General features: G+C 39.9%; 1 protein-coding gene and 1 long non-coding RNA gene across 2 annotated transcripts; one reads left to right on the forward strand and one right to left on the reverse strand.

The window, feature by feature from the left end:
* Nucleotides 1–7737: 7737 nt before the first annotated feature.
* Nucleotides 7738–15814, forward strand: LOC120438939 (programmed cell death 1 ligand 1-like). The gene is made up of 5 exons (XM_039609541.1): nt 7738–7774; nt 10370–10492; nt 13751–14041; nt 14327–14692; nt 14927–15814. Exons 3-5 carry the CDS (start codon nt 13975–13977, stop codon nt 15061–15063), a joined length of 570 nt encoding a protein of 189 aa, XP_039465475.1. The 5' UTR covers nt 7738–7774; nt 10370–10492; nt 13751–13974; the 3' UTR covers nt 15064–15814.
* Nucleotides 15815–28031: 12217 nt separating this feature from the next.
* On the reverse strand, nt 28032–30855 carry LOC120438998. Its single transcript, XR_005612313.1, has 3 exons — nt 29253–30855; nt 29100–29172; nt 28032–28992 (listed from the first exon to the last, which is right to left on the reverse strand). It is a non-coding gene; the product is annotated as an uncharacterized LOC120438998 (long non-coding RNA).
* Between the last annotated feature and the right edge of the window lie 41234 nt (nt 30856–72089).

Below are 72089 nucleotides of genomic sequence, written 5' to 3' on the forward strand. Positions count from 1 at the left end.
TGGACAATTCAAGTGAAGCGGGCTCTGATTATAATGATGTGTAAACCTCTAAACTGAATAAATTGTTTTCATGGTTATTTATCCCGAATATTGTCTCAGTATGTGTGATACAAAAGAGAAAGTGGAAACTATCAGGACAAAGTTTTGGTATGATTGTGTAACTGTTAGCCTCAGACAGTCAGTCAATAGTATAATTCAGATAATAGATCAGTAGGTACATTTGCATATTTTTATAACTATAAAAAGAAAGCTGCCACTTTCGAGACTTTATCTAATGTGTAAGCATCACAGCAGATGCCTTTGTGTCAACGTAGCTGAGGCTAAAACAGAAAAACGATTTTATAAAAATATTCAGCAGCAGATCAAAAACGAAAGAAAACCATTAATCAACATATGAACATTACCTGATGCTGCTGAATTGAAGCAGAGCAAATTACAGAGGTTTTATTAGAGACACACCTTAACGTTTTGCAATTTTGCATAATGTTAAAAAGTTTAAATTTGTTTAGTTGAACGGCAGAAATTAGGCTTTCTTTTCGGAAGTATTTAAAAGGGAAAAAACAGCGACTGACAGCGCTGTAAACAACGGTAGTCGTATGCTTAACAAACAAGCGAATAATGCAGAAAACAGATTTTTAGACGGGAAACTGTTCTTGAAGTATACTGTGTGTGAGAGAGAGAGAGAGAGAGAGAGAGCATGAATGTGCATGAAGTGTGATTTTTATCCTGGTGAAAGCAAAACAGCAAAAGTAAGAAGAAATTCATGACGATGTTTATGTGAAGCGTAGTTTGGATCTCCTTTTGCTGCTGGTTCGGTCAATATTGTTTGAAGAGAAATAAAACCTGCAGCTTCAGAATCAGCGCAAAAAAAAAGGCGTAAACACGAAGCACGGACCCGCCGATGGATCAGAATCAGCGAGCTGTCGGCTTTCAGCCCCGACCGTGTCCGTGCCGTCTGGTGAGAAAGGCGACATCTCACTGATTCTGATCCGTCGGCGGGTCCGCGCTTTACGTCTTTGTGCAGAATCGGTGTACCTGCTCTCATTTACTGTTTTAGCTGTTTGGTGGTTGTTGAAATGTAGTAATATTTATATTAAAAATCGATTCAGGATTTGAATGAATCGATATCACGTTATGCAAGCTAGAATCGATTTTAATTGATAATCAAAACCTGCTCCTAGTAACTGTGTAATCATGCTTATGTACATCTGGATAATGACACAAACTAGTGTTTGGTGCTTCACTTTTTAATAAACTAAAAGACAGAAATCAGATTATAGGATCTGTAGTGTTTTTTTATATTATGGTACTTATCTTTGTGGTATTTATTACTGTGTGCATACTTTATTAGGAGAGATGAAATAAAAAAAAATCTCTTCCTTGCTGGTTCCATCGAAGAAGAAATGCTCAAGTAACTATGTAGCACGTACATAATCCAATTCCACAACACAGTGTGATGGGGGAATCCGCTGTGTTTTGCTGCCCATTTTATTTCGAATCTGGCGCGAACCGGTGAACCAGTCCCTGAATCAGTCACGTGGTACGGACTGCCCGCGAGGCCTCGAACGTCACTGCATACATAATCAAAGCAAGCCTCGATACGCGCTTCACAAAAACGCCCCCGAGATTACCTGACACACGATTCGACGCTTCGACACACAGGACACATCACTAGTTGTAACCGCTGCTTATTTTCTAATTTGTCTTTCCTCAGTGCTTCTACAGCAGCAGAGATGTGAGCAGAGGAGGGGAGGAAAATGAGACGTCTTTCAAATCTTCCTTTAAAAGTGATGTCAGTGAAATGATGTTTGACTCAACTGCATCATGAACAGTTTTGTTAAAGACCGACTGCAGCTGGGTTTTATCATCTCAGGTGTTCATGACGTGTTTTATTTAGAGACACTTTTGGTCAAATTCATGATTTAGATCATGTGACAGATATCACATCTTTTTAAAAATAACACAGTGAAGGGTAGAAGGTTTTATCATCTTAAAGAACTGAAATAATCTGAATGAAGAGGATGAGCTGTTGAAGGAATCCTCGCTCCATGGTTTCTATATTCCAGCTGTGGCCACAGCTGTTTAACCTGTGCATCCTCCATCAGCTGTCCTCCAAATGCCTTTTAGGACCTGGGACATACTTCCAGCTTCCAGATGTGTAAAAATGCATCCTAAACAAAAGCTCAGGTCTCAGGAGGAAACGTAGTTTGTTTGTTCTCCTGTAACATTCAAGGTCAAAGGTCACATAAAACTGTCAGGTATTGGGAAAACTAATGATCGTCCACTGCTGCCACCTGCTGGCTGTTATCATGCAGTGACTGATGCCTCTATCTATTTACACACAGTGCATACATTCGGCGGCCACTTTATTAGGTATACCTTGCTAGTCCCATGTTGGGATTCCTTTTGGCTTCTGAGCTGTTTTCATTCTTCATGGCACTGATTCAACAAGCTACTGGAAACATTCCTCACAGATTCTGGTCCATATTAAAATGACTACATCCCACAGCTGCTGCAGATTTGTCCATGATGTGGATCTCCTGTTAAAACCACCTCCTAAGATGTTCTGTTGGACTGAGATCTGGTGACTGTGGAGGCCATTGGAGTATTTCAGTGAACTCATTGTTATGTTCAAGAAATTAGTTTGAGATGATTTTGATGCATTCTCAATCATCCAGGAAAGTAAATCTCCAAAAGTTGAATCTGTTCATCTGGACGTAGCGTTTTGTGGGAGAAACGTTTCGTCACTCATCCAAGTGACTTCTTCAGTCTCAGCTGACTGTAGGTTTCCCCAAACCTTATAAACAGTACATTTGCATAATGACTGAAACCAGCCCACTGAAGGAACAATGGGCTGTGAGGTCAGTTCCTTCATCATAATTATCCAAATTCCCATGACCATTGATCAACAATCACTGACCAAAACCCACTGATCAAAGAACACTGATCAATGGCCATGAGTACCATTCACAGAGAGTTGGGGAATGGCTGCAATCACAGCATTGTAAGATGGTGAAAGATGTACCCTTAGGCCCCCTCCCTGATTCAGAGATGGTCTTTCCCTTTTCACGTAAATGGCCTCCTTGACTCTGCGCTCAAACCAGCGTTCCTCCCTGTCCAGGATGTGTACATCCTCATCGTTGAAAGAGTGTCCACTGGCCTGTAGGTGTAAATAGACTGCAGAGTCCTGGCCTGATGAGGTTGCTCTTCTGTGTTGTGCCATCCGCTTCGCTATAGGTTGTTTGGTTTCCCCGATGTATAAATCCTGGCAATCCTCCTGGCACTTAACAGCGTACACTATGTTACTCTGTTTGTGTCGGGGGACCCGATCCTTGGGGTGGACCAGTTTTTGGCGCAGCGTGTTTTGGGGTTTAAAAGCCACAGAAACCCGGTGTTTAGAAAAAATGCGTCTCAACTGTTCCGATACTCCTGACACATATGGGATCACTACAGGTTTTCGCCTGGGCAGCGGTTGTCCTTCTCTCCTGGATCGGCTGGAGCTTTCTTTAGGTGTCTTTCCAGCTTTGACAAAAGTCCAGCTGGGATAACCACATTTACTCAGGGCCTTCTTGATGTGATGTTCTTCTGCCTCCCTGGCCGCTGTGTCAGTGGGGATGGTGTTCGCTCTGTGTTGTAGCATCCTGATGACACCCAGTTTGTGCTCCAGTGGATGATGAGAGTCAAACCTTAGATACTGATCCGTATGTGTAGGTTTACGGTACACGTCTGCTTTTAGATGTCCTCCATTACTGATGGAAATCTCACAGTCTAAGAAGGCTAACCTGCCACTTTTCATATCCTCCCTGGTGAATTTGATGTGCCGGTCCACCCAGTTAATGTGATCCGTGAAATGTAGTACGTCCTGAGATTTGATTTTCACCCAGGTGTCATCCACATATCTGAATGCTGTGATTGCAGCCATTCCCCAACTCTCTGTGAATGGTACTCATGGTCATTGATCAGTGGTCTTTGATCAGTGGGTTTTGGTCAGTGATTGTTGATCAATGGTCATGGGAATTTGCATAATTATGATTAAGGAACTGACCTCACAGCCCATTGTTCCTTCAGTGGGCTGGTTTCAGTCATTATGCAAATGTACTGTTTATAAGGTTTGGGGAAACCTGCAGTCAGCTGAGACTGAAGAAGTCACTTGGATGAGTGACGAAACGTTTCTCCCACAAAACGCTACGTCCAGATGAACAGATTCAACTTTTGGAGATTTGAGATGATTTGATTTTTTGACATGGCGCTTTATCCTGCTGGAAGCAGCCACCAGACGACAGACACACTGTGGGTATAATGTGCTGCACACATTCAGTTAGAATGCTTAGTTAGGCTGTGAGTTTTAAACAGTCCTCAGTGTGGGGTCCAAAATGGGCCATTAAAATATCCCCTGACCAATACACCACCACTAACTGTTACTTCTCCCTTCTGCAGAAGCAACAGGATCATGCTTCTGCAAAACTCATCAGACCTGTGTTGTAACTCCGCAGTTACCCACATGAATCTCCTCAGTTTCTGATTTAAATCTCTAAAAAGTTCATTTTTCAGCAGATTCTGGTTTATTTGAGTCATCTTTTTCCTTTTCAGAGCAGAATGGCAGGAATATAAAAAGGTTCTCAATATGAACTTCACTGGATCCACTTCATCATGTCTATATGCCAAAGGGTTGAGTTCTGCTGTGTGATTGGCGGTTTAGATAGCTCTGCACCTATTCAGTGGTTTAACCAGCAGTTAAATAGGTGTGCCGAATGAAGTGGCACACCTATTTAGGAGGACTCACAGAGGATGGATTTGTCGTGTCAGTTTGTGTCAGTTTATGCTGTGCTTATTGTTGTTGCTCTTGGTTTTTTGATCTATATAAAACAGCAACAGAATAAGGATTCCTACCAGCTTCCAGCTGAACAGCAGCTGGAGGCAGCATTGAACAGATGAACCTGCTCACTGACTTTCTCTTGCTTTGACTTTGAAACTGTAACAAGAGGCACGATTTACAGATTAATTTTCATTACTGTGAAGATCATTACTGATCTTTACTGTTTACACATAAACAAATAATTTATCTGGTCAGAATAGTTGGAGGATCCTCTGTACAGAGATCTATAAGTCTGAGCTGAAGGAGTCAGTCTTCCAGTTTGGGTATTTTGGCTCCACTTTGGACTTTATCCTCCCATCACAACTGTTCATTCAGCCCCTGGTTTGTCTCTGTCTTTGTCCTCCTTGGTAAACTTCACTTTCTCTGGTTGGTTAACCAGCAGCTGCTTATCACAGGATTGGCTCAGCTGCAGGACGGGACTGTTTTAGAGAGCTGAGCACTTCTGATCCTGAGTGATGTCAGAAACTGAGCAAGTTGGACCTGGATGTGAGAATGTGAACACCAGGTGTGAAGAAACCTGATTAAAAAAAAAAAAAAAAAGAATTTACAGAAGACATTTTATGAAATGTATTCAGTTTATGACCGTTTCTGAAGTTCGTGTGAAGTTTCATCAGATATATAACTCAGTCATAAAGTGGAGACATTAAACTTTCAGTGGTGCACTCAGTTTGAGAGCCTGCTGTTGCACTTTAGACTCAGTTTTTTTTCTGTTAAATCAGCTTCTCATTAAAAACCAGACTTCATTCAAATGACCACAACCTTCCACCAGGGGGCGCTTTACCATAAACACACATGTCTGTGATGCACTTACTGTTAGTTTTTCTTAAAGACAATATCACCAACATGCTCAGAAGATCTCAAATACATTTTACATAAAGACAGTTGTGAAAGTTGGGAAAGTGAAAATGTTCCTCCTGCTTTTGTTTTGTGGCTGAAGTAAACCTGTGTGTTGTCTTTGTTATCTGCTCTGAAGAGGACTGAAGTGTGTTTGGGTTCAACACAACAACTCAGGTTTTCCATCTTTGTGAAACCCACCGAAGCACACGAGAAGATCAAGTGAGACCAAAGTTTATTGAACCTGCAGAGAAACCAGATCACTGCTGTGGAGACGACAGCACACTTAGAAATAACATAAATAACAGCAAAGTTACCGAAGACATGAAAACATGGATTACATCTACATTGTAGTTACATAACATTTATTATTGTTTATGTATAAATGATGTCCTGGTCATGCTTTTATTCTGAAAGGCCTGGTGAATACTTCTTCTCTCAAGTATGAAAAATAAATAAAATCTTTATGGTACCATTCTGCTTCTGCTTCATTATAAAAGAAAAAATGCCTCTCCATTTGAACTTTCTGCCCTCAGTGGTTGTGTGAGGTTTCCTTCATGAGGAGAACAAACAGAATATAAACCAGTGTGTTTACAGTGAATGTGTCAGGTCTGAGCTGCTGTGTGGACCAGTTAGAGAGCAGCAGCTGGATTCCAGTGGTTGGACTGGTGGACGACTTCAGTGAGGAGTAGATGACATTTGGCTCTGGTAGAAACTCTGCACACACAAACACACAGGAGGAGAATATAAGCACAAAGCAGAGCCTCTCTGTTCTCTTTAGATACAGCAAAGCATGAGGACATGTCAGTGAACGCATCACAGTTACAATAATGTAACTTGGATCACATAACATATTGAACTTTGGACACATTTTCTGCTGATGTATGAAGAGTACATGAACAGTATCAGATCACACAGCATCTGCAGAGACATGCAGTGGTGTTTCTGATACATTTTAACTACAAAATAAAAATGATTCATTTAAATATCATTGAAATAAACTGAAATCAAAACATCATAAAACAGTTTATGATGAAATAACCTCAGTAGTATCTATAACACAAAAAGGTTTGTTAAACATTTTTTCTCTACAGTGCAAAAGCTGTGAGGTGACTCGTGACTCGTGGCAGGTCTGACTCATAGAAACATGATTACAGATCAGGAACGTGTTTCTCATCAAAGCCGTCAATCATCAAAAACATGTAAAACCATCTGATCGATCCTGTCAGGAGGCTACATCTGCAAAACTACAAAATGATCCACATAAAGAAAGTCAAATCCAAAAGACCAACACAGCTGAATAGATCAGGTTGATATTTATTGTTTGTATAGAAATTATAAACCACTCAGAGTGTTTTTATTGTCTCTTTATCTCTGCAGTAGAACCTGTGCAGTCGGCCTGAGTTAATCAGAAACCAGAAGCTGGATGATCACAGAGTCATTTCTGATAAGTGCAGGTGGACAAACACTAAACACAGCACCCAACAAAACACAATAACAGCAAAGCGACTTGTGATCATTTGTCAAAGTTTGTCAGAGTTTAAAGGAATGTCTGGATTCTGCAAACCTCCTTAGAGTTAGAAAAATAAACACACACCAGGACAGCTGACAGGAAGGAAGACTTTCTATGAAAACTACATGTACATATTTTAATATGATAAAAAGCTGCTGAACTGGAAACTCAGCTTCCTGTTCATGAACTTTAAGGCTTCAGGCATGTTGTCTCGTTGCATTTTTGGATGCTGCCCGATGTCCTGCTGGCACAAAATAAACACACTCTGAGAGTTTCTAGCTTGACCAAACAGATGTTTCCATATAATGATTATTATGGATATATTATTTCTGACTTTCACTGTCTGCTGTGTTTCCTGGATTTCTGAGCAAAGACAAGAAAAAAGTGCAGTCTGTCCTTGTGGAGTTTCTTAGTTTGATTCAGTGAGAAGAGTCTGGAAGAGCAGCTGAGGAGGAGCAGGAAGGAGGAGGGAGGAGCAGGAACTAGCAGTAGTTTCACTTTGTCAAAAGGAGGACTGCAGCTCACCTGTGGACTCCACCATGATTGTTTGAGTGAGTGAAAATTAATTTACTTCTTTCTTTAACCAGGTTTGTTGCACAGTTCTCTTATTCAGCCTTTAAACAGACAGATCTGAGTCTGCAGTTTAAAACACAGTGAATACAATGTGATGATGGGAAATGTGGAGCACTGCTTTCATGATTTAAATCCGGGGTCAGTAGGAAACAGAAACTGGTGCTTTATACTAAATATGATGATAATAAGAACTGAACATTCAAGGTCAGAGCTCCTGCTGTAACCTTCACTCTCTAGGTTTTTCCTTTTCTTCACTCATCTCAGTTTTCAGGTACAAACACGTCGTAAACAACATCAGTGATACTGGTGTTGGTATCTGATTGGTATCAGCTTGATGGGATTGATGCTTTAGTTTGTTTCTAAAGGAGACGTGTCTGCACATGTTCCCTGGTCTGATGTTTACCTGTCCTGTGATCATGTGACAAAAGGCCTGAGCAAATACATTTAAGCTGCAGCGAGTGAGAAAGAGGAACACAAGGAGGTGCATGGAGGTACCTCCACACCATGGAGCTGAGTGGAAAGCAGAGCAAACAGCGATGTGTTTGCTTCAAATTCTCTGCTGTGGCAAAACCACCGACCTCAGACGTGAAGTCTGAAAGCAAAGCTCCACTTTAAATTGAAAAGCACGTTTAAAAACAAGCTAACCCTCTTTAGCACGGTGCTGCCCTCAAGCAATAAAGGTTTGGTGATTATGCTGTGCCTTAAACTTTTTTTTCTTTATGTTGTGACACCAACACCTCAGTGTTGAGTAAAATGATGCGTAGCAGAGAGTTTGACCTTTGACCCGAGGGTGGAGCACTCCTTCCAGGTGCCAGATCTGCACGTGGCCCAGTGCTAGCTACAGCTAAGCTAAGACTGAGATCATTTTTATAAATGTTTACATTAAAATAAGCAGTTTTTTTAATATGTGCATCCACATGTTGTTTACAGACAGATTCTGGTTTATTTGTTTAGACAGCAGGTTTTGGTTTGTTGGCTCAGAGCAACATTGTGCAGTTACGCCACTTTTCTTACAATAATGGTAAAGCAGTGGTTCCAAATTCTGGTCCTTTGTTCAAATATAAACCAGGAGCCCCAAACTCTCAGAACGTAGGCTAATATAACACTAACATTAATGCCACGGAGGGCTAGATTCACCCAAAGTGCTTTAGAGACGGGCACATTTACACTCCAGGTATCTAAAAACAAACAGTTTCAAAATCCATGAAAAGCTCAAAGGTGTGATTTTTTTTCCATTATTTCTAATAAAAAACAAATCTCACAGTGATTTAATGATCATTCAAATGTGTTCACCAACTGATGTTTGATCTCATGAATCCTGGCACACTGCTCTCCACCTTTAAAACTTGATATCTTGGTGCCTATATTTACTCAGTACTGGAAGATAATCCAGTTCTGCATTATCACACACTGCTAGAAGGAAAGGAGGGAGCTTTGATAACTAATCTCACCACAGGCAGGTGTAGCTCATGAAATAAAGCACAGCAGAGAAACCAGAACAGACACAAGCAGACAGACAAGCTTGTGTCAGTTTTGTTAAGGTGGACTTGGACACAATACAAACAGGCTGTGTGGGCGTTCTCTGTCTTGTCTGGAGGGGTGAGAGGAGGAAGCCTCGGCTGAATGTAAAGATTCATGTTTGCAAATGTGTTTCTGTGCAGTTTCCATGGTGACGGTATTGACATTTATATCCCTGAGTACTGTCTGTCAGCAAGCTGTCAGTTTGTTTCTGACATGAAGGTGTGGAGTAAGGCCGGGCCGGTTCCTCTCATGCAGCAGTTTCTCTGCAAATGTCTCCAGTTTAACAGAAGACATCACGATCACTCTTTACATTAAAAGTTCTTGAACTCATAGTTTCATAAGTACTGATCACATGTTAGCAGTTAATCTTCTCTCTACTGCTGTGAAACACAAAGAGAGAATCTAACTTTTTATCACCCAAGATTCAAACAGGCCCTCTGAACTTATTTCATTAAGTTTGGGAATTAAATTACAAAGTTCTCAGCTTTCAGGAAGCATTTGAATTTTCTCACTGGTCTAAAATGTCTGATGAGTTACAGTAATGTGAAGCACACATGCTAAAATCTTGGCGGAGCTGATTTATCTGCCTTGTTAAACTGTCTGAGCACAGAAAAGCAAAGGACAGATGCACCAACAGGTCAGAACGTCACTTTATTTCCAACAAACAGCCTCCTGGTCAGAGAGCGTGTCCTATTCTCAGTCTCCTCATGACGACTGGAGCCCCACTCTCACCTCTCCTACTTTCCTTTGTTTAGTCGTCTTCCTCCTGGATTTCCTTCCACCTCATCAGCAGTAATGACTGATGCTAACCTCATCAGTCTCATCACCACCCTCTTCCCCAACTCTAGTCTCAGAAAAAGTTCACTAGTTTTCACAAACCTGAGAAGTTACTTTCCTGCCAAGTCAACACATGAATTCAGAATTTAAAAAAACAGAGTTTTCAAAATCTCCTTAAAGTCATTTAAAGGAGAAATAAGTAAACGACTTAATGTTTATGCTTCCTTGTTTACTTTCCTGCTGAGTCATTTAACAGGGAGTGTCCTTTTTTCCAGCTATAAAAAGAGAAACTGTGTCTCTGCTGCTCCGAACTATTCACACTTGAATGAGAACATGAAGTGACGCTGCAGTGGATCTTCCCTCATCCTTAAAGTGCAGCTGTGGATAATCTGTTGAAGGTAACCACTAACACTACTAATGCTATCATCACTGCACTTTAGAGCTAATGTGAAAGAAGCAGCTCAGGCTGTTAGCAGCAGCACGGAGCCCTGATCTGTTTATGCAGCGTTAGAACAACGACTGCAGGCTGATGTGTGCAATCAAAGTGTCATCAGTCACTTCAATCCAGACTGGAGAGCATGAATGATTGTAATTCTTCTGCTTTCATTACATGAGTGCACACACTCATTCTGAATGTAAAGTACATGTGTACTTTTACTTTTTACACACCTGTGTAATTTTATGTAATTAATATAAGAAGTAAAGCTGACAGGGCGCACACGTCAGCCACAAGCTCAGGTGAGCAAATTCAGTATGAATCCATTAAAAGTATGTCAGGCTCTTAATACACAGCAGTGAGGATATGGCCTGTTGGTGCACAGTTAACCGGAACAGATCCAAACATGGATAACATTTTAAAAGCCAACAGTAAACAGCATAAACAGCAACGTAGTTAAAGAGGTTTGTGCAACAAAGGCAGGGCTGTGAAATTACTGCTTAATGTGTAGCTGATAATAAGCCAAAGTGTCTCCATCAGCTGGATGCAGGTTATGATACTGCAGATGTGACTTCACTGACCTGATTCACACATTTTTGGTAAAAATAAATAAAATAAAATAAAAAAAATTCTTCAGGGATCGTGTTAAAGTGTTCAGACACTTTTATCTGTTTATCTATTTTTGCATTTGGTAGCGATGCTGTGATGGCTGCTTTCATGCTGCAGCTGCTCTTTACTTCCCACAGCCGTGAACTCAAGCTAAATAGAATAAACAGGAATAAGAATACAAGGGAAGTGCACATTTCAAGTATTGTGAGTCTAAGTGAGTCTAATTGTAGGTAGCAAATAACTAAGCTGAAAGGGGCGTTTCACGGATCAAATGACTCTTCAACAAACATCCTTTGCCATTAGTAACAGCCACTCCAGAGATGTTTGCTGCAGGAAACTGCTGATCTGCTGATTTAGCAAACAAAAGAAAAGAATCCTTTGAATTCCAGTAATGATTTTATCACTGAGTGCACTCTGAGTGCTGCTGGTTTGTTTGTGCAGAAACAAGAAATATATATGAAATACATATAAAGGAAGAAAAAAGTTACAGAAAATCATAAGAGATTATACAAACTATCAGTGGAAAAACCAAATGAATGCACTAATATTCTCGTCACAGCACAGTCAGAGGTTTCAGTAACGACGGCTTAATAAGATCCACATATAAAATGTTTAAGTCGCCTGTGAGGAAAACAAACATAATCTGAGCAAATAATTTCATTTCACACGTGCAGGTATTCATCACCACTCGTCCAGTTAAACTCTTTGTGCGTAAATTCCACTAAGAAGCCATCGTCCACGCCGCCTTCATAGTAGAGAAAACCCGGGTTAACCGTGACATCACTACTGTGGAGAAGATGAACTTTATCACTGCTAAGATACTTTAGGAACTTCTCCTTGAGTTAAACACCTGGTAAGATTATAATCTTTAAAACACAGGATCATCCTTCCTGCTATTGCCAATGACACTTTATTTTTATAGCTCCAAATCACAATAACAGTCGCCTCAAGGCACTTATGAGGATCATTGTTGGTGTTTCTCATAGTGATTAACATTTTGACTTGGCAAGCAGGTTGCTGGTTTGATTCCAACTGGAAACATAAATGCTTTTGTGGCAGTAAGGCTTTTAAACTGTGCCAAATGAAACACGGCGGTGTGTGAATGATGTGGTGAACCTTTGTGACAAAGGTCTTTTTTGTGTATCTGTGGGGATGTTCCTGCTGATTACATTCTTAGTAAACTTGTCATGGTCCAGCATTTGTGTTTCCTTTTGGTATCACCTTGTGTTTTGTGTTAATTCTGATTTTGGTATTAGTTCTTAGGGTTTGGTTCTTGTGTTTAGTGCTTGAGTGTTTCTATCAGCCCTACCTGCGTCTGTCCTCTGTGCTCTGTTCGTATCCCCGAGTTTGTGTTGTAAGATAGGATAAGATGACCTTTATTAGTCCCACACGTGGGAAATTTGTTTTGTCACAGCAGGAAGTGGACAGTGCAAAAGTTCTGAAGCAAAAATTAGAATACAATAAGAATAAATACAGGACACAACTGTACAGAAAACAGTCTGTGAGTTTCCTGTTTTACTTTGTAGGTTTGTGTCTCGTTATGCCCATTAGTTCCAGCTGTGTCCCCTCCTGTGTGCCATTTCCTAATTACATGGTGTGTGTATTCATACTGTGTGTCTGCCTGTGCTCCTCGTCACGTTGTCTGTGTTCATTCACTATGTTCCTCTGTGTCTCTCTGTCCAGCCGTCCTCATCTGCCATCTCTGAGTTTCTCCCGCTGACCTTATGTTCCAGGTTTGTTTGTTAGTTTCACCCAGTTTAGGGTTATGTTCAGTTCTGCCCTCACCTCTGTTATTTTCACTGTAAATAAACCTCCACTCACATCTCCATCACCGTCTGCATCTTGGGTCCTCATTTATTCTACCACACGACTGCTGCCCCAGCCGTGACAAAACTAAATCACTGAGAATACACCACGACTCAACGAGTCTAAATTATGGAGTAGTCATTCAGATATCACGTTAAATTTAATGTTCAATGTCAGACTGTGTGAAGTGAAATCCCAGATTACATTTTTCTACCTCAAAAGTCACTTCACTGTGCAGACATGTACATTATGAACACATTAGGTTATAATTTGAAGTGAATCGAAAAAAGCCTTTTTAAATAACTAATCTTCTTACAAAAGATGTTCATCTAATGTTAAAATATCTCATTTGATCTAATGTTACATTAGCCATTTTAACATCTAAAAAAGAAACATGAGACTGCAGAGTGTGGCAGATTGTTCCCTGCATTATGAATGTTGCACATGGTTCTACAGTTCATGACAAACATCTCTATAAGTGACCACAGCTAAATGTATTCACAGGCAAATTTAACAGGGCTAACAATGTCGGGCTACAGCGTCATCTAGTGGCAGATGGCTGAAGACACAGTGGGAACAATAATGAAAATGTCACAAGTTCACTTTTAAAAAAGCAAATTTATTTACTTTACACGTAACTCATCCATAAATCCTGTTGACTACAAAATATTTAAATACATTTACTATTATAAGCAAATATATTAGACAATAAATTCAATGATGCTTTAAAAGAGAAAAATAAAATGAGGAGAGATTCTCAGCTCTAACTGAAAATCGAACTCCTGTATTTTCTATTGTTTTGCAGAACCCACATATTTCATGTCATCTGGTGGAGCTTTATCAAAGATGTGTCAGCTTCAGTGTGAAATATGATGCTGTTGACTAAATCACAAGAAACCCAAGACCCAGCCTGTTTGTTTGAGGGATAATTAGATGCCAACTGAATCAGAGTAAACTCAGCTTCTCTGGGATCTTTACAAAATAAGCTCATTATGAGACTCTGATGTTGAAACCCACAGAAAAGAGAAGATGGATGCTGTGAAAATATCCTGCTGGACTCTGGAGTGTGTCTGCCTCCTGCTGTCTGTAACTGCAGGTGAGATTTAAGTGTCTTTGTAAAGTAAGCAGCACCTGCATCACCTGTGTGATAGAAGGAATGTTGGCCAATCACAAGCCAGATATAGTCTGATGTCAGAAAAGGAGTTTAAGGGGAAAAAGTGAAAATTTGATTTAATGTGTGACATTTATTTATTAATCTGGTTTGAGGTTAGCCAATCAGAGGACAGTGACCTCTTATCCTCTCTCTGGTTGGCTGCTGTAGAGGTGAACAGTTCAAAGTTTGACCTTTAACCTCTCTGTTTTGTGTTGTTTCCTCTTTCAGATCAGAAAATCATCACAGCCGAGTCTGGACAGAACATCACGCTGCCGTGTCGAGCTCCAAATGAGAACAAAACCATCACAGTAGTAGAGTGGAGCAGAACTGATCTGGAGTCAGAACATGTGCTTTTGTACCGAGATGAACAGTTTGAACCAGAAGAGCAGCATCCATCTTTTAAGAACCGGGTGGATCTGCAGGACAGACAGATGAAGGATGGAGACGTGTCTCTGATTCTGAAGAATGTGACGACTGCTGATAGTGGAACATACGAGTGTCGAGTCTTCATGGGAAAAAAACGACGCAGGAAAAGAGCTAAGCTGAATACTGACCCCATCAGTGTCATCAGCCTGAGTGTTGTTGTTCCTCCAGGTGAGTAGAGTTGAGTGTGTGTGTGATCAGAGGTGAAGCTGCTTCCTGGTTGTTGATGTTTGTTTCTAAAGATGTTGTTGATGAGACTTTGTAGAAAGCAGCTGGTCTGAGTGATGTGATCAGAGTGCAGTAGATAATGTCTGACAGCAGTTTGAAGAGGAAATGGATTCTGTTCTGTTCTTCACTCATCACCTACCTGACAGCTGACACCTCACACCTGTTTCTCACCTGCAGGTCAGACAAGAAGATCTGTTGGAGTGATGCTCAGTGTGTCACTTCTTGTTGCTGCTGTCATTGGTTTTCTGATCTACAAACAAGGATCACCAACCTTGTCCTTGAACTGTCTCAGAGGTGTTCCAGCTAATTCGTGAGCCTCCTGCTGCTGTTTCAGCTTCTCAGAGGTGACACAGATCATCCAGTGGAGAGACAGACGAGGACATCCTGAATTTGTTGTTCAGCATCTTTGTGAAAGTCTTGAACATTTTCCTTTGGACATGTTGGACTTTAACTAAAGATGCTTTCAGTCCAAAAGTCTTTTTCTTCCTGTTGTTTGGTGCAAAGCGTCGACGATCGTCTAGAAAACATTTTCATCTTTAATCCTGGTTTCAGGTGAAAGTTTGTCTTTAGCTCCTCACTGTCCTGATGAGCTGCATGAACACCAGCTGGAAGTCAGTTTGTTAATGAGAAGTTTGGACTCTTTTTCTTTTATATAAACATATAAAACATGTAAATTACAGACGTGTCCTGTTTCCACTGTGAGTGTAGCTGTTAGCTCGTGACCTCCTGCTGAGCTGAAGCCTCAGACTGTTTCTGTAGTTTAAATAGACGAGACATCATTCATACATCTGTGCGTGTTCATTGTATGCAGCTTTTATTTATGTCAGTTTGAGCACTGCATGAACTGTGAAACTCTTTATTTATATTACAGATTTTATTCTTTTATGTTATTATTAATGATAAAATGAGTGAGTTTTTCTGTACAGATGAATTTTCTTTGATCAAAAACTTTGTGAGCTGAGTCTGATGTTGTTTCCTGAGCATGTCTCCTCCACTCTGCTCTTTCTACTGAGAATGTGTTTAATCAGTTTTTTGTTTCCAATGTTTTTGACTGTAAATAAAGTGTCTTCAGATGTCTGCTGTTGTGTCCTGAATAATCTGATCTGGAATCAATAAACAGTGAACAAACACACTGAGCAAACGTGTAATCTGAACTAAAGTCCAACTTTGAAACTCAACCAAGAATCTCTTTAATTGGCTGGACACAGAGGACATCAAAATACGTATCTGTGTGAGCAGATTTTCTCTCACATGAAGAGTGTCCTCAGCACCTTCTGTAGCTGTCTGACTGCTGTGTCTCTGAGTGGGAGACCAGAGATCACATTGACATGTGTATCCCTGTATTAACAAACATGTCATTCTGTAGTACAACAATGGCTTGTTGTTAGAAAACACTTGAAAGCATTGTGTGGTGGTAAAAGTAGGTTAAAGAACAAACATGAAAACCTGTCGCTGCACTTTCAAGAGCCCTGTGCTCCAGGATGGTGGCACAGTTTCTTGTCAGTAAATGTTACCATACCATACAATAGTTTATGTAAATAGCAATTTAAAAACAACACATGAATGACCAAAGTGCTTTACAGCAGAGTGATCAAAAACACAATAAATACATAATGATAAAATAACAGTCTCACATGCCCACTGAGTCAAAAGCCAGCAAATAAAAATGAATTTCTAATCTGGATTTAAAAACCACCACTGAAGTGCCTAATGTGGAGAGGAAGATCACTCCAAAGCTTCAGGCCCACAACAGAGAACGCTTGATCACCTCTGAGCTTCAGCTGTGATTTAGGGACTGAGAGCAACAGCTGCTCAGCTGACCGGAGTGAATGAGGGGGGGCATAGGGTTTCAGCAGATCAGACAGATATACAGGCGCCAGACCATTTCAGGATTTAAAAATCAGTAAAAAGGTTTTAAAATAGATTCACATTTTAATTGGAAGCTAGTGTAAGCAGGCCAAAACTGGAGTAAAATGCAAAATTTTATTTTACCAGTTTAAAACTGTGGTGCAGCATTTTGCACCCCTGTTGCAGGTGTGACAGGGTGCTTTGGCCAATCCCTATTATAAGGGAGTTGCAGTAATCCAAGCGAGAGGTTATAAAGGATAGGTTTGTAGCTTAACCCGATTCGCTGGAACGTTGAAGACAATGTAATTACACAGCAAAGCAAGACACGAGTAGGCAAAGTTCTTTATGTTTCACGTGCACGGGAGAGAACTGGACAGGCGCCGTTCCTTCGCTTGACCCCAGTTGCTCTCGTCCGCTCCCCATAACACTGCTCTTTTATTGTGGTTACATGAATATGCATAGGTTCATTAACATATAACATCTTACATAGGTATGCATGTGAACAACGAATACCCTGTGTGTGTGTGGGGGGGTGAAAGCATATGACTTCCTAAACCTGCTGGCCTGGAAGTCCAGCAGTTCATCTAAACAAAAGGCACTTAGCCTAAAACAGATATAGATACGTTTATCCTACCATAAAACAATAAAACAAGGTACGACCTCTCCCATGCTCCCAGAGTGCTCTGGAATTCACACAAAGTTTGCAGACTATTAAGGATCAAACTTCTACCAATCTACACCTAATTATAAAACTGTAAACATATATAAGTAGATATTTCTAAGCATAAATGACAATCACAATACAAATCCAACAATAAAAGCATGGATAAGAGTTTCCAAATCACACCTGGAAAGAAAAGGCTTAACCTTCGACAGACGTCTGAGGTGATAGAATTTATGTGGCCATCAAAGCTAAGTGCAGTGTCAGTTTTTACCCCAAGATTAGTAATCGAGCTCTTCAGGTAAGGCTCTGAGTCTACTTTAGTGCAATCGACACAGCTGATCAGCAGAGGGAAGTGTTTGCTCTTATAGTGCAGTGTGACTGTGAGCAGACCTACCTGCACACACTCAGTGATTATGCACTAATACACTATTATTGATGACATCTTTATCTCTGTGCAAAATGCTCCATTATGTCCCTGAAAGCATTTTTCTGAGTGCAAGTTCTCATGGGTGAGTGTTTCCACTAATCACCGAATGTGGGAAAGACACAATGTAGACATCTGTTCACAACCATATTCATTGTTATTGTTTAAAAAATAATAATAAAGGCAAATGAATGATCTGATCTTCATTTCTCACTTTGTAAGAGACGGTCAGACCTGACCTCTGTTGTGTGTGGAAGAACCGTCAACATTAATGTTAACTTACTGTTGTGCTGTGACCAGCTTCAACCATTGAGATAACGTCATCGTTTCAACCATGTTTGGTGGCTGGACGCCCTCTTAATGTCGCACTTTAATGTAAGATAAATAAGGCAAATACTTAATTTGAAGCCTTCCATAGAATGATGGCTTTTTAATTATGGTTATTAAATATAAACATTTGTGATTAATTTTTGATGCATGCAAAGCAAATATTTTGTCCCATCTGGGCCACTGTATTGTTGTTTTTCTGACTTAGTCTGACTGGACCACAGTGTATGTGGAAACACGTTGGTCTTCATGTCACATGATGGTTGTATTACTTTAGACTTTAAGTTTAGGTTATTCAATTTATAATTCTCTTGAGTTGCAGTCTATAAGCTCCACCTCCTCCTTGATGCTCCCAGTAGACACTGCTGTAAAGCGCGCCTCCAGCTTAAGAAGTGTGAGCATTTCCTCTCAGCAGTGCGCTCTCTGTGTTTTGTGGCTCGCAAGGGAAGCCAGCCAAGGTCAAGGAAAAGATCCCTTCACCTGTCCTTAGCCAACTTCGACTGATTCCTTTGCTACAGCCCTTTTTATTGTCAGCAAGCAATTATTCATGAATATACAATTACAAATACATGTGACAGTCTTAAGCAGGCATATCTGAACAACATCAGCGTCTGTATTCTGTGTGTGTTTTCAGCCATTCCATACATAGACATACGACCTTTCAATGAACTTAACGTGTGTGTATGAGGTATGCAGAAAAGCAGAAGTAAGCGTCTTGCTAAGATATAAAAACTTACTTGGAATAGGTCATATCTCAAATGAACATTTAAAGGTGTGAAGTCTTGCACTTTATAGCTTTAGTCTGGTTTCTAAAGCTATAATGGAAATTATAACATCGAGGCTGCTTTCTCTCATCTTAATTGGACATAAATGACCATCTTAAATTATTAATTCTGACAGCTCTCATGAAAAACCAACTGGAGTACAAGGTAGGCTGGGCAGCTCAGCATCACTCATGGCCTTTATCATATTTCTCGCGTTGTCCCCGAGCACTACGTGGACGGAGGTCTTCGGTATATCCCAGGTTTGAAGCATGCTATCGAAAGCAGCTGCGATGGTTCAGCTGGTGTGCGAGCCCCTGAACGAATTTGCATTTGCATGATGACGAACAAACTCCTCATCAATCCACTGCACCGTTAAACTGAGGAGTGACATCGGGGACACACTGCTTGTCCAAATGTCTGTAGCGAAACTTAAGGCTGAAATCTCCTGCATGAGGTTATACACGTGTTTTTTTACCTTTTCAAAAAGTTTTGGCACAATTACTTCCGTGATGTATGGGCGGCTGGGGATGTCATATCGCGGCTCGAGTATGCTGAGAAGATGGCGAAATCCTACGTTTTCCACGTCCAACAGTGGCTGGTCATCCAGAGCGATAAAATGAGTCAGAGCCTCTGTTATTTTAACTGCCCGTGGATTTTCACTTGATATTTTTCAGCGCTTTTCCAAAACCTGAGTTAAAGTTGGCTGTTCTGGTCTTGCCAAAATGCAGGACTCAAAACCAGCTTTATTAAAGAGATCTTACTAAATACACAACAATGCGGGTAAGGAGAAAATACAACAGCTCCTGCCATTGTGCAAGCAGAGTTAAAATCAAGCTTTAAAAATCCTCCAAAGGTCAAACCCACAGCTGGTGCTAGCAGCAGCCCTAAAGTGCGCCGGCACACTCAGAAAATGCCCGGTATGCCAGATTACCAGCCCTGGACTTCACTCATTTCATCATAAAAGCACATGCTATATACTTACATGAAGAGTGCTAGTGGTTACTTAGGTATTGCAATGCAAAAAAAAGCCCTGCATTACTGGCTGTTTACAGAACGTCAGCTGTCAGATATTACATTTTATATTATGAAGTTTAAATTCACATAAGTTTTTATATCTGTAAACTGTCCTCAAAGCCTGAAAATGTAGTTCTCTGAAGTTTACTGAAGGGAAACTAATGAGCGTCACTGTGGCCACTAGATGGCACTTTAATATAAAAACATGCTGCTCTGAGACACTGGCACCTTGCCGGTTTGCTTATGAGATCACATGATACATAAAGTCACTCTTATTGTTTATTTAACAATTTCAAACCGTTTTGTATCCATCAGTTAATAAAAAGATATCTTCTTATTGACTTATACATACCGTTACAATAAGTTAGTGACACTTCACCTGCTTCCCACAAACATTGCAGATGGTATAAATGTGTTCACAGGCAAATATCACATTCATAAACACTCATTCATTTCTGTTAAAGCTCAGCTGGACCATATGAATTGAGATTTGTCTCCTTCTCTTTTAAAACCCTTTAAGTTTTGAAAGTTTCCAGTGATGCTCATGCTGCTTTTAATCTGCGGTTATGGTTTTATTTAGATCTGCTCCAATGACAGCTGCATGTTAATCAGCCACAACGACTCACATTTTCCGTCAGTGACATTTGTGAAACCCACAGAACCGCACAAGAAGAACAAGTGAGACCAAAGTTTCCTGCAGGGATCTGCAGAGATCACTGCTGTGGGGAGGACAGCACCGTCCTGCAAGTTACTGAGTGTCCTCCATACACTGCATTACATTACACTGACATATTAGTTATAATATGCGTTATATGAGTATGTTTAATGAAAAGATCAAACATAATATATGAAAATCTGTTTTATAATGAAGGTCCACTAGTCTGAGCGCTTCTGTGGAACCAGCAGCTGGATTCCAGTGGTTGGACTGGTGGATTACTTCATTAGTAGATGCCATTTTGGTCAGATGGAAACTCTGAAAACACAAAAATACACAGTTCAAACAATAAGAGACCAGTCAGAAATCAAATAATGTGAAGGTAATTTTTGGGGCAGATCTTTAGCGAGGAAACAAAGAACTCTTATTAAAAGTTTTACAGCCAAACTGTCACAAGTAAGGTTTTAGTGTGTAAAAGATTTTGGTTTGGGTTGCAGTAGATGCTGCTGCAAACGTACAGAACAGGACACTTTACAGAGTGTTTAGTGTTTGTGTTCAGTGCAAACTCACAGAAATGAAAGCAAAAATCTGAAAATAGTTTCTTCTGAGCAGCTTGAATACAAATCTTTAAATGAAGTAGCAAAAAAGCTGCAACTGACCAAAGAGTGAAGAATGAGTAGGCAGTGAACTCTCGCCTCCTTTTTGGCAGCCTGTAGTTTTATACTTTCACCTGCCTTCCCTTCAAACTGTTTCACAAAGTTCACACCACTTCCTGTGCTCACACTGAATGCTAACATTGGTCTCACAAACCATTAAATATGAGCATAAACCCTGAGACTCAGTTTCATTTCTTATATTGTTATGTGTTGTTAATAACAATGAGACCATTGACGATATATCTTCAACTTAATCATTCAGAAAAGCAACTTACCCACAGCTCACAGCAAGAGATTTAGTCACCTTTTTGGTCATTATTAGATAATACGAGTCATATATACTAAACATTATTTATCATTTCTGCGTGACGGGACTTCAGACAACAATTTATTTTCCCGACTATGAATTATGTTTGATTTTGTTGGATTTCATTTTAAGAACTCTTGATCAAACCATAAAGTACAGATTTTCCTTCAGTGCCCAAAACAAACAAACAAAAAAACCCACTTTATAGCAGGGGTGGGGGAACTCCAGGCCTCAAGGGTGTCCTGCAGGTTTTAGATGTGTCCTTGAGCTAACACAGCTGAAGGCTACGTTTTTTTGACCATATGCGACCCATATCCGATCATGGTATGACAGTGTGAACGGCACAAATCCGATATTTTCAAATCCGATCTTCAAACTGCTGTTTGAACGGTCATGTCGCATTAAATCAGTCTTTTACGTCACTGACACAAGACAGACGCCAATTATCAGTGCCGGAGAAGCGCCCGAGAAGACATCGCGAACGCTTCCTGGCCATCCAGTGTAGATGTTAGTGAAACTTTTGGGAAGACAACGTGAACATTTTATTTATACTGTATAATCTGCAGATTCTGACAGAAATCTGCAGCTATCCTTTGAAGCACTGCTCCTCTCTAAAACAGCAAGAAGGATAATTATTAGGGCGCTTTGAGCGTTCACACTGGAGCGCGTTTGCTGTTGCATTTTATTTGTAGTGTGAACAAGCAGACAAAATAATCGAATTTGCTCAAAAAATCAGAATTGAGCACTAAAACCTGCAGTGTGAACGTAGCCAAAATGACCTCCTCAACATGTCTTGAAGTTCTCCAGAGGCCTGGTAATGAACTAATAATTTGATTCAGGTGTGGTGACCCAGGGTGAGATCTAAAACCTGCAGGACACCGGCCCTTAAGGCCTGGAGTTGCCCCACCGCTGCTTTAGTGTTTCCCATTAATCCGAATTCTTTCAGCATCAATAAAGCGATCAGCGTGGTTTTCACCCACGTGTTACGATAAAGTTTAACATCCAATGCAAGGGCGTAGATTTGGTTTTAGCATTGGTGGGGACGGATGATTCAGCCACCGAACCCCACCCTGTTTCTTTTTTTTCCCTTTTTGTCTTTGCTTCTTGATAAAAAAAGGAGAAATATACTTGCCTACATATGCTATTCTACATGTTTTTAAACCATTTAAAATTACAATTCATAGTTTTATATGTGAATTATATAATGTTAAATTACTATTAAATAAATGACTGATTTTAGACTTTAGTTTACTTCAGCCATATTCCATATAAATCAGGTATCATACAAAAATAAAAATAGCTTCAAATACAGTCATGACAACAAAAGAATATGACTTTAAGGACTTAACAACATTACATCAGTTATAGTGCACCAACATCTCTGATACATTAGCACTAAGGGAACACTGACTGACCTGGTGGGTTTTGTCCATAAAATCACTCATCTAAGATTACCACAAAGTAAAAGATCTCTCAGCAAAATTATGCAACATTTTAGGCACGATTGCCACGATCAAATCAGTGAGCTGGGATTTTTATTCTAAACATGAACTACTGTTACAGCAACAGACATGGACTACTGGTGCCCCACACAACAACTCAATGTCCACTATGTGAAGGAGTCTATACTATACTGTCTATACTATACTGTCCTGGTGGACATGGCAACACTTTTTTCACGGTTACATACCGTTTTAGACTGATGTGGGCCAAAGCCTAGCACATACCTGCCAACCTTGAGACCTCAGAATTAGGGAGACATTCAAAGGGGTTTTTACAGTGTTTACTTATCGGAAAAAAATAAGTTAAATGTCACCGGCCTGTTCGGGGTGTCCAAATTCAGAGGCTGCGTCCACCTGAGGACCCGGCCTTGGCGGTCTAAGTGGGCCGGGTCCTCAGCCGGGTAGACCGGAAATGAGCGACTGTGAAATTGGGGGTCTAGCCTTCATAATTACGTCACCTCTGCCGTCTGCTCCTTGCTGTCTAAATAAAATAAAATATAACCGGACGCTTGCGTAGATTCTCGACCATCTCACACTTCTGTTTAATCAGTTTTCTGTTCGACATTTATTCAGCTGTTTGATAACCCCGGAGGTACCCTCCCGAGGGATTAATAAAGTTTTATTTAATCTAATCTAATCTAATAACTTTAATCTCAGCCAAACCGATTTACTCACGAACAAATAAAACACTGAAAAAGGCCAAACAATAACATGTTTAAGTTATTTGAAGTTTACACAGCTACAATCTCGCCTGAAAATATGTTAAAAGTTTATTTCGCGACCCAGAAAGAGTAATAAGAGTAATATTAATACTAAGTAGCTGCAGTAGTAGCAGCTATTGTTGGAAACTGGAATTGGCTGGGCCAATCTAGGATATGGTTTTTCAATTTTGTTGTCCGGGTGGAAAATCGGGAGAAATTGGGGAGAATGGTGGCTCCGGGAGATTTTTGGGAGGGGCACAGATATTCGGGATTCTCCCGGAAAAATGGGGAGGGTTGGCATGTATGGCCTGGTATTGCCTGTAACGTGTTTATGACGGACACATTTTATGAGTGAACTTGACTTTAGGTGACTTACAGGTTTCTTTGAAAAATACTTTCTTATATCCAGGTTCTTCCTTTTTGCTGCGGTCCTCCTCTCCTCCTCGCAGCGCAGGCTTGCCGCTGCTAAAACTAAACAGAGCTCGCTGAAAGGCACAGCCAATCACATTGGCCATATTTGTCACATGAGGTAGGACTCCAGTAGAGAACGTAATTTAACTCTTTCTGCACCGCTGGGTGAATGAGACGTTGACAGATCGTTTTTTTCTTTCTATCGGGTTTGTTTTTCTTTACTCGAAGAGATCAAATTATTGGTGGGGACAATTCAATAATCGCTGGATATTGGTGGGGACATGTCCCTTCCGTCCATGCCAAATCGACGCCCTTGAGCATCACTAACTTCTGTCATGTTCTTTGTATGTGTTTTATTGTGCAGAGTGTGATCCAGCTACAATCTACACATCAGTGAGAAGAGACAGCATGAGTTATGGACAAACAGACATCAGACCAAACAGGCGCAGAGGTACAGCTGCTCTTTATTCAAAGGAAATCAAGTCTACTTCTTTGGATGTGTAGCATAGCTTACATAAGAAATGAGGCAGCTCCATGAGGAATGTTAAAAAATATATATATAAAGCAAGAAACTCATTGAATGCTCTTTATTAGTTGTGCAGATGACATTAGGCCTTTCCATTAAATCCTCTTTAAAGTAAATGGACCTTATGTGTTGTCTGTCTTTCAACAACAGAAATAGTTTTGCAGTTTAAGACCCGTGAAACCACAGCAGCTTGTTGTTTCCACTGAACTAATGTGTGATGGTGAAAAGACATGTTACACCACAGTACTGATGAGGACCAAACAGCCTACTCAAAAGTAGGACGAAACATTATTAGTTATCACCAAACAGGCAAGACAATTTTTCTAACGTATGTTCAATCAGTAATGGACTCATGGACACAGTTTTTGTATAAAACATGAGAATAGAACTTTTAAATGACTCTTTCTCCATTAAATAGACACGGTGTCAATAAAGTTCATGGAAACCTGCATGAAAATCATTCAGTAAAATCTAAATTGATAATGCATATTTTCTGTATGACAGAGTGCTGATGATAGTGTGCATATAGTGTGACAAAGTGTGGGTCTACGTAGTGCTTTGTAGTAAAACGTGTGTTTTTCTTCTGGTGTCAATGATGAATCACCAGAAACAACAGGTGGGTGTTTGTCTGAAACAGATGAAGCAACCACAGGGCTTCTGAGACCTGTTGGCAGTTTCTAAGAAATCTTTTCATGATGCTACCTAGGAAATAATAACTTTTTTTTAACACACATCCTGAATACTGACTGTTTTTTTTATAAGCTTCACTGTGCGCCGATGACCTTTGTGTGTTTTATTGTGCAGATTGTGATCCAGCTACAATCTACACATCAGTGAGAAGAGACAGCATGAGTTATGGACAAACAGACATCAGACCAAACAGGCCCAGAGGTACAGCTGCTCTTTAATCAGTGAAAAGGAATCAAGTGTACTTCCCAAAGGGTTGAACTGTTCTCCTAAAAATTAATGTGAGCTAGAAAGCATCAGTAGTCATAAAATTACTCATGTTATTTAATTATGAAGATCTTTACATACAGGACAAGTACAATTTATGCAAAGAAAATGCTAAAAGTCTTTAAGTGAGCTCCATGCTTTAATCAGTAATCACTGGATGATAAATATTTGTGTAGAACAAGAAAATAATTTAATATGACGCCCCACAAGGCACATCTGACTCAAAAAATTGAATTTTTGCATTTTTAAGATCCTGCAAAGGTTTTTAAGTCCATGAACATCCAGGTCAGTACTGAGACCTTGGAATCTCCAACCTTCCTTTCATCTAAAAAATCCTTGAAAGAGTAGTTGTCAAACAGCTAACAGATCATCTGCAGAGGAATGGCTTATTTGAAGCGTTTCAGTCAGGTTTCAGAGCTCATCACAGCACAGAAACAGCTTTAGTGAAGGTTACAAATGATCTTCTTATGGCCTCTGACAGTGGACTCATCTCTGTACTTGTCCTGCTAGACCTCAGTGCTGCGTTTGATACTGTTGATCATAATATCCTATTAGAGCGATTGGAACATGCTGTAGGTATTACAGGTACTGTGCTGCAGTGGTTTGTATCATATCTATCTAATAGACTCCAATTTGTTCAAGTAAATGGAGAGTCCTCTTCACCCACTAAGGTCAATTATGGTGTTCCACAGGGTTCAGTGCTAGGACCAATTCTATTTACATTATACATGCTTCCCTAGGCAGCATCATTAGAAGACATAGCATAAATTTTCACTGCTATGCAGATGACACGCAGCTCTATCTATCCATGAAGCCAGGTAACACACACCAATTAGTTAAACTGCAGGAATGTCTTAAAGACATAAAGACCTGGATGGCCGCTAACTTTCTGCTTCTTAATTCAGATAAAACTGAGGTTATTGTACTTGGCCCTGAAAATCTTAGAAATATGGTATCTAACCAGATTCTTACTCTGGATGGCATTACCTTGGCCTCCAGTAATGCTGTGAGGAACCTTGAGTCATTTTTGACCAGGACATGTCCTTCAACGCACATATTAAACAAATATGTAAGACTGCTTTCTTCCATTTGCGCAACATCTCTAAAATTAGAAATATCCTGTCTCAGAGTGATGCTGAAAAACTAGTTCATGGCTTCATTACTTCCAGGCTGGACTACTGTAATTCATTATTATCAGGATGTCCAAAAACTCCCTGAAAAGTCTTCAGCTAATCCAAAATACTGCAGCAAGAGTACTGACAGGGACTAGGAAGAGAGAACATATTTCTCCTGTTTTGGCTTCCCTTCATTGGCTTCCTGTTAAATCCAGAATTGAATTCAAAATCCTGCTCCTCATATACAAGGTCTTAAATAATCAGGCCCCATCTTATCTTAATGACCTTGTAGTACCATATCACCCTATTAGAGCACTTCGCTCTCGCTCTGCAGGCCTACTTGTTGTTCCTAGAGTATTTAAAAGTAGAATGGGAGGAGAGCCTTCAGTTTTCAGGCCCCTCTTCTGTGGAACCAGCTTCCAGTTTGGATTCGGAGACAGACACTATCTCTACTTTCAAGATTAGGCTTAAAACTTTCCTTTTGCTAAAGCATATAGTTAGGGCTGGACCAGGTGACCCTGAATCCTCCCTTAGTTATGCTGCAATAGACGTAGGCTGCCGGGGATTCCCATGATGCATTGAGTTTTCCTTTCCAGTCACCTTTCTCACTCACTATGTGTTAATAGACCTCTCTGCATCGACTCATGTCTGTTATTAATCTCTGCCTCTCTTCCACAGCATGTCTTATCCTGTTTTCCTTCTTTCACCCCAACCGGTCGCAGCAGATGGCCGCCCTCCCTGAGCCTGGTTCTGCCAGAGGTTTCTTCCTGTTAAAAGGGAGTTTTTCCTTCCCACTGTCGCCAAAGTGCTTGCTCATAGGGGGTCATATGATATGATTGTTGGGGTTTTCTCTGTATTTATTATTGTGCTATCTACGGTACAATATAAAGCGCCTTGAGGCGACTTTTGTTGTGATTTGGCGCTATATAAATAAAATTGAATTGAAGTTCAAAACAAATCATATCCATGTGTTAGAATGGCCTAGTCAAAGTCCAGATCTAAATCCAATCGAGAATCTGTGGCAAGTTCTGAAAACTGCTGTTCACAAATGCTGTCCATTTAATCTGACTGAGCTGGAGCTGTTTTGCAAAGAATGGGCAAGGATTTCAGTCTCTAGATGTGCAAAGCTGGTAGAGACATACAACTGCCAGTCTTTTAGGGTAATTGCAGCAAAAGGTGGTTCTACAAAGTATTGACTCAGGGGGCTGAATAATTACGCACACCCCACTTTGCAGTTATTTATTTGTAAAAAAAAATATGTTTGGAATCATGTATGATTTTGTGTGTTTGGAAGTTTGTTTCTAAATATCTCAGTAGACTTGTGACTCTGCAGCTACAGAGTCACTAGCTTTAAATAGTACCACACATCTGAATTCATCGTGAATTTGATACTGTTACACCACTCCAGGACAACTTGGTGTAAACAGCAAAACCGAGTTTATTTGGGTACTCCAGAACCGTGGCTTTCACATACAGAACCCAAGAATACTCTTCTTTTTTTTCTTCTTTTTTTTTTTTACAGAACATTGTTTTCTTTTCTTTTTGCTGTGACTGCCCTCTACTGGTGGAAAACATGTAGCAGCCAAAAATCCAAACATATAGTTGAATAACACAAATGCCAACAGATTTAGGCAATGTTCTAGACATATTTTAGCTTTACACTTTACCAAGTGCTACATTCCTCCCCTGCTAAATAAATGTTGTCCCAACATTGACAAAACATGACAATAAGAAACAAAAATAAACAAATATACTTCTTTTTACCTTGTGACAATGTGGAGATGGCGTAAGTTGGGATAGGGTTTAGCAGTGCTTTAAGATCACTTTCACCATGCACTATTGGACCTCAGGTGACAGAATCACATGTTACTCTCTTACCAGATAAGAATAGGCCTGATAACAATGCTGATGTAACCGAGGACAAGGTACGAGTAAACGGGGCAAAGAAATAAATTGATCATTTATTTATTACATTAATTAAACATACAAATTCCCCTTATTTCCAGACAGGACTTACAACACATCCTGCTGCTATCCCAGCTGCACCTGAGACTTACCACACTAACTGTGCGAATAGAACTACACTGCAACCCGTCACACCCCGCTTAACGACACTGCAACCGTGACACGCACTGCAAACAATTCAGGTCTCAGCGCAGCTGGGAATCAGCGCTATGCATGGCCTGCAATCTGGGAGACAAAGGGAAGTGGCACAAACAATTTAACAAATAAAGCAAAAAAGGGAGGTTAGTCCGCCCTTACACAACTCACTCTCAATCAATAACCGCCTTTACGGCTGGACGGACTAACCAAAAGAAAATTACAAATCAATCAAAAAAAAAAAAAACGAAAAAAGGACAGCAGAGACAGCACAGCTGAAAAACAAACAACATTATCAATTAAAATATTACCCAATAAAATACCAGTTTTATGAAACCATTTAAAATCATGAAGCTAAAAAACAAACACTCAATATACCTACAATATTGATCAGTTTCCCTGCGCGCAGTCAATCTAGGGCTTGATCAATTCTTCTATTAAAATTGGTGGTCACACTAAAAAAGTCCAACACCACATTAAAAATAGGCACATACAACCAGCAAATGATCCAAACAAAACAGCAAAAGTCTCTTACCGACAGTATACCCACTCGCACCCGAGTGAATTAATTGCCTCTGGTTTCTTCCACAGAAGAGCGCTGACTTCACCCCACACACCCACTACCTTTTCACAGCTCTTTCAGCCAATCACCTGGCAGAGAGCAACAAACTGCCAGGTGACACTTGTTACACTGAGTTGTTTCCAATAGTGCACATAGAAATATTACCCTCTAAGACATTACTATCACTTTATCACGTGCTCCGGAGCTTGTCAACTTAGATAGTAACCATTTAATCACAATTAACCTCATTAAACAACACAATCCAATGTCTTACGCTACCATCCCAAAAGCATCAAATACTTGTGTCACCATACTGGTAAGACCTTGTAAGTACTCATACATTTTTGAAAAATAACACAATTTAAATTCAGAAAAACTCTTTCACAGTTCGATAATAACTAACTGGTACATAAGCTGGATAGTAAGGCATTTATAGAGCTGCCCAAGGTACTCCAAACTGTTCATAGAATGGAGATGCTGTTTCACTGGCATACAATGGGTGAACACTGTGACCAATTACTCTTTGAACTGGTTGGCCAAATGCATCATAAGTCAATATTTTCCGGGGACATCTCTCCCTTTGAGATCTTCTCGGCTGCGGTTCCGACAGTTCTGGGTTCGTTTCACTGGGCTGATCTGGAGAAGCAACAGTGTCTGATGATGCTGAGATGTCATGTTTAGTGTTATCCTGTCCATTCACCATATCTGCTTGAAACTCTTCAGCATGTCTTTAGTTGTTGACTCACCCACATGTCCACTTATCCTGAAGTCTTTTCTGAATCCACCTGATGAAACATTGCAGCAGCTGTTGCCAATGCAGTCTCTCCCCCTGCGCTGTGTTTCGCTGTCCAGCGACGTCCTCATGGACACCTGCCGCTCCGCTGATGTCCCTTGAGCCGCCTGATGCTCCAGCGATGTCATCGGCCCTGTCCGCCGCTCCGGAGGTGCCCGCGCCACTGCCAGTTGCCCCTCGTGCACAGCCTCCGCCGTCATCCCCGCTCTGTCTGAAGATGAAGACCGGGCCGCCGCTCCCGCGCCTTCAGCCGCTGACCGCGCCTCCACCAGCAAAACCAGCACATCATTTAGCTCCAGAAGCACCGACATGCCTTCATCCTCTCGTTGCAAAAATTCTTCTCGTTCACTGAACTGGCTAATAAGCTTAACGAGAGCTCTTCGAGATTTGCTTTGTATTTCTTCGCTGTCCTTTTCTGTAATATTACATAGTTCACATACTCTGAGCAGTTCTTCCACAGAAAGTCCACATAACTTCTGCTCCAACTCCAACAAAAAATCTTCACGGTTCACAGACATGCTTAAAAGAAAACTAAGATGAGTGAAGCTCTCTCAGCGTATCGACCGGAGAAAGCACAACAGTTTGCGTCGCATTAGCTAGACTGTTGCAATCCGTTAGCATTAGCCCCTTTGCTCTGTCACGCTCCTTTACCGTGTTAGCTCCCTGCCGTGTTCCTCTGTGTGAAGTAGTCCCAAAAACGATCTCGGTCGGACCTCCAAAATGTTACACCACTCCAGGACAACTTGGTGTAAACAGCAAAGCCGAGTTTATTTGGGTACTCCAGAACCGTGACTTTCACATACAGAACCCAAGAATACTCTTCTTTTTTTTTCTTTTCTTTACAGAACATTGTTTTCTTTTCTTCTTGCCGTGACTGCACTCTACTGGTGGAAAACATGTAGCAGCCAAAAATCCAAACATATAGTTGAATAACACAAATACCAACAGATTTATGCAATGTTCTAGACATATTTTAGCTTTACACTTTACCAAGTGCTACAATACCACATCTTCATTTGAAAAGCAGCTTTTCTATCAGCTGTCTGCACACTGAAACTGAAGATATTACAACTTTTACAAATGTTAGTTCACAGAAGTGCATTAAAATATTACAATTACTGTTTTCATGGGACAAAATTATTAGAAATTAAGCAGCTCTGTGGTTCTTGTCTTTTTGTTTGTTTGTTTGTTTGTTTTGGAAAACCCACCAGTTATCTTTGGCAATTCATCATTAAGACCTGTGGAATCAAGCAACAGCTCTACCAGTGTTAGAACATGTAAGCAAACGGACATTAAACCAATACAGAGTGCGTTACTACAAAATTCAGCCCTGAGAACAACAAAGAATACCACCAGGTCTTCTTTGCTCACTGTTATTTACCCATGAGCTAACTGTGTCCTAACAGAGACAAAGAAAAGCAGCTGTACCTCTTGGCTTTGTTCTTTTTTCCCTTCTCTTTGATGATGATTCGTCCATAACTGAGCTCTTCTCTTTTCACTGCTGAGTAGACTGCAGCTGAATCAGTCTCTGCACAATAAAACACACACAGAGTAAATCATTGCAGGTAGTTATGTCACATAAATACTGCCAGTTACATTAATCATAACACAAAGGTGACATTATTTATTCGTCTTCCTATTTGTACAGTTTTGAAAAAGTTGATATAGCAGACAAACATTTCAACAACTGACTGCTGGTGAAGTTAGAATTATACACATTTTGTAACCCTTCATGGTATTTAAATCATAAAAGCTTGTGATTTTATTTGAATCTTTGATATATTATCAAGAAAAAATTCAATTCCCCTACATATGGGAAGACAGAAAATGGTGGCACAGCAGTAGAAAAGAAGAACTAGCCTTTTTTTTTCCCTTTTAAACATCAGTGCTCTAAACAACAGTATAGAGTGCTACATTTAAACTCACTGGGCACAAAGGTGCTAAGCGCTGAAACTACAGGATGAACGTACCAGCTATCAACATGTCAGGATGTCACGACACAAAGATAAAATTCATATAAGTCAAATCCAAAATTGAATGTAAGTGCATTAACAGCCCTGCAGTAAAAACTGAGCAGAAACAGTAAATAGAAACCTGGACAAATACAAAGCTGTTAGTTTCTGTTAATTACAGACTGACCAGCACAGTTCGACATGTAAAGAAGGCCCTCTCACTGTTAACGGTCATCTTCAAATACAAAACAACTAAAGTACATTTATAGGACTTTATTGAAAAAATTATATCACTGAAACAAATCAGGATTGTAGGAGGGTCTTGTGTCTATGCCCACTGTCCTAGCGTGGAAGCAGACTGCATATGCAGGGGAACCATGCAAAATTGTCCTGGATCCTCAACACCTGACGTGGACCTTATTAATATGACCTCCAAGCCAGTATGGCTTCATTTTTCTGTCTCTCTCTTATATCTGAGGTAGGTTTGTTTAGCATTTGTGGGTCTAGCCTATAGGGACCCTAACTGGATACAGACATCTCAAAGGCATATAATCTTACCACTATGCTAAACCAGCTGTACACAACCAAATCATCTAAGGCATTCTCTCAGTGGCAGGGGAACAATATGACCACAGCCCCACCAAAGTTGGAGATGGCACAGTACCGGAAGAATCTATGGTAGAAGGGAGCAACCTGTGAACAGGGTCCAGTAACCATCACAGTGGCAGACATCCAAGAAAGAATCTCCAGTATGAAGAGACAGCACCAGACCTTGACATGATTCATGCCTACAGGCTGAAGAAAGTAACTGCACTCCATGAGCATCTGGCAGCACAGATGAACAATAGGAATGTTGTGAAAAAACACTAGAGGCCAACTTCAAGCTCATAGCACAAGTCAGCATCAAGTGCTGGATCTCCCAAGGAGATGCTCTGTCCCCACTGCTGTTCTGTAGGCCTGAACTACCACTACTACTATAGTGAGATCATTAACAAGACTGGCTATGGATGGTAATTGTCAGCCACCTCTACATGGATGACATCAAGCTCTATACCAGGAGTGAACAACATATAAATTCACTGACACACTCCACAAGGACTGGAGAAATGTAATTGGATGCTAACAAAGAGAGGGAAAGTTGTCAAAACAGTGGGGATCACACTGTGAGAAGGCAACATTGCAGACATTGAGGACAGGTACCTGAGAATCCAACAGGCAAATGGGAGCCACAACGAGCCTGGCGGGAAAGCCACAACCACCAAATAACTGTAGAGGGTAAGGTAAGTCCTGAGGAGTCACCTGAATGGTAAGAACAAGATCCGGGCTATCAACACCTACGCCCTGCCCATGAGCAGGTACCCTGCTGGGGTAATAATCTAGCCAAAGGAAGAGATAGAAGCCACTGACATCAAGATGAGGAAGTTCCTGACCATGGATTGAGGGTTTCACCTCAAGTCCAGCACCCGGAGACTGTACGCTAAGCGAAAGGATTGAGGCTGAGGACTGGTGAGTGTCAGCACCACAGTCCAGGATAAGACAACAAATATCCACAACTACATCAGGAAGATGGCCCCAACTCACCAGAGATTAGTAATAATGGAGAGTGAAATGAGGTAATCACAATGTTGTCTGCTAACATCAAAGTCCAAAGAGACTCATTTAACCTGTGTAACACCACTGCAAACAATAAAGAGCTTAGAGCTGGCATATTGTACTCCTACAATATGCCACTGTACTTGCACCACCCTCACATACTCCTTGCTATTTCTGAGTTCGTCATTCAGGTCCACAGTTCTTCTTTTGGCAAACTGTGGCATCCTTTCTCTACTTCTAGTTATGGAGATTGCAGGCCTCAGACATAAGATAATGTGAGCTGTGTCAGAAGCAAGAGTACTTTTGGGATAATTTCCTTGATTCATTAATAAAATATTCTCTGTTATTTTCTTTGACTGCAAAACAAGTTTTAAATGGTTTTAAAACCAATGTTCTTGGCAATTGTTTATTTCTTGTAGTCAAACTAATGCAGAAATTATGGTTTATAGAACTTGAATTCAATATATTTAAGATCAGATTAATGAGAGACACAGGCCACAAATAACAAACAGAAGTTCAAGAAGTTAACTTGAAAAAAGAACTAATACAACAAGTAGTAAAATATATAAATTATTATAGTGTTTTATGAGTTTTAATGAAACCTGTCATGTTTTTACTGGGATCAGAAAATTGTTTCATATGAAATAAACACAACAGGGATCTGAATCATGTTTGACATATTACTAAAAATGATACAGTGAGTTTTGGTGAGGAACACTGAATTGAAACAGGAAAACTCAGCTGAGCTCTCTTAACCTTTTAACCATGTTTTAGTTTTCCTTTCAGAATTGCTAACAAAGAAACAAACATAATGTCACGGTTGACGATGGCCAAGCGTGGGGAAGTGAGGAAGGAGGACCCAGGCGCAGAGTTCTGTGTGTAAACAGTGCTTTTATTTACAGTGTATGGAAACCAACAACAATAAATCCCCGTGCCCTCCTTGTGCTCTCTGCTCATGTGTGTCTGCACTCCCGGTGCTCGCTGCTCTCCCGGCTTCCCACGTTCCTCCTGCAGGAAACAATAGCGGCAGCTGTCAGGACACTTAACTACAGCAGACATGCACTCAAGGACTAAACCTAAACTGGATGACTAACGTGGAGTCTCACAAAATGATCCCACATAGGTGGGAGCTCCAGCACTCCTAAATAGCTCCCCCGACGAGCCCTGATCAGCAGCAGGTGTGTGGCAGAAGGAGCTTTGGGTGTGGCCAATCACCTGCCAGGGCCACACCCACCAGGCCTGAAGACTCCTGTAAATGAGTGCTCACAGAAACACCTGCATCCACACACATATATCCACAACGAGGGACAGCAATACCAAAATACACATACTATCATACACCCAGGACCCTGGACCCATGTTTAAACTTTCTATTTTTTTGTTTCTAACTAATAAAGTCTGAGTCTCACCTTCAGGTTTCCTGTGAACACATCGTCTCACCAGCAGAACCACAACACAGACTGATCCAACACATGACAGCACAGAGAGAACAGGAAGAGAGAGTGAGGAAGGGCGATATGTAGGTGGAGATGCGGTGGTGTGTTCCTCTTCAATAAAACAAACAGAGTCATTAAGTTCTCGTCACATTGTGAATGTTGAAACCTGCAGAAACACAGACAGGTGAGTGTGTCACCTGTGACAGTGATCCAGCTGGATGGAGACTCTCCATGACCGCTGATGTCACACTTGTAGAGGCCTTCATCAGACCTGGAAACATTCTGGATGGTCATGTGACCTGTAGGCTGCTTCCTGATGAGGGAGCCATCTTTATAGAAAGCAGCTGGGAGGTTGGAGGGAGTGGTCTTTGTTTTACAGAGCAGAGTGACGTCATCTCCCTCCATCACAGGGAGGACAGGACTCTGCAGGATCACTGATCCACCTCAACACAGAGACAAACTACAGCATTTCATCCATTTACACACAGCTTCATCAACACTAACTCCACACACTCAGCTTACCAGTGACTGTCAGGTTAACCATGTTACTGATGGGACCCTCTCTGGACTCACACCAGCAAACTCCACTGTCCCACTCAAGAACCCTGTTGATATTACAGGAAGAACCATCATTTTTTCCCCACCCATCTCCACACTGAGTCCTCTGTCGTTTGCTTGTGTTTCTCCTCAGAGTCCATCCAGCAGAGCTGTCGTCCTCCTCACAGCTCAGAGACACAAAGTCTCCTTCAAAGAACTGAGAGCTGCTGGGACTCACAGTTAGATGAGCTTGGTTTGTTGTGCAGCACAGAAGTGAGATCACAGCTACAAAAGATTAAACTTACAGTCAGTTCATTTACAGTCAGAAAAAAAGTGCACCGTAATGTTTTAGTATATCATGAAATTATTAAAAATGACAAAAACACTAGTAATAATAAACATTGTTCTTTTAACGTGAAGTCAGATGATTATCCTAAAGTGACTGAAATACAACAAGAACATCACAATGTTTTTAAATGTTATACTGTTACTGGGAATTTATGCTTCAGCCATTGCAAGCCCCAACTCCTCCGAAAATCTACACTGTCATCTAAATAGTGAAAATAATTAAATATGTTAAAAATGTATATTTAACAAAACGCTAGATTAATCCATACCACTCTAAAAAGAATAGTGTAGTTACAATGTAAGATGGGGAAATATTGTTTGTGTTTGGCCCACATTACCATGAAATTATCCACTTCTTTAAATTACTTATAATTCTCATAATGGACTTCAGGAGGCACAGACAGGTCTGCTCCCCTCTGATGGAGAATGAGTGGAATATGTCTCCACCTTCACTAGTAAAGCGCTATACAAATACAGGCCATTTACCTTCAGGTTTCTGGGCACCCACATCTCCGTCGATCTCACCTGGACCCACAACACCAATGCCCTGGTAAAGAAGAATAACCTGAAGCTGCTGCTGGCCTTCTCCTCAGTGGTCCTACTTCCTGGGTGTTTGGTGAGCAGGGGCCACAGCTGAGAACAGGAAGGCTGTGCCGAGGGTAATTAACACTGCCCCAAAAATCACTGGATACCCTTTGCCACCTCCGAGGCCATCACCAGATCCTCTTGTCTCAGGACAACCAGGGCCATCACAAGCGACCCCTGGTGCCCTGCTTACCACCTGTTTGACGCGCTGCCTCCTCAGACTGTGTGACGGAATGCATGGAAACTCATGAATCCTGACTGTGCAGAGCAGCAGGGGAATTGTAGCTGAGCTGAGAGTCCAGAATGTGGACAGCTAATCTGAGCAAATAAAGAGTTAAATCCAGAGCTGAGTGGCTTAATCGAATGGGATACCGATTTCCTGAGCAGGAAAAACTGCAGACTGCAGGCCTGATTACTGGAGGCAGATGTGGATGACATAACAAACTGTGACTGTTCTGAATTAACCATAATTAATATTTTTAAAATGTGTTTATTGTGTTTTTGTGGCCACCTGTGAGGCCAATTCTACAACACAATGCTTTTAGTGTTAAATTAGTATGATACAAGCAGACAGGTGTATATGTATAACTTCACAACTGATTTAAGTCTTTCACAGCCGGTTTCTGTTCAGTTTCCTGGTTAAGAAAGTAAAAGCAGGTCCTATATCAGACCTGCAGTTTGTCCTCATGGTGTTTTTAACTTGAACTGTTTTTAATGTCTTCTTCTCCATCATACTGATCAAGAATACATAGTAAAATTACAGTATTTAAAGAGAAACTGTCTACTTACAGACCCAAATTTGCAGAGATGATTCCTTCCTTGTGCTCAATAACTCAGTGATATGACTTTGTCATCATTTCCTAGAGACAAAAGAAATCCTGCCCTCTTCCTCTGTGTCTGAGTGTATGGTTCCCCCTGCTAGCCCACTCTACTTCTTGCAAGACAGTTGCTTAAAACTAACTTCTGGACTATATAATAATACAGTGCAGCACTCTGTGAGCCTCAGTACCTCCTCTTTGTAATACACACTCATTATATTTAATAACAAGTCGTATAAACTGCTAATTTAACGATAGTGTTGGTGTCCTGGGTTGGTCTAAAGTTACGAGTGTACAAAGAGTAAAGGAAGGGGCTCAACTCACAGCTCTGTGGCACTCTGAGTGGCACTCTAACACTGTTAGAGTGGATGAGTGGTGTAGACCCACCCACATTAAGAAATCCTGGACTCTTGGATGTCTTGGAGAACAGTCTGCTGGGTAGGATGGAATTGAATTCAGAGCTGTAGTCCACACACAAAGCTGTGTGTGTGCCCTGTGTTGCTCCACAGTACAGTGTGGAGGGTCGTAGATGGTGTCATTCATTGACACACTGGTGGGGATCCAGGATCAGTCTTTCTATGCACTTCAGGTGTCAGTGCCTCAGGCTTTATTACGTGGTAATTAGGGGGTTATTTAGTTGTTGTTGTTGTTTTTTGTACTGGCATTATATTAGATGTCTTAAGGTGGGTACATGATGTCACTAGGCATGATGTCATTAGTGAGGTCATTTTCTTTTCAACTTTTCCCCCATCTGCTAAAAACCAAGATCAACAATTGTAAGTTATTGTATGTTAATCTAAATGCACACTAAATTTTAAGAAAACTGTTAAACATGTTTTAACTTTCTATTTTTTCTGTTTTTTGTTTAGGGCCAGCCCTTGGAGGGGGGGGTACTGTCACGGTTCTGGGTCAGTTTCGACTCAGCATTTTTGAGTTCCTTATGTTTTGGTTTATTTTGCATTTTGGAGTGTTGTGGGGGTTGTCTGGTGTTTTGATTATTTGTGATAAATTAAATTACTGTGGTTATGGTTTGGGGTTTTGTTAGCAGGTTTTCTGTTCTCATGTTTTGTGTGGGTTTAGTTCTGTGTCCTGTCTACGTCCTTGTGTAGTGATCTCTTGTTTCCTATTTTATTGTGAAGGTCTGCATCTCATTTGAGTGTATTCAGTTTTACCTCCCTTGGCTCGCCTCGTTAATTACTTCCAGCTGTGTCCCCCACCTGTGTGTAATCTCCCTGTGTTTCTCTGAGTGTATTTAAGTCGTGTTTTCTGTCATTGTAGTTGCTGGTCCGTCTGTGTATCCACCGTGCTCCTTCTGTGTGTTCTCCCTTCTATCCGTCGTAATTCTCCGCTGCTTTGTACACTTTGATAATTTGATAGTTTTCTTAGTTTCTATCCTCGCCACCTCTGTTTCTGTGTGTATTATCCTCACCTGTAAATAAAGCTCACTCATTGCATCTAAGGCAGTGCCTGTATTTTGGGTCCTTCATACGTCTGCTGCCGCAGCAATGACAGCAGGAATAAGTGAATGAGGGGACATTGCTGTGACTTTTATTTTTTCTCTAAATAATTAAAATCAATAATTAAAAACGTTAACTAGTTAGCTAGCTCACTAGATACTATTATTGAGTGCTAGCTAAAGATCCATCAACTTTTTACTTATTTACTTTGACTACATTTCAGAACCAGTACTTTTTTCACCTTTACTTAAGTACAGAGATTAAATTAGTACTTCAACCTTTGCTGAAGTTTTTCACCACTAGTATTTGTCCTTCTACTGAAGAACAGCATGTCTGCAATTTTGCCAGCTCTGACTATCCAGCCCAATGCGACAACTCCCATATTTGGAATTAGAGACAAAAGAAATGAAAAAAAAATATATCATTGCTTTTACAATGCTACTTGCACTGAGAAGTATGTTCCTGCACTGGATATCAAAAATTCCACCTAATGTGTCCCTGTGGTTTGGCGACTAAATCGATCGCTCGATCTTTCTTGTCACTGTCACCAGAACAATGAAACACAGCTTGGTAATTCATTCAATTAGAAAAAGTCAAATACACTGTCAGAGGGTCAAGGGACAAATCCTTCTCTGTCTGGGATCCATTGCTAACATGTTTTAGTATGTAATATATGTATGCTCCATATAACATTGTCCTGTTCAGTGACAGACACTTAAATAAAACCAGCACTCTTTCTATACAAGGTGGGAGGGACCCAGTTAAAATAATTATTAAATAAGCACCCCTTTATATTATACTGACATATCTCTTTGCAAATATTTACTCAGACATTTTACCCTCCGCTGATCAAAATAGGCACATTTTATGAAAAGTTCTGATGTCAGAGAAATGCTTCAAAACAGCTTGTATTTCCTCACCTTATTCACTGTTATTTGTGCAACATGCCCACAAACATTTTGACGCCAACCATGCAACAACTTGTTTTTCACTGATTTTAATATCAGGCTGCTTTGGTCTTATGTTTGGGGAAGTCATGCATCTGTTCTTTGGAAAGACAGACAAGAAGAAATAAAAGTTACATGCAGGATCAAAGTGAGTCATGATGATCTTAAAGTCAGTGCAGTTGTTGGATCACTTCAGTGTCACTAGATGGCAGCACCAGCTGCTTTAAACAGTAGTTTTCACTTTTCACGGTCTGTATGCTGCTGCAATACAACTACTTACAGCCACAAGAGCATAAAACATACAGTTCCTGCCAGTGTGAGAAAAGAGTTAAACTCGCTTTAAAAAAAACCCTGAAAGACATCTCAAACATACAAAATGTGTCCCAAGTACAGTCTGAAATAATGGTGACATCACTTTTTTTCACAATAAAATCCCATGCCATATGAGCAGAACATAAGGGGAAACGTCCAGTTCATGTGCACTGAACTGTAAAGCCAATCTTTCTGCTTTGTTTGCACTCTAGCCACCAGAGGGCACTTTATTGTAAACAGATTGTGCTCTGAGAGTTCACATTTCCAGTTTTTATGAGTCCAGTATGAGATCACATGATACATAAAGGCACTCATATTAGTTATTTTTAAAACTGTGCATCATCGTAACTAAGATAACTGCTCTTTACAATAACTCAGTAACCGATGATAGCAGCTTGTATAAACTTGTTTACAGATCAATTCATAAACACTAATTAGTTCCTTTCAAAACTCTGCTGGAGTTTATCGACATAAGTTTTTCTCTTTCACAAACACATGACTAGTATAAGTGAGCATTTGTTATGGTGGCATAAACTGATCCTGACTGTAATTGAACTGAAACCTAAATTATATCAGAGTGACTGAGGACAGACATACATGTCCTCAGTGAGAGAGGTGAACCACAGACATAAATAAAACAGCAACTAAGATGAACGTGTGCAGCTTCTTAACCTGAAAAATATCCAGAGGCATGTTTACAGGAAGTGTGTTCCTGAGATTTGTTGTGCGATGTAGTCAGTTGCTGTCGGCTCAAAAATAAAGTTGGAGTGAGAAGTAAAAGCTCTTGTGTCATCTGTGTTTACCTCCACACCTCTAAAATAAAGTCTCACGGGTCTAATTTCCTTGAATCAAAACTCTTTAACCACTGACACACGCACAACCTTTATGTGAAGCTTTTGTGTGAAGTTTCCAGCCTGAATGGTGTTCGTGTTGCTTTTTTTCTGTGGTTGTGGTTTTATTTATTTTGTTCTTTGTTATCTGCTCTGAAGAGAAGCATGCATGGGTTCGCCACAACAACTCATGCTTTCCATAAGAGATCTTCATGAAACCCACAGAACCACACGAGACGAACAACAAGTCAGACCAAAGTTTATTGATCACTGCTGTGGAGATGACAGCACACTTGGAAATAAAATATAAATAACTGGAAAGTTACATAAGATATTAAATACATTCCATTATATTCATATATTAGTTATGTACTATATGTCATTGTTATTTATTATTTATATATTATTTATTATATGAATACACATTGGTGGTTTGTGCATACTGACACAGTGACTATCAGGGTGACAAAAATATATTTTTGACATACTGTTTATGTTTTAGTCCTCTTTTGTGTCTCCGTTGTTGTGGGAGTGTATTAACTGAAAAGATCAAACACAACATATACAGATCTGTTTAAGGATGAATATCCTCAGAGCTAATGGCCTTTGTGGAGCAGCAGCTGGATTCAGTTGTTTAACTGGTGGATTACTTCAGTGAAGAATAGATGACGTTTGGCTCTGGTAGAAACTCTGAAAACACAAACACACAGTTCAAACAGTAAGACACCTGTCACAGTTAAAGTAATATAAAGGTATTTTGGGGGCAGATTAATAAAAAGGTAAAAGGAGAAATCAGCACTTCTTCCACATTTAATCCATTTTGACAGCAAAAATATAGATCAGTTGTTCTACAACAGTTGAACTTGCTCTATTAATTTCACATTAAAGGTTTTATAGCTAAACTGTCACATATAAACTTTTGACATGAAAGAGACAAACCAGGAAGTGTTTAGTTTGGAAGAGAGTCTCAACAAAGTGGCGGTCACTATCACACAATGGCTGTATCCCAATTCAGGGTCTGCAGCCTTAAAGGCCGCATTTTAAGGCCGATTACGTCACAGCGACGCGACGAAGGCTGTCCCAATTCAAAGGCTGCTCAAAATGCGGCCCTCAAATGCATCCTTCATTTCCCTGAAGGATGTGGCGGTGTACACTTTGTGGCCCAACACATCCCAGAATGCATAGTGCATAATTTTGCCGAAAAAAAACGGTGGAAGAGGGGCGGCCGAAGAGTAAACTTTTAAAAGTAAGTACTGAATATTATGTCACTTATTTAAGTGCAAATGTTTAATAATGAAGAACATTAAAACATTACTGTTGGCCACATGTCGGCAAAGTTATGTGACATTAACGATGTTTGTACTAACTTGGTTTTAAAGCCTTTACTTTAAAATATACGCCGTTCAATAGTTGACCCTAATCTTACAGAGAATGTGAGGATTTTATGGATATTTAAAGTCAGCACTGAGACAAATTTAATAATGCCAACATATTAAAAGAACGATATTTGTCTCTTATATATAACACAGTTATATATACAGTGTCAAAGGAACCTGTCTTTGAGTGAAGATTTAAGGTGACAGGAAATATAAATAAATGCAGCTTGAATCTTTACTGAAGCTCAGTATTTGACACAGAGTTCATTCACTGCTGTAATAACTAATAATGATTGAAATAATAACTTTAATATTGGCGATATTATATTTACATTACCAAAGTGAGAGGACTTTAGTCTCATGAACAACATTAGCTAATTATTATTTACTAACTAATCTTAAAATGACTGTTCAGTACAGAAATGAAGCCCAACAATCATATTTTACAGTCCTGTGGTCTCAGCCTCAGATAATTATCAAATCAAAGCTCAGGTAGAAACAAACAAACAAATGAACAAAATACATTCTCCTTTATTTCTGTCAAACAAAGCTGTATGAAACGTTTCCAGCTGTTAGTGTCATGGTTGCTAGGCAACCTGGGCAGCGCGACGGAGGCTAGACCGTCTCATTTCACAAGCCTCTCACTTCCAGCCTTAGCGGTCTTTGAGTACAGGGCCCTTGTGGACCGTTAAGGCTGCGTACTTTAAGGCTGCAGACCCTGAATTGGGATACAGCCAAGGTCACACACTATTGTTAAAAACCCATCACTGAGCTCATAGTCATACTCATACAACAGGAAACACATTCACATGTCTTTTTTTTATGTTCAGGCCAAACTGAACTGACAAAAGAGTGCAAAACAAGCAGGCAGTAAACTCTGGTCTCCCTCCTGACAGCCTGAGGTTTTAGACTTTTACCTTCACTTTTGGATTCCACTTCCTGGGCTCATACTGAACATTAGTGTCAGCTCATAAATCATTATATATCAGCGCAAATCCTATGATTCTGGTCTAAGCTTCATTTTTTATGTTGTCATGTGTTCACCATAATACTGATAACATTTACTTTTGTAAAGATCTTCAACATGGTCCTTTGGAAAAGTGACATACTGTGGCTCACAGCAAGCAATTTAATTACTTTAATGAAGCAGTATGTACTATTGTACACCTACTCTGATTAATGAAGTATTGGTCATTCTTACATTGTACAAGGAACAAACAAGGAATTTCTATGTTATGGTTCTTCAAGCACTACCTTTTTAGCTTTTTATTTCAGAATTTGATTTATTTTGACTCTACATTTCATTTAGCATTCTCTGCAATCAAGAGTCAATGACAGGTGCATAGGAAGAGAAAAACATTTTCTTTAAAAAAAAAATATTATGACCTTTGCACATTGTGTCACTTACCATTATTGTTTATAAAATGTAATATTTTGGCCCAGGAACATTGTTTCTTTGTACCTGACAAAGGTCACTTGAACAAAAACATTTTAACTTAATAAAGAATAATGGCAAGCCAGACAGTGTGCACAGCTCATAAAATATTTTTTAATGTTTTTTTTTAAGTTTACATTAAAAATGGTTGATCAAATCATAAAGTACTCAGTGCTTTTTGAGGATATTCCTTCAGGCTTCAAAAGTAAATACTGAGTCAAAATCAGATCAAATTCTTTCAGGATTTCTAAAATAATTAGTGTGGCTGTTTGAGCATCTATTACAATAAAGTTTAACATCCAGGTGTACAAAGACAGTTTATTCATTTTAGGTGAGTTCATTCATGTGTTTTTGAAAAAAGGAGAACAGTTCACAATTTCAGGAAGTAGCCTTGCTTTGTTTTTACTGAATAAAGAGCAGCTGTACCTCTGTGCCTGTTTGGTCTGATGACTATTTGTCCATAATCGATGTCTTCAGTTCTCATTGTTAAATAGACTGTAGCTGGATCACACTCTTCACGATGAAACATATAGACAGGTCATTACTGCAGGTGGTAAAGCTTAGAAAGTAATGTTAGTATTCAGGATGTCTGTTAAAAGAAGAGTTATCATTTCCCAGGTGGCATCACGCAAATAATTCTTAGAAACTGTCAGCATGTTTCACCAACTTTGTAGGCATCTTTCCTGTTTCAGACCAACACTCACACTCACATTCGTGATTAATGCTAGATGATGACAGAAGCATTTTACCACAAAGCACCACACAAATCTACATGTGTCAAACAACAAGTAGAGGAAGTAGCTGCTGGGGGTTTACATGCAGAATTTAAAATATCCAAAACTATTAGTGTTGTGAGTTTTCTCATCCATTTATTTTAAATATTATTTAGTCCAAATATCTAATATTGCCTATTAAATTGATAAAGAGCAGTTAAAGAGTCTATTTTCTTGTTTGTATAAGCATTTACCATCCATTGATTATGGCATGGAGCTCACTGACAGACCATCTTTTTTCGGTGAGGTAACCTAGACTCTGCTGTGAATCTGGTTTGGGAAGAACTACTGCCTGACAGGCTGAGAGTTACAAAAAGGCACCTAAATGAAGGAGGATATAGATAAAGACATGTAGGATCTTCCTGTTTATTAGAACGTCTCAGCGTAGCTGCGATATTGCTCAGGGAGAGCAAGGCCTCCTAATCCATGTATTTATGTGGACATAGAAGTGTAAATGCACATTTAAAAAAAAGCAAACCCCCCCCCCCAAAAAACAAAAAACTAACAAAGAAAAAAAAACAGGACCAACTCCACTAGGTCTTCCTTTGCAAACCAGTATTCAGCCATGTGTCATTTTACTCTAGGCTCTTAACCCCAATCTGGACTCTTATTCTTGTTGTGAAACAAGAGAAGAAGTACCTCTTGTCTTTGATTGTTTTTGCTTGTCTTTGATGACGATTTGTCCATAACTGATGTCATCTGTCTTCACTGCTGAGTATACTGCAGCTGGATCACTCTCTGTACAGTACACCACACACAGAGGACATTACTGCAGATAGTACATTCACATAAATGCTCCTGCTGTTACATTAACTATGATGAAAAAGTCATTTAGATTATTTATGCTATTTGTTTTGCAGCATTCAAATAGGAAAAATATATTACAATAATGCTGTGCAAACAAACAAGATACAGTATTGGGATAAAATAGTGTAATATCTTTTTGATATGTGATGGAAAATGTATTTTTCTTATGCATTGATAACTTTAGTAATAGATAACTTTAGTAATAGTAATATCACTTTTCTCACTTAGTTATATGCATGTACGATAACATCACATGTGAGTCTTATGCTCTTTCACATTTGGCGTTTGACCAGAGCGCTCTCTCTGCAGCACGCAGGATGTTATCCACTTCGAAATGACGCTCACCAAGTGTTTGCAGTTTATTTAAAATTTAACATCTTGATAAAGGATGTGTCATGTGAATGTTCCAAAATCACCTGTTATGTTTCTGCTGGTGGGAAACGTGAGGGATCACATAGTTTACTCAATTTCCCTGCTGAATATTTCACGTCTTCTGTCCTGCATTTCTGTACCTTCTAAATATGGCTGTGTAATATGCCATGCAAGTGGTCCCTGACTCAACAATAAAAGACTCAGAAAAAAAAAAGAAAATGAGGGAAGGAGGCATTGAAGTAGCTTCTAGGGCTGTACAATTGATCAGATTTTAATCTCAACCATGATTTTGGCTTCCACAATTAAATAAACTCAAAGCAATTTAATTTGAAAATTCATGCTCTGCCAGTAGAACGTAAAGCAAATCAAGCACTCTTTAAATCACTGCGTGACAATGTGCAATCATTTGCTAATCACAGCCAGTCCTGATAAGTGTGTTACTGTAGTTAAAGACAGATACACAACAGATAACAACTAAATGAAACGGCATTCAAATTCTGGCACATCAGAATGTGAGGAGCTTGTCCCTCAAATTGCATCATCATAATTGGTTGTTTGGAATGGTTTTGGATTTAGGGCAAGTCCTATCCAACATTGCGTGTGTGCTTCAAAGCAACACAAGTAACTTATTCAACTACAGTAAAACACATCGCAAACTGTAGTATAATGACTGCATGAAATTCAAGAATATCGATGTAAGGGAAGATGCGAATCTTCCGCCATCAACTCTGCTGTAGAAAGAAGCACTAAAATCACCAATGTGATCATATTCCATTTGACTAAAAATATACCACTGTGAGCAATGAAGGCTTTGGGAACATACTGTACAAAATGAATGCTATCCCTTCACACTCCTATCTTTCTATTGAAGGGAAACCTGGGCTGAATGTAGAGGAAATGTAGAGAGATTGCACAACTCCTTATTACTTTGTTGTCTACATTAATTGCTGTTCATCAGATCACATCTGTCACACTAAATTATTAACTCCAGACAGAGAGTTACAGGACTCTCTCCGAGACCACAGACTCATAATACAAGTCAGAGCTTTATTAAAAAAATAAAAAATAGAAAGTTGTGTTTTCAAAATTGGACTTTAAGTTATTTTTACTCCCAATAGTGTTAACATACTATACAAGATTTTTTTTTAATGTTCATTGTAAGTGGGCTAAAGCAGTTAATTAAAAGTAGTCTAACATAAATGTAAATGCTGTAATTTGATTATTTTAATAAACCATATAACTTGGATGGATTAGATGCTGGCGTGACCACAGTGCACACGTCTGATGTCGCTCACAGTGGTCCAAAGGATCGCTCAGGGAGTTTGTGTGTTCGCTCAGACACATGAAAAATTAGAGGGAACATTGCAGACCAGTCTTTAAAAAAAGCACAAGTAAAACTTTTTTACTCACAAACATATCTTTGATTGTTAAGAAATTATGATCTTCCCTTTTATACATATCTGTGGTGCTTGCATACTGCAATATCACCACATAATATACTCCAAAAACTGGAAGTTTTTTAATAATGCAAATCTGTGTACACTTGTGCGTTTTAAAAATTCCTTGTATACTGTACCTTCTAGCACGTCTCCGTTTCCTGTGTGTGTTGTTAGAAATCAAACTGTAACTTTAGGAAAGAATATGCCAAAAGCACATTTACAATTACTTATTACCGTTTTTAATTTCTTTTCTTTAGACCAAATCCCCTGTACACATATACGGACTCAGAGGATGAGCAGCCTACAAAAAACGGTTTCCCCAGGCCCCTCGAGTGAAAATACCAGGTAATAAAATACTGTCTAGTGTCTGTGTACATATGTGTCTGACACAAGGAAACTTTTTTGACAAGTTTTCTGTATTCTTAAATACTTAAAAAAGTATCTTTTTCTAAACAGTTCTCACCACTGTGCAGTCTGCCCCCCAGCCCACTGATAGCAACCATCATAATGCCCCGCCCAACTTCCGGCACCTTTCGCCACTCCGGCACAACACACAAACCGACACAGCTTTGCGATCTCCCCAGCATGCAGAGTCTGATGTCGATGTCTTCCCTATAGATGGTATGCTTTTAACAAAGTTTTAACCATGCTAAGACAAATCAAAATTTTCAGCTTATAGCTCTTTGGGAGTCAAATGCGGCAGTTTGCTGATTTCCGCCTGGTGACTTTCATGTTTATTAGCCTAGGAGTTTACATACTTTCTCCCTGCTGAAGAAAATTAACAAGAGCTAATTAATGTGCTCTAATTCACTTTTTTTGTACTTTTTTTTTAAGACGACATTGAATCTATGTTGATGATTCGTTAATGTTGGACATTAACAAGTTTTTTACTGTTATTTACGTTGCTCCCACAAAATGTGGGAGCCCGAAATTGTGTCTACTTCTTACAATCCGGCAACAAATAAATTGCACTGCGAACAAAGTATATCAACAAAGAAAACATTTTTGTTTCCTAATTTCTTCGTTATATTCCCTTACAAAGCTAGCTTTAACACTTCGAGGTTTCCTTTGTTCTTGCCGTCGCCTCGGTGCTTGAACCAGACTTTCGCTCTGTTGTTGCTTAGTACTACAAAAAATTCAAAATCTGTGATATATGATTCATAACCGTAATGGTAACTGTATAAATGTGTTCAAGGACTTTGTTACTTTTAATGATTGGAGAGCACCCGCTTCAATTCGCACTCAATTCAAACTTTACGTTGCACGCTCACCTAACTTTACGTTGCACGCTCACCGACCAATTGTGTTTGCACCTTTCGTCCACACGTAAACAGCGTTTTTGGTCACTGAAAATCTAGATTTCTAAAAACGCCTGCCAGGGTGGATATTTTCGAAAACTTCGTTTTTGCATTTATGTGTTGACGAGAAAAACGGAGAAAACGCAGCGTCAAAGGTCTGCGCCAATTTTGACGTCACACTGTGCGCCACGTTTTTGTCTCGGTGCCATGAATTCCTACAATGGCAGCCTTAGACAAAAGACTGTTAATTTTAGTATATTCAGTGTTTAAATGCTTACATATACACACACAGTAACTGTCCCTTCACACATAGGACTAAGTGAACACTGTGATACGTCTGACCTTCAGTCCAAAGCTGAAACTCAGACCAGTCATAAAAGAAAGCACTAGTAAAACTTTTTTATTCACAAACATATCTTTGATTGTTAAGAATTTATAATCTTGGTTTTTGTACATATCTGTGATGCTTGAATACTGCAATATAACCACATAATATAGTCCAAAAAGTGTAAGTTTAGCTTTGCATTTTTTAAAAAATGCAAAGCCAAACTTACACTTTTTGGACTATATTATGTGTACATGCACTTCAAAAATTCATTGTATACTGCACCTTCTTGCACATCTCCGTTTCCTGTGTGTTTGTTATTATAAACCAAACTGTAACTTTAGGAAAAAATATGCCAAAAGCACATTTGTAATTACTTCTGAACTTTTTCTACCTATTTCTTTAGACCAAATCCCCTGTACACATTTAGTGACTCAGAGGATGAGCAGCCCACAAAAAAACGTTTTCCCCAGGCACCTCGAGTGAAAATACCAGGTAATAAAATAATGTCTAGTGTCTGTGTACATATCTGTGTGTGACACATGGAAACTTTTTGGACAAGTTGTCTGTATTCTTAAATACTTTAAAAAAATGTATCTTTTTCTAAACAGCCCTCACCACTCCGCAGTCTTCCCCCCAGCCCACTGACAGCAGGCATCATAATGCCCCTCCCAGCTTCCGGCACCTTTCGCCACTCCGGCAGAACACTCCAAACGACACAGCTTTGCGATCTCCCCAGCATGCAGAGTCTGATGTCAAGGCCTTCCCTATAGATGGTATCCTTTTAAAATTGTTTTAAAGCTGAATCACAATATCATTGTACTCTTATCTTCAAAACACCAGTTTATAATCCTGAATGTCATCTTGTTGTGATTTGTTTTTCTGTAGATTCCAGAGACACTGTGAGGCCACTATTACAAGGCAAGTTCGAACATCTTGGAATTTCAGATTTTACATGGTATAAATGGTAAATTGCCTATATTTGTACAGCGCTTTAACTAGTCCCTAAGGACCCCAAAGCGCTTTACACATTCAGTCATCCACCCATTCACACACACATTCACGCACTGGTGATGGCAAGCTACATATACAAATATATATATGTGACAGGCAAAAACTATCAAACACTTTTAGCAGTTAAAACAACTAATACTTGAGTGCAGAATGTTACACCATCACTTATGGTTTTGTTTGTGTGTGTGTGTGTGTGTATTTTTGTCCTAGATGGCCTGACGCAGCAGTTATGTCAGAGTTTGCCTTTGCACAGGCAGTGCAGAAATGGCTCCGATACGCCCCAGACCGTTTGGGTGGCGCAGGACACACATCATCCATCCCCATCCCAGAGTAAAAACTACAAAGTTATGTTAAAATATAAATGTAAATAGAAAACTGTGTTTTAATAAAGTATTTAGCAAACGAAACATGTCTATTTAACTTTTTTTTGTTTAGGTTTTTTTTCTCTGTTACATCACATGCAATGCTTTCTTATTTTAGGATATTAATATTGACATGATACATTGTGAGACATTTGATTTTTATAAAGGGTGTCCAGTTTGAGGAATAAGTGCAATTATGTGTTTAGGTGGTTTAAGTATTGATGGAAACATGCAGTAGTTTAGTATTGGTTAAAATAACTATAAAGAAAGATAGATTTCCAGTCATGATTTAACTGTTGTTTTAATGAAAAACAACTGTGCGAAAGAGGTGGAAAATCAACACCATAGCTCAACAGTGTTTCAATATCAGAATCTGACATTGTTTCAATGTCAACAGTATTAGAAAATATAACGTCGAATCAATGTCAGGTTTCAACATTGATTCAACATCAAAACCTGACGTTGTTTCAACGTTAAAAAAGGGTGCAAGAGTGACGTTAGGTCAACGTCACACTTCAACGTTGATTCAATGACGTCGCCTGATATTGATTCAACATTGTTTCAATGTTTCCTTGCTATCTGGGGTGTCTATTTTTGTCCTAGATGGCCTGGCGCAGCAGGTAGGGGCGAACTCTGTCTGAGTTTGTCTTTAAGCAGTACAGAAATGGCTCAGATACGCTCCCGGTCGTATGGGTAGCGCAGGACGCACATTATCCATCCCCATACCGGAGTATTAGAATATTACTATTGACATGATACATTGTGATACATTGTGAGACATTTTTTAACATATAAAGGGTGTCCAATTTGAGGAATAAGTACAATTATGTGTTTGGTTGGTTTAAGTATTGATGGAAACATGCAGTAGTTTAGTATTGATTAAAATACCTATAAAGAATGGTAGATTTCCAGTCATGATTTAACTGTTGTTTCAATAAAAAGCAACTGTGCAAAAGAGGTGGAAAATCAAAATCATCATATCGGTATCGGATTAGTATTGTCGATACCACCCTGAATTTTACTTGGTATCGGATCGGAAAGGAAATCAGTGGTATCGCACATCACTACTGTTTGGTCCCCTGAAAATCTGTCACCAGCAGTTGTCCCGGGGCAGCCAGGTGAAATCCATGCAGGTAAAATTGTTATTTTACATAAAAATATTCTACTTTTCCCACTGTGTTTACCAGTGTTTAGCTTAACTATTTTGCTTTTTGACAACTGTGGATAGTTGACTTCAAAGTTACAAGTCACTTACTGTTTTTGCTGTCTATGTTGTACTTAGATTTTTCATCGTGGGCTTTTGTTGTAAAAGTAATTATTTTAAAATTGTATGGGTCACAGGGTCAAGTCAAGTGTTAAATGCCAAAATAGAAATGTGCCTGTTTAATTACTTTGCTTAAAAGTCAAATTCTGTAAATCCAATATAGTAGTGTGTTGTGCCAAGTATAGTGGTGTTTTATTACTTTGTCTTGTTTTTGCATGTAAAATAAACTTGTCTTTTTGTGTGTATATATGTGTGTTTTTCAGCACCAGTCACTACTGAAACTGCAGCAGCGATCCAACCATAGCAGATAAGTCTACAGCACAAGGATAAAGATCAGCAGGAGTGTAAAATGTGTTCTCTAAGGTTAAAATAAATGGCGCATCTGCTGGAAGAAAACCCAAAAATTGAAACAAGACCTGTCCAAATAGAAATTAGTCAAGGACTTCCCGAAAGACAGCAACTCTGTCTTTCAGGACAGGACAAAATCTTTTGATACATCCCTTTTTCATAGTATAATCTTAATGTGCTTCATCTGAATCACCCTTTCTGTGTACTCACTACCTAATTTATAGCCAAAGTATTCACTCACTGTCTCTTTACTGTTTCGCTAGCTTATCTTAGCTCGTAGCCGACTCATTAGCACCATGGCTACTTCACCTGTCCCTCGTGCACTTTCCTGCTCATTGTGTCAGATGTTTAGTTACTCCTCGGCCTCCTTTAGCAGTAATGATACCTGTAACAAATGTAGCATATTTGCAGCTCTGGAGGCCAGGATTACTGAATTGGAGACTCGGCTTCGCACCCTTCATTCACCCGTAGCTAGCCAGGCCCCTGTAGCTGGTGCAGCCGAAGATAGCGCAGGCCCCGCTAGCTGGTCCCCGGCAGACCCCAAGCAGCTGGGGAACGAGGGCGGCTGGGTGACGGTGAGGAGGAAGCATAGTCTTAAACAGAAGCCCCAGGTACACCACCAACCTGTTCATGTGTCTAACCGTTTTTCCCCACTCGGCGACACACCCGCCGGGGGTCAAACTCTGGTAATTGGTGATTCTGTTCTCAGACATGTGAAGCTAGAGACACCGGCAACCATAGTCAATTATCTTCCAGGGGCCAGAGCAGGCGACATTGAAGGCAATTTAAAACTGCTGGCTAAGGGTAAACGTAAATACAGTAAGATTATAATTCACGTCGGCAGTAATGACACCCGGTTACGCCAATCGGAGGTCACTAAAATCAATATTGAATCGGTGTGCAACTTTGCCAAAACAATGTCGGACTCTGTAGTTTTCTCTGGTCTCCTCTCCAATCAGACCAGGAGTGACATGTTTAGCCGCATGTTCTCCTTAAATTGCTGGCTGTCTGAGTGGTGTCCCAGAAATGATGTGGGCTTCATAGATAATTGGCAAACCTTCTGGAGGAAACCTGGTCTTGTTAGGAGAGATGGCATCCATCCCACTTTGGATGGAGCAGCTCTCATTTCTAGAAATATGGACCAATTTATTAAACCCCCCAAAATATGACTATCCAGAGTTGGGACCAGGAAGCAGAGTTGCAGTCTTACACACCTCTCTGCAGCTTCTCTCCTCCTGCTACCCCCCAAAAAACCCATCTCCATTGAGACTGTGTCAGCTCCCAAAAAGACAAAAAACAAACTAAAAACCAGCAATAAACAACTTAAACATAAAAAATCCAAAAGAAAGAACAGTACAGTATCCACATCTGAACCAAAGAGTAAAACAGTGAAATGTGGATTATTAAATATTAGGTCTCTGTCCTCCAAGTCTCTGTTAGTACATGACTTAATAATTGATCAACAAATCGATTTACTCTGCCTTACAGAAACCTGGTTGCAGCAGGATGATTATGTTAGTTTAAATGAATCAACACCCCCGAGTCATTCTAACTACCAGAAATCTCGAACTCTCCAACAGAGGTCGATTATCTTGTTAATAATTTTACCTCCTCACTACGTACGACTCTAGATACTGTAGCTTCTGTGCAGTGTTGCCAACTCCCCAGTAAGGAAAATCGCTATTGGTTGTCCTAAAAGTCGCTAGAAGTCACTAAATGACGTCATCACCTAATTTGCATAATTGGTCATGCTAATATAATTGTAACCTATGTTGTTGGAGAGAAAATAACATCGTGGAAGAGACATAAAGTGAGTAAAAACGTCCTAAATGCATTTAGAGTTTATTTAGAACTACAAATTAAATTTCTTTTAGCAATTATTGTTTTTTTTAATGTCACAATTCCAACCCTGCTCCTTTACCCGGGCTTGGACCGGCAAAAGTGACCCAAAATAGGCACTCTGGTGGAGTTACTTTGTGTGTGTGTGTGTTTATGAGTAGTTTTAAACCTTGTGATCCACAAAACAGCATAAGAGTAAAAGAAGAACTGACTGCATTGCAGCACCCGCTGCTTGTTGAGAGTAAAAGCGATACGTGCTTTCACGTCTTTTTTTAGCGACTTTTTAAATAAAAAAAGTCGCTAGAGGGTCTGAAAACTCGCTAAATATAGCGACAAAGTCGCTAAGTTGGCAACACTGCTCCTGTGAAAACTAAGGTCTCAAATCCAAAGTCCCTGACTCTGTGGTATAATTCTCAAACACGTAGCCTAAAGCAGATAACTCGTAAGCTGGAGAGGAAATGGCGTGTCACAAATTTAGAGGATCATCATTTAGCCTGGAGAAATAGTTTGCTGCTTTATAAGAAAGCCCTCCATAAAAGCCAGAACATCTTACTATTCGTCACTGATTGAAGAAAATAAGAACAACCCCAGGTTTCTCTTCAGCACTGTAGCCAGGCTGACAAAAAGTCGGAGCACTGTTGAGCCAACCATCCCTTTAACTTTAACTAGTAATGACTTCATGAACTTTTTCACAAATAAAATTTTTATCATTAGAGAAAAAATTACCAATAATCATCCCACAGATGTAATATTATCTACAGCTACTTTTAGTACCATCAATGTTAAGTTAGACTCTTTTTCTCCAATTGATCTTTCTGAGTTAACTTCAATAATTACTTCCTCCAAACCATCAACGTGTCTTTTAGACCCCATTCCTACAAAACTGCTCAAAGAAGTCCTGCCATTAATTAATTCTTCGATCTTAAATATGATCAACCTATCTCTAATAATTGGCTATGTACCACAGGCCTTCAAGCTGGCTGTAGTTAAACCTTTACTCAAAAAGTCATCTCTAGACCCAGCAGTCTTAGCTAATTATAGGCCAATCTCCAACCTTCCTTTCATATCAAAAATCCTTGAAAGAGTAGTTGTCAAACAGCTAACAGATCATCTGCAGAGGAATGGCTTATTTGAAGAGTTTCAGTCAGGTTTCAGAGCTCATCACAGCACAGAAACAGCTTTAGTGAAGGTTACAAATGATCTTCTTATGGCCTCTGACAGTGGACTCATCTCTGTGCTTGTCCTGCTAGACCTCAGTGCTGCGTTTGATACTGTTGATCATAATATCCTATTAGAGCGATTAGAACATGCTGTAGGTATTACAGGTACTGTGCTGCAGTGGTTTGTATCATATCTATCTAATAGACTCCAATTTGTACATGTAAATGGAGAGTCCTCTTCACACACTAAGGTCAACTATGGTGTTCCACAGGGCTCAGTGCTAGGACCAATTCTATTTACATTATACATGCTTCCCTTAGGCAGCATCATTAGAAGACATAGCATAAATTTTCACTGCTATGCAGATTACACGCAGCTCTATCTATCTATCCATGAAGCCAGATAACACACACCAATTAGTTAAACTGCAGGGATGTCTTAAAAACATAAAGACCTGGATGGCCGCTAACTTTCTGCTTCTTAATTCAGATAAAACTGAGGTTATTGTACTCGGCCCTGAAAATCTTAGAAATATGGTATCTAACCAGATTCTTACTCTGGATGGCATTACCTTGGCCTCCAGTAATGCTGTGAGGAACCTTGGAGTCATTTTTGACCAGGACATGTCCTTTAACGCACATATTAAACAAATATGTAAGACTGCTTTCTTCCATTTGCGGAACATCTCTAAAATTAGAAATATCCTGTCTCAGAGTGATGCTGAAAAACTAGTTCATGCATTTATTACTTCCAGGCTGGACTACTGTAATTCTTTATTATCAGGATGTCCTAAAAACTCACTGAAAAGCCTTCAGCTAATCCAAAATGCTGCAGCAAGAGTCCTGACAGGGACTAGAAAGAGAGAACATATTTCTCCTGTTTTGGCTTCCCTTCACTGGCTTCCTGTTAAATGCAGAATTGAATTCAAAATCCTGCTCCTCACATACACGGTCTTAAATAATCAGGCCCCATCTTATCTTAATGACCTTGTAGTACCATATCACCCTATTAGAGCACTTTGCTCTCGCACTGCAGGCTTACTTGCTGTTCCTAGAGTATTTAAAAGTAGAATGGGAGGCAGAGCCTTCAGTTTTCAGGCCCCTCTTCTGTGGAACCAGCTTCCAGTTTGGATTCTAATCTTAAAAGATTAGGCTTAAAACTTTCCTTTTTGCTAAAGCATATAGTTAGGGCTGGACCAGGTGACCCTGAATCCTAACTTAGTTATGCTGCAATAGACGTAGGCTGCCGGGGATTCCCATGATGCATTGAGTTTTTCCTTTCCAGTCACCTTTCTCACTCACTATGTGTTAATAGACCTCTCTGCATCGAATCATATATGTTATTAATCTCTGTCTCTCTTCCACAGCATGTCTTTATCCTGTTTTTCTTCTTTCACCCCAACCGGTCGCAGCAGATGGCCGCCCCTCCCTGAGCCTGGTTCTGCCGGAGGTTTCTTCCTGTTAAAAGGGAGTTTTTCCTTCCCACCGTCGCCAAAGTACTTGCTCATAGGGGGTCATATGATTGTTGGGTTTTTCTCTGTATTTATTATTGTGCTATCTACTGTACAATATAAAGCGCCTTGAGGCAACTTTTGTTGTGATTTGGCGCTATATAAATAAAATTGAATTGAATTGAATTGAATTGAACTCTAAAGTGAAGTTCTACACAGGGCTGCCATCTTTTGCTTTGCTAATGGAGGTGCTACAACAAATTAGCCCAGCTTACCTCATACCAGGGGTAGGGAACGTTAGTTCTCGAGAGCCCGTGTCCTGGAGGTTTTAGATCTCATCCTGGGTCACCACACCTGACTCGAATGATTACCGGGCCTCTGGAGAACTTCAAGACATATTAAGGAGGTAATTTAGCCATTTAAATCAGCTGTGTTGGATCAAGGACACATCTAAAACCTACAGGACACGGGCTCTCGATGCCTGGAGTTCCCTGTCTTATACTGACAGAAAAATTTGTCATTTTCAGATGCTCTTGTTGACTGTCATGCATTTAAGACTAAACCTTCCACTTGAACATGTTGCACACCTCTTTGGTATTAGCCTGACAACTACATCCACTGTGTTTAACATTGCTGTAAACATACTAAATGCTCACCTCAGCCCATTAGTGTACTGGCCTAAAAGACATTGCATACAGGCCAGTATGCCACACCAGTATGTTGAGATGTTTGGTGACTGTCTGACAGTTATTATTGATTGTTTCGAAGTTTTCAAAGAGAGAGCACAAAATTTACGCACTAAGGCAGGGACATATTCCACATACAAAAGTAGCCACACAGCGAAATATCTCATAGGCATCACACCACAACGGACCACCTCGTTCATTTCTAAAGGATGGGGAGGGCGTACCAGTGATAAATGTATAGCTGAAACATCTGGCTTTCTACAGAAGCTATCACCTGGGGACATAGTGCTCGCAGACTGGGGTTTTGATATTAAGGATAGTGTTTCCCTAATGGGTGCAACTTTAAAAATCACAGCATTTACCCAAGGTCGTAGTCAGCTACAACCAAAAGATGTGGAAGAGACACGAAAACTTGCACACATCAGGATCCATGTTGAACGAGTTATAGGCTGTCTATGCTCAAAGTACACCATACATCTAGGTTTAGTGGTGCCATGTGAAGGTGAAAACATGACTTTGCTGGATAAGATAGTCGCTGTTTCATGTGCGCTCACAAATATGTGCCCAAGTGTTGTATTGAAGCAATCAAGTGATGAATAAATGTTTTCCAGCATGTTGTTTTGAAATGTTTTTTATTTTTGCACCGTTGATTTGTTTTTCACCAAAGCAGGTAATAAAGCACAATGGAATACAATTTTGCCTCTTTCTTGTAAGATTATATAATAAAATGAAACAATAATGCCAGTTATAAACAAAGACAATAAATCGAATGAATTATGAAACACTTATTTTTATTTCTATTGGATATGAAAATGTGTAATACTACAACTTGAAAAGACAAATAGATTGTGTTGGCCGTACAGGCGATAAAGAAAAAATTTTAACAACAGCTGTAAAATGAAATAGTCCAAATTAGGAAAAAAAATACACAATACAAACATCATAGTAAACTGGACCTGGGCTTGTTGCAGGGATCTGAAGTTACTAAACACTTTGTGAGTGTATGCACTCATACTTAGGACCATATAATTATAAATATGATCATGATGAAAGTTGGGCAGCACGCTAACGTCTTTAGTTCACTCTGTATGCTCGTATGGGTCTAACCCAGCAGTCCCCAACCTTTATTGCGCCACGGACCGGTTTATGCCCGACAATATTTTCACGGACCAGCCTTTAAGGTGTCGTGGATAAATACAACAAAATAAAACTAGTACCGGTACCGAAAAAAAGAAGATTTATTCATAACACACGTGAAAAGACCCATGAAAACTGAGTTAACGATAAAAACGATAAAAACGATAACAAAATAACGCTGAAAACTGATAAAAACCCTGAAAACCATACATTTCACACCTGAGCCTCAACTCTCGCGGCCCGGTACCAAACGACTCACGGACCGCTACCGGTCCGAGGCCCGGGGGTTGGGGACCGCTGGTCTAACCCTTTCACTCCTTTGATTTTTTCCTCGTATCTTTTTTTTAAAGTCTGTCTTTGTACAAACCTGCCGTGTTCTCCTTCGTTTTGTACATAACTGTTTTTGGGGCATATAAAATGTAAGTAGGGATTAAAACGGCAGACTAATGGTTGCTGGTGCTGGAAATGCCAGCGCTTGATGCAGTGTTTTGATTTTGCTGCCACTCCTACCTACAATGCAACACGCACAAGTGACATGGTCTGTCTCTATACTCTATACTCCCGGGTCTCCCTACTGATAAAGAAGTTTCACATAAACGAACATTTAACCCAACATAAGGGTGGGAGAAATAACCCACAGCAAATAATGTTAACCAAAAATAACTGGGTCAACTTGTGTTAATTCAATTCAATTCAATTCAATTCAATTTTATTTATATAGCGCCAAATCACAACAAAAGTCGCCTCAAGGCGCTTTATATTGTACAATAGATCGCACAATAATAAATACAGAGAAAACCCCAACAATCATATCATATGACCCCCTATGAGCAAGCACTTTGGCGACAGTGGGAAGGAAAAACTCCTTTAACAGGAAGAAACCTCCGGCAGAACCAGGCTCAGGGAGGCGCGCCATCTGCTGCGACGGTTGGGGTGAAGAAGGAAAACAGGATAAAGACATGCTGTGGAAGAGAGACAGAAATTAATAACAGATATGATTCGATGCAGAGGGTCTATTAACACATAGTGAGTGGCTGGAAAGGAAAAACTCAATGCATCATGGGAATCCCGGCAGCCTCACGTCTATTGCAGCATAACTAAGGGAGGATTCAGGGTCACCTGGTCCAGCCCTAACTATATGCTTTAGCAAAAGGAAAGTTTTAAGCCTAATCTTGAAAGTAGAGATAGTGTCTGTCTCCCGAATCCAAACTGGAAGCTGGTTCCACAGAAGAGGGCCTGAAAACTGAAGGCTCTCCTCCCATTCTACTTTTAAATACTCTAGGAACAACAAGTAACCCTGCAGAGCGAGAGCGAAGTGCTCTAATAGGGTGATATGGTACCACAAGGTCATTAAGATAAGATGGGGCCTGATTATTTAAGACCTTGTATGTGAGGAGCAGGATTTTGAATTCAATTCTGGATTTAACAGGAAGCCAATGAAGGGAAGCCAAAACAGGAGAAATATGTTCTCTCTTCCTAGTCCCTGTCAGTACTCTTGCTGCAGCATTTTGGATTAGCTGAAGACTTTTCAGGGAGTTTTAGGACATCCTGATAATAAAGAATTACAGTAGTCCAGCCTGGAAGTAATGAAGGCATGAACTAGTTTTTCAGCATCACTCTGAGACAGGATATTTCTAACTTTAGAGATGTTGCGCAAATGGAAGAAAGCAGTCTTACATATTTGTTTAATATGTGCGTTAAAGGACATGTCCTGGTCAAAAATGACTCAAGGTTCCTCACAGTGTTACTGGAGGCCAAGGTAATGCCATCCAGAGTAAGAATCTGGTTAGATACCATATTTCTAAGATTTTCAGGGCCGAGTACAATAACCTCAGTTTTATCTGAATTAAGAAGCAGAAAGTTAGCGGCCATCCAGGTCTTTATGTCTTTAAGACATTCCTGCAGTTTAACTAATTGGTGTGTGTTACCTGGCTTCATGGATAGATAGAGCTGCGTGTCATCTGCATAGCAGTGAAAATTTATGCTATGTCTTCTAATGATGCTGCCTAAGGGAAGCATGTATAATGTAAATAGAATTGGTCCTAGCACTGAACCCTGTGGAACACCATAATTGACCTTAGTGTGTGAAGAGGACTCTCCATTTACTTGAACAAATTGGAGTCTATTAGATAGATATGATACAAACCACTGCAGCACAGTACCTGTAATACCTACAGCATGTTCTAATCGCTCTAATAGGATATTATGATCAACAGTATCAAACGCAGCACTAAGGTCTAGCAGGACAAGCACAGAGATGAGTCCACTGTCAGAGGCCATAAGAAGATCATTTGTAACCTTCACTAAAGCTGTTTCTGTGCTGTGATGAGCTCTGAAACCTGACTGACACTCTTCAAACAAGCCATTCCTCTGCAGATGATCTGTTAGCTGTTTGACAACTACTCTTTCAAGGATTTTTGATATAAAAGGAAGGTTGGAGATTGGCCTGTAATTAGCTAAGACAGCTGGGTCTAGAGATGGCTTTTTGAGTAAAGGTTTAACTACAGCCAGCTTGAAGGCCTGTGGTACATAGCCGATTATTAGAGATAGGTTGATCATACTTAAGATCGAAGAATTAATTAATGGCAGGACTTCTTTGAGCAGTTTTGTAGGAATGGGGTCTAAAAGACACGTTGATGGTTTGGAGGAATTAATTATTGAAGTTAACTCAGAAAGATCAATTGGAGAAAAAGAGTCTAACTTGACATTGATGGTACTAAAAGTAGCTGTAGACGATATTACATCTGTGGGATGATTATTGGTAATTTTTCTCTAATGATAAAAATTTTATTTGTGAAGAAGTTCATGAAGTCATTACTAGTTAACGTTAAAGGGATTGTTGGCTCAGTAGAGCTCTGACTTTTGTCAGCCTGGCTACAGTGCTGAAGAGAAACCTGGGGTTGTTCTTATTTTCTTCAATCAGTGACGAATAGTAAGATGTTCTGGCTTTATGGAGGGCTTTTCTTATAAAGCAGCAAACTATTTCTCCAGGCTAAATGATGATCCTCTAAATTTGTGACACGCCATTTCCTCTCCAGCTTACGAGTTATCTGCTTTAGGCTACGTGTTTGAGAATTATACCACAGAGTCAGGGACTTTGGATTTGAGACCTTAGTTTTCACAGGAGCAGTGTTGCCAACTTAGCGACTTTGTCGCTATATTTAGCGAGTTTTCAGACCCTCTAGCGACTTTTTTATTTAAAAGTCGCTAAAAAGACGTGAAAGCACGTATCGCTTTTACTCTCAACAAGCAGCGGGTGCTGCAATGCAGTCAGTTCTTCTTTTACTCTTATGCTGTTTTGTGGATCACAAGGTTTAAAACTACTCATAAACACACACACACACAAAGTAACTCCACCAGAGTGCCTATTTTGGGTCACTTTTGCCGGTCCAAGCCCGGGTAAAGGAGCAGGGTTGGAATTGTGACATTAAAAAAAACAATAATTGCTAAAAGAAATTTAATTTGTAGTTCTAAATAAACTCTAAATGCATTTAGGACGTTTTTACTCACTTTATGTCTCTTCCACGATGTTATTTCTCTCTCAACAACATAGGTTACAATTATATTAGCATGACCAATTATGCAAATTAGGTGATGACGTCATTTAGTGACTTCTAGCGACTTTTAGGACAACCAATAGCGATTTTCCTTACTGGGGAGTTGGCAACACTGCACAGAAGCTACAGTATCTAGAGTCGTACGTAGTGAGGAGGTAAAATTATTAACAAGATAATCGACCTCTGTTGGAGAGTTCGAGATTTCTGGTAGTTAGAATGACTCGGGGGTGTTGATTCATTTAAACTAACATAATCATCCTGCTGCAACCAGGTTTCTGTAAGGCAGAGTAAATCGATTTGTTGATCAATTATTAAGTCATGTACTAACAGAGACTTGGAGGACAGAGACCTAATATTTAATAATCCACATTTCACTGTTTTACTCTTTGGTTCAGATGTGGATTCTGTATTTTTCTTTCTTTGTGATTTTCTATGTTTAAGTTGTTTGTTGCTGGTTTTTGGTTTGTTTTTTGTCATTTTGGGAGCTGACACAGTCTCAATGGAGATGGGTTTTTTGGGGGGTAGCAGGAGGAGAGAAGCTGCAGAGAGGCGTGTAAGACTGCAACTCTGTTACTGTTACAGCTAACAACATGAATTTTTTTGTCCGCGACATTTGGACATTACTTACCTCTACGGGAATCCTCCATTATTCTGGGGATTACCCAGAATTCCTTGTCCTTTGTAGTTATTGCAGGGTGACTTTTGCAACAGTAGGTGGTGCCAATGTCCCATTTAGGGGGATTTAACTGGAACTCTATTTGACTATGTTACACTAGTTTATTTTAATAAACACCATTGTCATATGCAAAACTAGGATGGGACTAGAGGTGCCAAGAGGTCATTTTAGGGTGGCGCATGCAACCACAGCATGTCCACCCCTGGAGGTGGAGGTTCTTTCATCTCAGTGGTTTAGATTCTTTATCTTAACTTTGGAAAAGTTACATTATCCAAACTGTACCTATTTACTCATCATTTCTCCTCTGTCCAACACAGGCATTCGTGAGAAAAACCACATCACACTGTGATAGCTGCTACACTTATGCAAAGAGGAAGGAGGTGGGCTTAACTGTTGTAAGACACAGGCTGACCCTCATATGACCAAAAAATACGATGGAAAAAACAACTCTGCTTTGCCTGCTCTGTAAGTACAATATCTTTTGTGTGTGTGTTTGTATATCTATCTATTTATCTATCTATGTTGTTTGTTGGCTATTTCATCACAAGAAAGAATTTTCAGAAGTTTATAGTATCTCACAGTTTTAGTTTTATAATCATCAAGTGTGTCAAGAAGACATGAAGTGACATGAAGTTTCAGCTCAACTCAGGATCCTAGTGTGTTGGTGCAATGTAGACTACCAAGCAAGATGGAAAGAAATAGAAACAGCTGCCTCAAGAGATTTTCCAATTCAGGCAAGCTTAGGGGACGTGACACTTATTAAAAAACAAATTAATAAAGAAACCAATGAAATTAACTTGCCTTTAAAATTATCGATACAATTTCTCAATAAGAATAATTGGAATGAAGAGGCCAGGATCTTAAGATGGTGCCCTTATGATCTTGATTTTTTACCCAATAAGTTAGACGTGAGATATAAAAAATTGGCAGGGCAGGGCAAGGCTTAATGGCATATTGTATGTTTTATGATAGGGGAACTCTTAGGGACTTCCAATCAGTAAAAGATCAATACCAGTTAAGCAATACGGATTTTTTCAGGTTTCTTCAAATCAGGCATCATCTACATAACTTTATACCTAAGAGAACAGATCTTTTCCCTCTTCCCGTTTTGAATATATTTGTTAAGGCTTACCATGCAGATCCTGGCCTCAAGGTGATTTCTAGACTGTACAAGGGTTTACAAGAGGTTAAGAAGTTGAATACTATCTACATTAAACAAAAATGGGAAAGGGAAACAAATATGGCAATTTCAAATGACATCTGGTATCAGCAGTGTGCCTTTCAGTGGAGAATTTCTAGTTCTAATATATGGAGATGTTTTGGTCTGAAGAGTCTCTGTAGGTTTTTTATTACACTTGCACAAAGTAAACATTATTCTAATCACTCTAGCTGTTGGAGAAACTGTGGGGCCCAAGGAATAAAACAATTCCACTTGTTTTGGTCTTGTCCATTGATCAACACTTTTTGGGTATTGATTCACTCTGAGTTACAGACCATTTTTAGTATGCAACTCCCCTTTAATTGGGATGAACTTTTGTTTGGATATTTATACTCATTTCTCGAGCTTCTCATGTTCCTTCTTCCTGATATTGCTGTCATTCAGAACCGCTACATTGATCACTACGGCCGTCTTCTTCTGTTTGTCTACCACCACTATGTCCGGTTGGTTAGCCACCACCATTTTGTCCGTCTGTATCTGGAAGTCCCACAGGATCTTAGCTCGGTCATTCTCCATCACCCTTGGGGGCATCTCCCATTTTGACCTTGGGACTTCCAGTTTATACTCGGCACAGATGTTCCTGTACACTATGCCGGCCACTTGGTTATGGCGTTCCATGTATGCCTTCCCTGCTAGCATCTTGCACCCTGCTGTTATGTGCTGGATTGTCTCTGGGGCATCTTTACACAGCCTGCACCTGGGGTCTTGCCTGGTGTGATAGACCCCAGCCTCTATGGATCTTGTGCTCAGTGCTTGTTCCTGTGCTGCCATGATTAGTGCCTCCATGCTGTCTTTCAGTCCAGCTTTGTCCAGGCACTGATAGGATTTCTGGGTATCAGCCACCTCCGCTATCTGCCGGTGGTATATGCCGTGCAGGGGCCTGTCCTACCATGATGGTTCCTCACCTTCCTCCTCTTTCTTGGGTGTCTGCTGCCTGAGGTATTCACTAAGCACGCTGTCAGTTGGGGCCATCTTCGTGATGTATTCGTGGATGTTCGTTGTCTCATCCGGCCTCCTTCCTTCCGCTTAGTGTACAACCTCAGGATGCTGGACTTGGGGTGAAACCCTCCATGCATGTTAAGGAGCTTTCTTGTCTTTATGTCAGTGGCTTCTATCTTCTCCTTTGGCCAGCCTATTACCCCAGCAGGGTGCCTAATCACGGGCAGGGCGTAGGTGTTGATAGCCCGGATCTTGTTCTTACCGTTCAGCTGATTCCTCAGGACTTGCCTGACCCTCTGCAGGTACTTGGTGGTTGCAGCTTTCCTAGCCGCCTCTTCATTTCCCATTTGCCTGTGGGATCCCTAGGTACTTGTAACTGTCCTCTATGTCTGCAATGTTGCCTTCTGGTAGTTTAATCCCCTCAATTCTGACTACCTTCCCTCTCTTTGTTACCATCCGACTACACTTCTCCAGTCCGAACGACATTCCGATGTCATTGCTGTATATCCTGGTAGTGTGTATCAGTGAATCGATGTCTCATTCACTCTTGGCATATAGCTTGATGTCATTCATGTACAGGAGGTGGCTGACAACTGCTCCATTCTGTTTTCGGTATCTGTAGCCAGTCTTGTCAATGATCTCACTGAGGGGGTTAAGGCCTATGCAGAACAGCAGTGGGGACAGGGCATCTCCTTGGTAGATCCCGCACTTGATGGTGACTTGTGCTATGGGCTTGGAGTTGGCCTCTAGTGTTGTACGCCACATCCCCATTGAGTTTCTGATGAAGGCTCTCAGGGTCCTGTTGATCTTGTACAATTCTAGGCATTCCAGTATCCAGCTGTGGGGCATTGAGTCATAGCCCTTCTTGTAATCAATCCAGGCAGTGCACAGGTTGGTCAGTCTGGTCTTGCAGTCTTGGCTGACTGCTCGGTCTACCAGTAGCTGGTGTTTTGCACCTCTGGTATTCTTGCCCATCCCTATCTGTGTCCCGCTCATGTATTGACCCATGTGCCTGTTCATCTTAGCTGCTATGATGCCTGACAGGAGCTTCCACATGGTGTGAGGCAGGTTATTGGTCGGTAGTTGGAGTGGACCAGTCCCTTCTGGGGGTCCTTGAGGATCAGGACTGTCTGGCCTTCGGTTAGCCATTCTGGCTGTCTCTCGTCAACTAGCAGCTGGTTCATTTGTGCTGCCAGGCGCTCGTGGAGTGCAGTCAGCTTCTTCAGCCAGTAGGCGTGAACCATATCAGGGCCTGGTGCTGTCCAACTCTTCATACTGGATACCCTTTCTTGGATATCTGCCACTGTGATGGTTACTGGATGGTTATTTTTTAAATAAAGGAACGTAATATAAAACAACCTATAAGAACACAAATAAACAAAAATAAACAAGTAATCAAAAATAAACAAACGGGTGTACCATCTAGTTAATATATACATTTATGTATCTATATTAGAGATGGCACGATACCACTTTTTTTTATGTCCGATACCGATATCATAAATTTGAATATCTGCCGATGCCGATATGAATCCGATATGGTGTGTTTTTTAATCAATAAAACTGTTTTTTTCAATATCTTGCTGCTTTTTGTATAAGTTCATACTCAAGTTAAAAAAAAACAAAAAAACACTAAAGCTATTCTGTTATACCTGTATGCAAAAAATACACTGGACCCAAAATAGTTTCATAGTTCAGCAATACTGATCAATCTAATAAACTTAAACCTACTCCATCCTCCCTATTCTGGTATTTTAAAGAGTAATCAACCTAATAGGGTTCTAAAACTCCCAGCACAAAAAAAAAAAAAAAAAAAAATAGGGAACCACCCACTTTCCACCTCATGATGCTTAATTGACGTAATCAACTTTAATTTGATGCAGTGTGAAAAAAAATGCACAGAAATCAATTATTTTTCAAGAATAATTAAATAGATTCAACATCTTTCTTCAACAGAATTGCAGACTGAACAGATCGTATCTTCCCAAAGGAAAAAGTACTATAGCTTACTAGGGTATATTAGACTTAATAATTACTATATACAGTGATGGACTTCTATACATTTTACATCAGATTAAAACTTTGGGTTTAAGATTTGGATAATTACTTATTAAAAGCTAGACATTTTAAATGAGAATAAGAAAGAAAAGTATGTCTTTGTGCCCCCTTTTCCCTGTTCATGCCCTATCGGCCCCCCTGGCTAAACTTTGCTAGATCCGCCCCTGCACAGTTACCAGCCGTCAGCTACGTAGAAAAGGATCCTGGTGTAGAAAGTAATATTAAATAAATTCTAACAACAGATTATCAAGTTTAAACGTGTTGCTGTTGTTCAGCCGCTGGTTTCCTCTTTCTGGCGCGAAGTGGGCGATAAACAAACAAGAGAGACGGACTCCGACAGAAGAACCGATCAGCTGATCATTAAGCAGTTTCACGATTGAAGCAGCAGCAGGAGAGCGAGGCAGTCGCTCCATATATCGGTTGTTAAGCTTAACGCTGGAATGCTTTACAAACATTCAGAGATGAACTTACACACTTGCTTAACTTCTCTCTGGGATAACTTCCTCGGAGATGAAATGCCGGTTTGGTAGCGAGGCTACAAATACATACAGGCTCTATCACGTGATGCATACTCCTGCAACGTGCTACGGTTATGAGCTGAGTTACGCCATGTCGCAAGTTTTGTGAGGTGCTTTTTTGATATTTCATGCATCAGATTACATTTTTTATTTCTCTCCGAAATCCGATCCAGTAATTTACGGCAGTATTGGACCGATACCGATACGTAATATCGGATCTGTCCATCTCTAATATAAAGACATGGCTTTAAAACCATTAGAACGCATTCTGGGTTTTTCCAAGGATAACTCCAGTAAACTACTATTACTTAGAATTTCCCATTGATTGTAGGAAATAAGAACAACCCCAGGTTTCTCTTCAGCACTGTAGCCAGGCTGACAAAAAGTCAGAGCTCTGTTGAGCTAACCATCCGTTTAACGCTAACTAGTAATGACCAGTGTTGGTCAAGTTACTTGAAAAAAGTAATCAGGTACTAATTACTGATTACTTCCCCAAAAAAGTAATCCTGTTACTTTACTGATTACTTATTTTCAAAAGTAATTAATTACTTAGTTACTTAGTTACTTAGTTACTTTTTAAAAACACAATTTACAACCTGAATAGGTGATAAAGCGATAGATCTTTCAGCCCAATTCTACTTTTTCTGCATAATCCATCATACAAAATGTAATCAAATGAAAAAGTCTCTTTTTAAAACTTGTTTTATTAGTTTTAATCTTTTAACTTTATGCATCAAGCAAAAATTAAATTATATGCAACATTCTCTGACTGGAAGAAATTTGTTTAACATTTAAACCTATTTTCTGCACATTCCAGCACATAAAATAAAATATTTTTTTTGTGTTTACACTCACTCTTTCAAATAGATGCAAGTAAAACACAGCAGAAAATAAATAAAGTCAAAGACTAGTTGCTCTATTTTCACCTGTAAAGCAGGACTGGGGTAGGCGGAGGTGTGCCCTGGTGCAGGTGTGCCGCAGCGGTCAGTGGAAGAATCCGCGAGTTTCTCTGTGAATTTCACATTACAGTCGTAGCGCATTCGGTGCTTGCTTGGAAGTTTAGGGGGTTTTTTTCGCTGTAAAAAGAAGTTTTCTTCCCACGCACAACGGACACTAATGTTTTTGTCACTTTTTATGGAATCAAACTCAAAATAAGGTCAGTATTTCCACGCTTTAAACGCTGCATGCTACACTCTGTCCCGCACTCGATATATTATCCATTGTTGATCTGCAGACAGCTGTTGTCACGAACGTCGCACTCGCTTACGTCACTGTCATGAGACATTCTGGCAAAAAACTCACGGTTTTAGTAACGCAGTAACGCAGCGTTCCTACGGGAAAGTAACGGTAATCTAATTACCGTTTTTACAATGGTAATCCCTTACATTACTCGTTAATTGAAAAAAGTAATCGGATTACAGTAACGCGTTACAAGTAACGCGTTACTGCCCATCTCTGGTAATGACTTCATGAACTTCTTCACAGATAAGATTTTTATCATTAGAGAATAAATTACCAATAATCATCCCACAGATGTAATATCGTCTACAGCTACTTTTAGTACCATCAATGTCAAGTTAGACTCTTTTTCTCCAATTGATCTTTCTGAGTTAACTTCAATAATTACTTCCTCCAAACCATCAATGTGTCTTTTAGACCACATTCCTACAAAACTGCTCAAAGAAGTCCTGCCGTTAATTAATGCTTCAATCTTAAATATGATCAACCTATCTCTAATAATCAGCTATGTACCACAGGCCTTCAAGCTGGCTGTAGTTAAACCTTTACTTAGCAAACCATGTATCTACTGTACAATATAAAGCACCTTGAGGCGACTTTTGTTGTGATTTGGCGCTATATAAATAAAATTGAATTGAATCTCTAGACCCAGCGGTCTTAGGTAATTATAGGCCAATCTCCAACCTTCCTTTCATTTCAAACATCCTTGAAAAAGTAGTCGTCAAACAGCTAACAGATCATCTGCAGAGGAATGGCTTATTTGAAGAGTTTCAGTCAGGTTTCAGAGCTCATCACAGCACAGAAACAGCTTTAGTGAAGGTTACAAATGATCTTCTTATGGCCTCTGACAGTGGACTCATCTCTGTGCTTGTCCTGCTAGAATTCAGAGATTATTGTACTCGGCCCTGAAAAATAATAGAAATATTGTGTCTACCCAGATTCCTTTGTTTGTTTGTTTTTACCCACATTCTTACTCTGGATGGCATTACCTTTGCCTCCAGTAACACTGTGAGCAACCTTGGAGTCATTTTTGACCAAGACATGTCCTTCAACGCACATGTTAAAGAAATATGTAAGACTGCATTCATCCATTTGAGCAACATCTCTAAAATTTGAAATATCCAGGGTAATGCTGAAAAACTAGTTCATGGATTCATTACTTCCAGGCTGGACTACTGTAATTCATTATTATCAGGAAGTCCTAAAAACTCGCTGAAAAGCCTTCAGCTAATCCAAAATGCTGCAGCAAGAGTACTGACAGGGACTAGAAAGAGAGAGCATATTTCTCCTGTTTTGGCTTCCCTTCATTGGCTTCCTGTTAAATCCAGAATTGAATTCAAAATCCTGCTCCTCACATACAAGGTCTTAAATAATCAGGCCCCATCTTATCTTAATGACCTTGTAGTACCATATCACCCTATTAGAGCACTTAACGCTCTCGCTCTGCAGGCCTACTTGTTGTTCCTAGAGTATTTAAAAGTAGAATGGGAGGAGAGCCTTCAGTTTTCAGGCCCCTCTTCTGTGGAACCAGCTTCCAGTTTGGATTCGGGAGACAGACACTATCTCTACTTTCAAGATTAGGCTTAAAACTTTCCTTTTTGCTAAAGCGTATAGTTAGGGCTGGACCAGGTGACCCTTAGTCATGCTCTAATAGGTGTAGACTACTGGGGGATTCCCATGATGCATTGTGTTTCCTTTTCATTCACCTTTCTCACTTACTATGTGTTTATACACCTCTTTGCATTTAGTCATTAGTTATTATTCATCTCTGGCTGTTTTCCACAGCATATGATTATTGGAGTTTTCTTTGTTATGTTATCGAGGTGACAGTTGTTGTTAATTGGCTCTGTATAAACAAAATTGAATTAAATTAAACTGTATAGGCAGAGATTCAACACAGTCATCTTGTTAACCAATCTAGCAAATGTCACCAAAACCCATTGGTTCTACCTGCTTGAACAAATATGCCAAATATGGTCCACTTTAAAGAAAGGTGTCATAATGGCTACTTCCTTTGTTTAAATTTGGTATCTCAGTTTTAATCAGAGTTAAAACTAACAGAATAATTTCTCTGCAGTGCAGACATCTATGCTCATCTGCAGATCAAAACAAGGTAAGCAAACATCTTGGAAAAAAGTAAAATTTTAAATCTGTGTGTGTGTTTCTATCTTTTTCTGCTTTATTACAAATGATATCCACACGAAATTGAAGAACATGCACATTCTACACATAACACATTAGAAGTGAGTGTAATAAATTCTCTTACAGCTCATCTTACTGTGAGTCCCAACAGCTCTCAGTTGTTTAAGAATGACTTTGTGTCTCTGAGCTGTGAGGAGGACGACAGCTCTGCTGGATGGACTCTGAGGAGAAACACAAGCCAAGACATCAGTACTGAGTGTGGACCTGGTTGGGGAAAACCAGATGGCTCTTCGTGTAACATCAGTACCATTGACACAGTTGACAACGGAGTTTACTGGTGTGAGTCCAGAGAGGGTCCCATCAGTAACATGGTTAACCTGACAGTCACTGGTAAGCTGAGTGTGTGGAGTTAGTGTTGATGAAGCTGTGTGTAAATGGATGAAATGCTGTAGTTTGTCTCTGTGTTGAGGTGGATCAGTGATCCTGCAGAGTCCTGTCCTCCCTGTGATGGAGGGAGATGACGTCACTCTGCTCTGTAAAACAAAGACCACTCCCTCCAACCTCCCAGCTGCTTTCTATAAAGATGGCTCCCTCATCAGGAAGCAGCCTACAGGTCACATGACCATCCAGCATGTTTCCAGGTCTGATGAAGGCCTCTACAAGTGTGACATCAGCGGTCATGGAGAGTCTCCATCCAGCTGGATCACTGTCACAGGTGACACACTCACCTGTCTGTGTTTCTGCAGGTTTCAACATTCACAATGTGACGACAACTTAATGACTGTGTTTGCTTTATTATAGAGAAGCACACCACCACACCTCCACCTACATCCACACCTCGTTCTAGTTCCATGTCCATCACTTCTGCTCCACCAATCTTTCCTGTTGTTCTCTCTGTCTTATTGCCTGTTGGATTAGTCTGTATTGTGGGTCTACTAATGGTTGTACTAGTGAGGCAATGTGTTGGGAGGAGACCTAAAGGTGAGACTCAGTATTGTTCTAGAAATGTATTTAAATCATTTTAACATGTTATTTACAAACATGTTCAATAACGTTCTTAAATTAAGTATGAGTTAAGATTGTTACTTAATAAATTGTACTGTTTTTCATTTTGCTTAATTTCAGCTGACTTGGGAAACAATGGAGAAGATGATATCACATATAGTGATCTCAAAATATTGCATCACCAGCAACAGCCAATGAAACATAACAGAGGTAGTGTTTTATGTCTGTGTGTGTGTGTGTGTGTGTGTGTGTGTGTTGACCTTGAAACATATTTAAAGAACTGTTTGAAGGCTAAGACTCAGTTTAAGATAGAGGTCTTCGTGTAAACAAACAACATTGACTGATTCAGTGTTTCCTAGAAAAAATCAGTGGATGACTTCTGCATTTCTACAAGCAAGATTTACAAAGTTAATTTCTTAAATATTTATAGTTTATTGTTTATGTCAGTTCTATATGTATAATACTGTAGCAACACAAACAAAAAGTGTTGTACAGTAGTTGAATCTAGAAAAAATGAAAACTTATATGATTGCCCACAGACCTTGTAAAGGGAGATGTGATATTATCTTAGAAATCACCTTGAGTTGAAAGAAACTGGTATAATAATTTTTGTCCAGTTTTATTGTGTTGTATGAAATTACACCTAGACTATTAACTGACAATTCAGTGTGTGTGTGTGTGTGTGTGTGTGTGTGTGTTAAGAGGAAATGGTTAAGGTTACGACTGTCAGTCTCTGCTTTTGGCTGCTGCATTGTCACAAGGG

Source organism: Oreochromis aureus, linkage group 3 (genome assembly GCF_013358895.1).
Source record: "Oreochromis aureus strain Israel breed Guangdong linkage group 3, ZZ_aureus, whole genome shotgun sequence".
NCBI lineage: Eukaryota > Metazoa > Chordata > Actinopteri > Cichliformes > Cichlidae > Oreochromis > Oreochromis aureus.

Coding starts and splice junctions, on each gene's coding strand:
- LOC120438939 (XM_039609541.1), top strand. CDS start 13,975: ATGGATGCTGTGAAAATATCCTGCTGGACTCTGGAGTGTGTCTGCCTC. Junction 14,042..14,326: donor CCTGCTGTCTGTAACTGCAG/GTGAGATTTAAG, acceptor TTCCTCTTTCAG/ATCAGAAAATCATCACAGCC. Junction 14,693..14,926: donor GAGTGTTGTTGTTCCTCCAG/GTGAGTAGAGTT, acceptor TCTCACCTGCAG/GTCAGACAAGAAGATCTGTT.